Source organism: Lipotes vexillifer, unplaced genomic scaffold, assembly GCF_000442215.2.
Source record: "Lipotes vexillifer unplaced genomic scaffold, Lipotes_vexillifer_v1.1 scaffold2000, whole genome shotgun sequence".
Lineage (NCBI taxonomy): Eukaryota > Metazoa > Chordata > Mammalia > Artiodactyla > Lipotidae > Lipotes > Lipotes vexillifer.
This window is the reverse complement of record NW_006770731.1, coordinates 762,449-823,463: the sequence shown is the minus strand read 5'-3', so window position 1 is coordinate 823,463 and position 61,015 is coordinate 762,449. Positions and strand designations below refer to the sequence as shown.

Genomic DNA, 61,015 nt, shown 5'->3' with positions numbered 1-61,015 from the left:
GGGACGCGGGTTCGTGCCCCGATCTGGGAGGGTCCCACATGCCGCGGAGCGGCTGGGCCCATGAGCCATGGCCGCTGAACACAACAGTGAGAGGCCCCCGGAACACAAAAAGAAAAAAAAAAAAAAAAAAAAAAAAAAAAAAAAAGCTAGAGCCGTATCACATAAAACTTAAGAATTGCTGGGAGCCATGTTTTGCGTTACTTATGGAAAATCTGTCTGCAATGAGAGAGAAGAATGAGACCCAGGTGGGGAGAAACAGAGGTAAACAAGGGAAAGCCCCCACCTAAGCCCCACCCGCTCCTTGAACACAGCTGTGGCCACTGTGTCCTGACTTCCACGCAGCTTGGGTATTCAACTCATGGATTCTATGAGCCAGGGCATCCCGTTTTGTGCCTGAGCTACCTTGAGCATGGTTTCTGTAACTTGCAACCAAGAGTCCAGGCTCACACAGCTAAGAAGCTAAGAAGCAAGACCTTTCTTTTAGAAATGAGCCCATGATGACCCCCCACCCTGCTGTGACCTGAGCCCCAAAGTACATTTTTATTTACATAATACACAGAATTTTTCAAACATATGTAATCACATAATTATGCCTTTTCAAATCATTTTGTCATGTACATTTTTATACTTATCTAATATCTAAATACACTCATCTTCTGATTAATACTACCCATCTTTCTATGTAAGTCTTTCAGTACTTTTTTTCTTAAAATAAATCTATATCTGCTTTTCCATAGCTCTTTTCTTAGAATTATCCCCCCCACTTCTATAGGCCTTTTTTAAAAATTATAAGAGCATTCTAAAGCCAATTAAATTACTTTATATCATTCCAATGGTTTTATTCAATCAGTGAATATCTGAGTACCTTTAAAGTGGTATAGCACCCACACTCATGGGTAACAGCCAGTTTCTGCTCTCCAGAAACTTCTGGCCTGGTGGTGCATTCATTCCACCTCTCTATGCAAGGAAATGCACATATTGTATATGTGCATTTCCTTAACGGATTCTTTTCCTCTATCAGGATTCTATGCTTGGCCTTTTCTTATTCTACATAGGTCATGCCATCCATCCCCACTTTCTCACAGCTATCCCATACATCGTCTTTTCTCTTGAGTTCTAACTCTCTTTTCAATTAGAACACTTGATTTCAGTTGACCTCCAGGCACCTTCAACTCAGAATTTCCGAAAACAAACTCATTATCCCCCAGAGTGTGCTCTTCCTCTGGTCCTTATCCTGGTCATCCAAGCTGAAACCATCAAACTCTTTTGTTCTCCCTCTCTTCTATGTCCACTGAGTCTCATTTTCACCTCTCTTTTTTTTTTTTTTTTTTTTCGGGTACGCGGGCCTCTCACTGTTGTGGCCTCTCCCGTTGCGGAGCACAGGCTCCGGACGCGCAGGCTCAGCGGCCATGGCTCACGGGCCCAGCCGCTCCGCGGCACGTGGGATCTTCCCGGACCGGGGCACGAACCCGTGTGCCCTGCATCGGCAGGCGGACTCTCAACCACTGCGCCACCAGGGAAGCCCTCACCTCTCTTTTTGTTCCAAGTGTACCTTCCTGGCTTTGTGCATCATTTTTCGCTAGACTAGAGTTTGACAGACTTTTTCTGTAAAGGGCCAAATAATAAGTATTTTAGGCTTTGCAGGCCATACAGTCTTTGTCGAAACTTTTCAAGTGTGCCACTGTAGCTTGAGAGCTCCCATGACAATGTACAAACAAATGAGTATGTCTGTGTTCCCATAAGTTTCATTTATAAAGGTAGGCAGAGAGTCATATTTGGCCCATAGGTGATAGTTTGCCAACCGCTGCTCTGGGCTGTTGTAATAGCCTCTTAACTGGTCTCTCCAACTCCCATTCTCTCTCGGGTTTACCCTCCACAGAATTTCTTTTCTAAGATAGATCTATCTAATCATATGATCGTTATTCAGAGCCTGGTTTGCTTTCCATTGCCTACTGGTTAAAATATTTAGCACATGGCAATAACTTTTAAAATTTGATCCCACATACAAGAAGCAGGTAAAGGAAAAGAATCTATCGAGGAAATGCACATAAGCAATATGTAGACAGATAACTACAGAGTGGTGGAATGACTTACCACCAGGAGAGGCTACATCTACTGCCATTCTCTAACATACGGCAGGAGTACTCTTCCCATCTACTGACTTGATCTTGACTTGGTTAAATAAATGCCACCTTCATTGTGAAGCCTGACTCAGTCTTGCCCCATTGCAGGTAGAATTGATCACTTCTCACTCTGTGCTCCCATGGTCTATGTTAATTCTAGTGTTGTAGCTCTTATTACATGTTAGCTTCTTTTGGTTTCAAGGAGTAGGAGCTGTATTAGTCAAGGTCTCTTGGTTTCAGATGACAAAACTCCAGCTTGTTTTGGCAAAAAGAGAAATCAGTTGGCCCATGGTAAAGGCAGAGGTTGATCTGGAAACAGGAACTCAAATACCATCAGGAATGTGTCTGTGTCTGTCTGTCTCTGCCCCCACACACACACTCCACCCCTCCTCCATCCCTGTCCTTCTCTCTACCTCATCTCTTCATCTCTCATCTCTGATTCTCTTGTATATTCTGCTTCACTCAGGCCACTTTCTTCCTGAAACCTAGAACCATGGCAATTGAAAGCTGTACTCTCATATTCTCTTACCTTTGTGACAGTTCCACTTGGAAAAGCCTCAGAAAAAGGTGTGGTGAACTTAGCTTGGATCACAGGCTCAATCCTTGGTTCAGTCACTGTGTTAGCTTATAAATTACCATGATGGGTCTGTGCCAGGACAGCACTGCTCTTGTGTTCAAGGGGGCTGGATCTGTCAACCACATAAGGGGGGGATGAGCTATAGGCAGACAATACCTTATTCTAGGGATATTTGTAGAAATTACAATACGTGGCGGAATATAGCAAACCCAGAGAATAGGCCTCAGAACTGGATTCTGGAACTTGAAGGTTGTTCAGGGATAGTTCTGTTGACTGGACTCTCTCCCTCTATCTTTCCAGTTGCGCCTCCAGTGCCTTCTGACTCTCCTTGGGTATCTTCAGTCCATGAGCTCAAAAAAGAAGGGATTTGAGGGGCTTCCCTGGTGGTGCAGTGGTTGAGAGTCCGCCTGCCGATGCAGGGGACACGGGTTCGTGCCCCGGTCCTGGAAGATCCCACATGCCGTGGAGCGGCTGGGCCCGTGAGCCATGGCCACTGAGCCTGCGCATCCGGAGCCTGTGCTCTGCAATGGGAGAGGCCACAACAGTGAGAGGCCCGCGTACCGAAATAAAAAAAAAAAAAGAAGGGATTTGACTGATCCTGTTTGGGCAGTATGGAAAATTACATTGGAGCCCCTAGAGGGAAGCATTTAGTATATTACTTTGAAGTTTGGTCTGTCCCATATATATAGGAAGTTAGTACTTTGTTTCCCCTGTAAAATTCTGAGCTTCTCTTGTATCCCCAGAGCTTATCACAGACATATCTGATACATACTAGGTGCTCATCAAACGTTTGTTTTAAATAGACATTGAATACTACATGAAAGTTAGGAGTTAACTAACTGTGTTGTTCCTATTACCACCCGGATTGTTGAAAGACATCAGGAGAGTCTGCCCATGTTCCAAAAGGCAGAGGGTGTATTTGGTAGAGAGTCGAAGTGCTGATTAAATGAATGTTGTGATGTTAACATTAACCGTAATCAGTAGTTATGAATCTACAAGGTGTGCAGTTACATACTGTTCTTTCTGGAAACCATGACTCCAATTTGAACAGGTACCACTGGGTGGAGAAGAGAACTGAAGTAGCACAAGGCCAACATAACAGCTCACATGCCCGTAAGAGGTGGATAAACAAAGAGGTGGATGCAAATGGTATTGCAAATTTTACATTGTATTTTTTAAATAGATAATACATTTATTTTATTTGAAGTTCAAGAGGTATAATGGACGTAAAGTAAAAAACTCCCTCCCACCCCAGTCGTGCAGCTATCTCTATTTCCTCCCCAGTCAACCAATATTATCAGTTTCTTTTATGAAAACATTTCCTTTCAGAGAGATTTTTTTGCTATTAATACTCATTTGAAAAATACATAGTTGTGCAATGGCCATACCTATTTCTGACCAGTTATCAGTCTCTGCTTTAACTTTACCCCTGTTCTCAATTACTCTCCTTTTTCCCTGGAGTCAGTGATCTTTCTAAGCAAGTATCATTACTTTAGGGCTTATGTGATTAATTAATTAATTAAAGGTCCTTAGAGCTAGTTTGCTTGTCTCAATTGCAGTAAAGCCTCCTTTTTGTTTCCCTAAGCAATCTTAATCAGCCCCACAGAGCAACATCCCAGTTTTTCATTTGGATAAAACATCAAGTTGTTTCTACCATGTCCCTCCTATGTGCCAGGCACTGTGCTAAACTCTTTACCCAGATCATCCTATTTAATCCTTATAATGATCCAATGAAGTTGGCACCATTGTGATCCCTGATTTACAGACAGAGGAACTGAGGCCTACAGAAATTAACTTACCCAAGCTTACATGGGAAGTGGCAGAACTGGGATGTGAACCCAGTGTCTTTACTCAAGAGCACAGCTCTTTTCTTTTTTTTTAAATTGAAATATAGTTGATTTACAATGTTGTGTTAGTTTCTGGTGTACAGCAAAGTGATTCAAATATATATATGTGTATATATATGTATATGCACATACATACATATATGTATTCTTTTTCATATTCTTTTCCATTATGGCTTATTACAACTTATTGAATGTAGTTCCCTATGCTATAGAGTAGGATCTTATTGTTTTTCTATTTTATATATAGTAGTTTGTATCCGCTAATCCCAAGCTCCTAATTTATTCCTTTTCCTACTTTCCCCTTTGGTAACCATAAATTTGTTTTCTGTATCTGTGAGTCTGTTTCTGTTTTGTAAATGAGTTCATTTATATCATGTTTTTAGATTCCACATATAAGTGATATCATATGATGTTTGTCTTTCTCTGACTTCACTTAGTATGATTATCTCTAGGTCCATCCATGTTGCTTCAAATGGCATTATTTCATTCTTTTTTATGGCTGAGTAATAGTATCCCATCACATATATATGATGGAATATTATATATTTATGTTATATATATATATTATATGTAAATATACATATATATATAATATATATATACCACATCTTTTTTATCCATTCATCTGTTGATAGACATTTAGGCTGTTTCCATGTCTTGGCTATTATAAATAGTGCTGCTATGAACATTGAGGTGCATGTATCTTTTTTGAATTGGAGTTTTCTCAGGGTATATGCCCAGGAGTGGGATTAGCTGGATCATATGGTAGTTCTATTTATAGTTTTTTTAAGGAACCTCCATACTGTTCTCCATAGTGCCTGCACCAACTTACATTCCCACCAACAGTGTAGGAGAGTTCCCTTTTCTCCACACCCTCTCCAGCATTTATTATTTGTAGACTTTTTCATGATAGCCATTCTGACCAGTGTGAGGTGATACCTCATTGTGGTTTTGATTTGCATTTCTCTAATAATTAGCGATGCTGAGCATCTTTTCATGTGCCCGTTGGCCATCTGTATGTCTTCTTTGGAGAAATGTCTATTTAGGTCTTCTGCCCATTTTTGGATTGGGTTGTTTATTTGTTTTTGTTTTTGTTTTTGGGCCATGCCTCACAGATTGTGGGATCTTAGTTCCCCAACCAGGGATTGAACCAGGCCCTCGGCAGTGAGAGTGCAGAGTCCTAACCACTGGACCAGCAGGGAATTCCCAGGTTGTTTGGGTTTTTTTAATATTGAGTTGTACAAGCTGTTTCATACTTTGGAAATTAATCCCTTGTTGGTTGCATTGTTTGCAAATATTTTCTCCCATTCCGTAGGTTGTCTTTTTGTTTTGTTTATGATTTCCTTCGCTGTGCAAAAGCTTTTAAGTGTGATTAGGTCCCATTTGTTTATTTTTGCTTTTATTTCTTTTGCCTTGGGAGACTGACCTTAGAAAACACTGCTATGATTTATGTCCGAGAATATTTTGCCTGTGTTCTCTTTCAGGAGTTTTTGGTGTCATGTCTTAAATTTAGGTCTTTAAACCAGTTTGAGTTTATTTTTGTATATGGTGTGAGGAAGTGTTCTCGTGTCATTGATTTACATGCAGCTCTCCAGCTTTCCCAACACCACTTGCTGAAGAGACTGTCTTTTCTCCATAATATATTCTTGCCTCCTTTGTCGTAGATTAATTTACCTTAGGTGTGTGGGTTTATTTCTGAAGAGCCCCAGCTCTTGAGTATTACTCCTTACTGCCTCCCAAAGAATTCAGTTTTATGAAAGGAGATTAAATGAACATTTCCTAGGTAATGATAAAGCTAGACCTAGCAGAGACCGGGTTTCCATCAAGGGCTGGGATCTGCTCATCCTAGGTTTTTCTTTACCAGGTAAAAATGGGAGGAGAATTTTGTGCACTGAGGTTTCATCCAGGTAAAGGGTAGAATGTAGCAATCCATGAAGACCCTAGAGCTAGAACGGAAAGGAAATCTCTAAATATAAAGGGGAGACCCAGACATACGGGTACCCACAAAATGTGGGCATCTGTGGTATGTAAGTACCTCTCAGGAGAGGCCATCTTAGATTTCTTCTGTTAAGATCTTATGTGGTTCATTATTGCATTGTTTTGGCTTCTGAGCTCCACTGCTGTAGAGAATCAGGAGTAAAATCTTTTATTTATCCTAGAGTTTGGTCTTCTACAACTGTTTTTCCCAAAAAGATGCCTTGTTTTCCTGATGGACTTTAGCTCTCTGAGAGCTTCTCAGAGGGATAGTCAAATTAATACATATATAATGTCTGGCTTGATCAGGGTTCCCCAGAAAACAAAGCCTAAGGCAAAAGTTTGTGCACTACTGCTTTATTCCAGAGTGCAAATCCGTGTGAGGGAGACACAATTAAAAAGAGAAAAACTTAATGCAAATAAATGAAGCTTCTCTTTTATTGTCTACAGTTTTGGTCCTGAATTTTATATTCCAGAACCCCCTAGGTATTACTACTTATAATTTTTAAAGCCTGGCTTGTGATATGGGGACGAGTGTTAGGGGAGGAAAGGCAAGTGAATTATTACTTATGAAAAATTTAAGTGTGGCATCTCTCATACATTAAAAAAAAAACCCTTAAAAGTTGATTTTTCTCTTTACAATTAGAATGAAATTTATCCAGGTATATAAAGGGCTAAGTTATAGGAAAATCAGTCTATATAGACTAACTTTAAAAAGGGACACATTCAAAGAGAAAACATTGTAAGTATTAATAAACTCATAAGGGAACTTATAAGGTAAGAATTATATTTTTAAATGCATCTTTGGAGAAAAAGGTTAATTTCTAAATGCATTTGTTGAAATAATATTTTATTAAAAACACTATCTTGAAATATCATGGAAAAACTTCTAGTTCTGGCTAATATATACTCTGTAAAGGTGTTTTTAATAACACGGATGAACTGGAATGTGGCAGGTAGTTTGGTTTATGTGTTGTTTTACTTTGTTAAAGTGGGGGGGGAAAGCAGTGTTGTAAACATGCGCCACACTGAACTTATGGTTTCTGGGGGTCAGCTCAGTAGGAAAGGGGCACCTCAACCTGCTGTATTGTATTTGGATCCAGGTCTAGGGTCCAAGTTACATAAACCCAAAAAGGTAACAGAGAATTAGAGGCTAATTTAATACATCACTTTTCTAACATGCAAAATTTTTCCAATAGCTCTTTTTACGTGAACTGCAAGGTGAACGGGGAAAAGGGGAAGCATTAATTTCTCTAGGCTTTTTTAAAATCTCATTTCATAAACCAGAAGAATGATGTTTTTCGCTTAGGATGAAAGTAATGATACTAAAAACAAAACCAAAATACGTGCTTACTACTCTGCTGACAGACCGAGTTCTGCATTCTATTTTATTTATATTCTAAATTTATACAAGTGTTTAAAGCAGTAAATATTTTGGTTTCTTGCAGGAATCATCTAGACAAGACAGAAGCTGTAAAGGTAATAGTATATAAACTAGTTTTTAGAATGCTTTAGTTCTATTTTACCATCAGTTTATATAGTTTTGGAACAATTGGCTTTAGTATAAAATTACATTTTATCCTAGATAACAGAAATGTTCATATAAAGGTTATGAATAAATTATTTCAAATACCTCAAACTAAAATAATACTGATAATGCTAGTTTTTATTTCTGCTTCTCTTTTAGGCACCAAAATAAGGACAGAATGGCCAATTGCTAGTGTTTGATCCAAAGGGTAAATGATTTATTACTTAAAAAGAATATGTTTGACCACCCTTTTGTCCTAAATATTAAGAAGATAGTCTACAGGAATGGTTGAGTGTGGTTGAAAGACTTAGCAATTAAATCCTTTATTATACTGTCACTCAAACAATGCCTAAATATTTGCCAGTCGGGAATGTCTATTAAGCACATCACTACTGATAAAATACTGGGTTGATTTTTTTTCTTTTCTTTCAGAAAAAGTGATGATTGAACCAAATGAAGCAATGTCAGAGTAAGAAGATGTCTCTGGTTGTGCATCTGATCTATCACATGCCTTTTAAGCAGTTAGAACTAGATAATGCAATCATTTGTCACCCAATTAAATTTGAAAGTCCAGAAATGCATGGATTAGCACTTAGCTTTTGCTTCAGTCAAAGCAATTGTTACTTAGATAAGAGGACATTTAAAATGAAAACTGAATTTTGATAAAAATGTAGGGGTATAGAAAATATTCAAACCTACTTTTTAAATGCTTAAACAGCAAGTATTCTGTATTTTACTTATATAACTTTCATCGCTCATTCCTGTTTCACTTTGATACTTGCTCTCTTCTTTGAGAATATCATTTTAAAGGAATACTTACCTTAAAATCAAACAGATTCTTTGTTTACTATGAGAAGAACCATTACTACTAAATTAGGAAAATAATCACCCTAACTAGTTGAAGAGATTGATATTAAAAAAAGAATCATAGTCCAGTTTCAATTTGGTAGCTAAATATTAAGTACCTGCTTTGTTCAGGGCACTGATTCTGATAATTCATCAGAGCCCTTCCTGATATGATCATCTCCTCTCCCCTGAAAAAAAATTCAGTTATTTATTCCATGAAAAATTACACTTTGAAAGTTGATTGTAAAACACATTCATGGGGATCAATTATTGATAAATTGGTAGGTGCCATTCTAGTGGGATTCTATTCAAATTGATACTATTTTGAATTATTCTGAATATTATTGGCTGGGAAAAATTATACCTTATGCAACATATATTTGAATTTTCATACTGTCAAAGCTAAAAATTAAAATTAGGGCCCACCTTGACTTTTGTTATAAATTATATATTAAAGATGTATTTTTATACTAAAGAGAAGGTAATATATTACAGATCAATGACAGAGACTCTGTGCTTATTTCAGATTAAATGTTATAGACAACCAGAAAAAACTAAATGCCCCATTAAGTATATTAATCTGGATGTAATTATATATTATATATCCTATTACATGGTTGAATATCTTTAAATTAAAAATCTAAGAAAATTTTAGTAGTCTTTGAGGGAAATAGGATATAACTTTCAGTAATACTAATGGGAGTTAGTAGTCATTAGTGAAAATACATTCTGTCATGTCTATGAACACCAATGTTCATAGGCTGTGATAAGCAGTGTTGGAACTGGAGCAAGGGGTAACCCACATTCTGAGGTAGTTAAAACCCAGGGGTAAATCAAATGCAGTCTGGGCCAAAATAGAAAAGCAGAGTGACGGCTTGTTCTCGTGATCTCATTAATAATTGCATCTGTTTATCAAACTGCTTTTTGCAAGGGCAGTATGATCATGTTCCCCTCACTTGCAGAGAAGAGTTTAGGTTTGGGTTTGGTTTGGTTGTTGTTTGGAGTGAGGGACAGAGGGATAGGTAGGTAGCCAGTAAGCTTCACAGGTGCATGGCTTTGTTACCTCAGGTACTCCACCCAGAGGTGAAAGTAAACAGAGCCAGTCCTGGAAAAAAAAAGATCAAGTAGGAAAACAGAAAATCATGGGGGACCTTTATTTGAGGAACAGTGTGACTGACCTACAGAGTTGATGGATTTTCTCAGTATAGCTTTACATTCCACTCTCCACCCCGCTTCTGGCTCCATAGTCTGACAGGCAAGGGGAATTTCTCAAAAGGTCCTATCCAGGTTAGATTAGGGAAAACTAGAAATTTTCTTTCCCCACCAGTTCTTTGCTTTAATCTTCTGATTGATTCTTCATTCTAATCTGAGCCACAAGGAGTGTGTGAACTCTATAAACCAGGAGTTTCAAACTTCTCTGTACACAAAGCCCAAATAATTCATTTCCTTTTTTCCTCATGGATCCTCTCTGTCAAAGATTTTGTCTACCCAAAAAATGGCACTTAATTAACAAACTATTTTCAGCAGTAAAAGTAAAGTATGTCTTTAATGCTGGACAAAGTGTTATAGATCTTGGACCTTTGATCTGTTGGTTTTTCGTCAGGCTTTCAAGTACACATAAAGATGTGAGGGGAAAATGGGTAAAGCAAACCCACAGCACTCAACTCTTGGAGTTTGAAAAAATTGCATCTATCGGTTATTCCATAATCGTATATTTTATCTTTTCTAAAATGTACGACACATTATTTTTTACTCCCATTTTTACACTTTAAGTAAATGCCTCTTTAGATGCAGACCAACACTGGCAAGCAAACTTTATACCTCACCAACACAAGTCTCTCTAAATGTAGCGAAGACAGTCTCAGAAAAGTAAGTTTTAATTAATTTTGTTTTTAGGCTCATGGTTTTTTGGGGGTTTTGTTTTTGTTTTTGTTTTGACCGCGCCTCGCGGCATGAGGGATCTTAGTTCCCTGGCCAGGGATCGAACCCGTGTCCCCTGCAGTGGAAGTGCGGAGTCTTAACCACTGGACTGCCAGGGAAGTCCCTCATGTTTGATAAATGTAAATCACTTTAAAACAAAGTTTAAAATATAAACTTTAAAAAATTATTAATTCCAATAGAAATTTGGGGACATCTCATAAATATGCCTAGTGTGCTTAACATACTAATTAATTCTAAAACCTAGGTTATCCACCCTCTGGTGTAAATATGTTCCAATGGGATATCTAACTTGACTAACTCTCTAACCTTAGTAGATACTAAAGTAAATACTTCCCATCTTCCAAAGTAAAAATTTGAATTTTTCCTCAATTGTAATTGTATTTAAAGAAAATATATTTTAGAGTATGCTGGTTATCTACTTTTGTTAAATGGCTAGAAGCATTGTTATCATAAGTAATGTCACTTTCTCAAATGAAGTCAACAGATGATAGTTGAAGAGCAAATTGGAGTTTGGTCCTCTGCTTCTTTGAGACTGTATACAAGATAGACTTTATATCAGAAAGTGAGCAGAAAAGGAATTCACAATTTACTGTTAAAATGATGATTTGGTCACTTCTCATATGTATTTTTAAGGCACGTTCACAGCTTCTCAAATAGTAATATCCTATTTATCTTCAGGTCATTGAGTATGTTGGCTTCCTCCATGTTAGGACATTAAGATTATTAAAGGCATTTCAAATTATTCAAATACCCAGAACTAGACTAGCTAAATTCCCTTCTTTAGGGATATAACTTAGTGAATATATAAGTACCATATTTCATAGATTCTGAAGCATGCATATTTTAACATCTCTACTTGACAATGCTTTTTCTTTCTTAATAACAGTATGTCTTATAATAAATAGGTGATATCTTTGGATGGACCTAGAGATTATCATGCTAAGTGAAGTAAGTCAGACAGAGAAAGACAAATATTATATGACATCACTTATATGTGGAATCTAAAAAATAATACAAATAAACGTATTTACAAAACAGAGACAGACTCACAAACCTAGAAAACAAATTTATGATCACCAAAGGGGAAAAGTGGGAACGGATAAATTAGGAATATGGAATTAACAGATACACACTACTATATATAAAATAGATAAACAACAAGGTCCTACTGTATAGCACAGGGAACTATATTCAATATCTTATAATAACCTATAAAGGAAAAGAATCTAAAAAAGATACATATATATATGTGTGTGTGTATATATATGTATGTGAATCACTTTGCTGTACACCTGAAACTAACACAACATTGTAAATCAACTATAGTTCAATATTAAAAAAAAAAGAGGAAGAAAAAATGGTATCTTAGATTCAATGCAATACTGTAACTCGTGGCTGGGAAAAGGCAGTGAAGTCCTCCTTTTATCTAGATTAAATATTAGAGCGTATGAATTCTAGTAATTACTTGTGGTGACCTTTGGCATAATAGGACTCTCACCATGCTAGAAACTGAATACTTAAGTGACTTCTCAACTTTTCATGTTTAGGGTTTCTTCTTGGATGCTCTCTTTCACAATTAGAAAATCAAGAAGGGCAGAGGTGGAAATGTAAATCATCTCTGCTTTGTATTTTTCATCAACAGAGTGGGGTTTTGCTTTAGCAGCATATACTGGGGAAGTGAACATTCCATTCCCTCCCATAGTATTAAGAATATAACAAGCTGTTCAGCATATTTGCTAAAGCACTGTGCAAATCACTAACTTTACTACTAATGTTCTAGGTTCACATTTCAATAGGGATAAAACAGAGCTACCATAACTTAGGGGAAAAAATAATAACACTTTACATCTTTTTATATCTCCATGAAAACTAGAAGTTGAATTTTTTAAACTCAGTAAAGGAGACATATTAAAAGAATCACATTAAAGGAGATACAAAATATGAAATTGCGGTTATTTTTCCACCAGCATGGGTGCCTGTCTTTGTAAACAGAGTGCACCACACAAGAATCCTCTGTCTCAGTGTGTTATCTGTTGACAAGAGGTATCAGGCTTGAAGGCTAAAAGAGAAAATTAACCCATTTTTATCTCAGCCATTTAATGAAAAAGCAGGCTACTTTGTATTATGACCAGGGGTTAATATTAGTGTTGGACTCCATAAGCATAGCATTTTTTAAAATTTAAATTTATTTATTTATGGCTGCGTTGGGTCTTTGTTGCTGCACGTGGGCTTTCTCTAATTGTGACAAGGGGGTCTACTCTTCGTTGCAGTGCACAGGCTTCTCATTGCCCTGGCTTCTCGTTGCGAAGCACAGGCTCTAGACACCCGGGCTTCAATAGTTGTGGCACGCGGGCTCAGTAGTTGTGGCTCGTGTGCTCTAGAGCACAGGCTCAGTAGTTGTGGTGCATGGGCTTAGTTGCTCCACAGCATGTAGGATCTTTTCAGATGAGGGATCGAACCCTTGTCCCCTGCATTGGCAGGTGGATTCTTAACCACTGCGCCACCAGGGAAGTCCCAAGCATAGCATTTAGCAGTGGTAAGAACTGACTTACAAACTTAAAAAAAAAAAAAAAGAAAAAGATAACCTGAAGGCTAGTATTCCTTAGATAGTTTTATTCCATCATATCACAATGATATGCCAGGAACATTCAGGTAATGGATTGCTTATATACTCTATGTTAACTCTGAAAAGATTCTAAGAATCATTACACAATGACAAATGCCCAGTAGAAATAGAATTTTCATCATTAGTAAAACTTATTTTTAATGCTTTTCCACAAAGAAGATATTGCATTTTAGCTATTTATTGTTGGTGTATTATATTGTGTGTTTATATTAAATGTGTGTATGAACCCATATAGAACCTTAAACAGAATTGTGACCTAGAAAAGTGTTTTTTCACTATCTACTTTAACATTTAGTAAGGAAGTCTCTTAAAAATATATTGAAAGTAAAGTCTCTTTAAAGAAATTTACCGAAAATAGTGTATCTCCAAAGAGTATTGAAAATCAAGATATAGAAACAAATCTGCAGTCTAAGATATGGTCATCTTCCTTCTTAAAAGAAAGCACAGGTAATAATATTTGTTTTATTTGAGTAACTGTAGCTTCTAATTCAGCCCTCCTTCTCTAGGACCTTTGGGATGTCGACAACTCATAGGTCTGGAGCGGGTTGTGGGAATCAGTAAATTTTCAAACTCAGGTACCGGATGATTCTGATATGCAGTCAGGTGGAATCAATGGGTATACATTACATAAAATGATAATGATAGGGTATTCAATTTTAGAATGAATTGAAATACCTGTGAAAGCATTAACAAGTTCCACCCATTCAACAGTGGTTTACTGAGTGCCAGGCACTTGTTTAGAAGCTGTGGATATAATAGTTAGCAAATGGCCAAGATCCTTGCCCTTATGGAGTTCACAATAGCCAACTATTAAACACTAATAATAAACACAAATAAGACAGCGACAGGTTGGGATGGGTGCTATAATATAAATAAATGGCACCTGGAAGAGGGAGAACTATCTTAGATCTAGGGATCAGGAAACCTCTCTCATGATACTCAGTGTTTGTGAATTGAATGAGTTCCTGTGACATCACATAAAGTTCTTAATTCCCTATTATGACCATCCCTGATGATACCAGTTTGATGAGTCGGTGAACAGGCTGGGTACACACTGGAAGATTAAAGTGGTTATGAGCCGACGGAGACTGTAAAGGAAACAGGTAGATAGACTGAATAGCCCAGGCATCCCAGTCTTGGAAGGACTTGTTATCCCTTTTGAGGATAGATAGTACCTTTTGCTTAGAGTGAGGAGTTTTCCCAACTTTTTCTTTTTTTGGCCTGCTTTTTCTTAACATTGTCTTCTCTCAACCTTACCTAGATTTCCTCATTTTCTTCTTTCTAACACCAGTGTTTCTACACTATTTAGAGTATCTCATGGCCACACTCCCGTCAAAGAAGACATCTCAAGACTTCCCAGACACTCAAAGTCTTATAAGAAGGGGATGATGTAGTACAAGTTAAGGCTGAAACTGTGAAATTCATCTGTAGAGCCAAAAAACTTGGCAAGCTCAGCAGTGTTTCCCAAAGAGATAATTTTAGGAAACAGAGGGTAAATTTTTTTTAATTAATAGTAGTATATTTTAATGTGTATTAGAAAATAATAATATAAGACCTGGTTAGCCAAACTGACTCCCAGATCTACCTTAATTAGTGGTGTGAAGTTGGGCAAGTTATTTAACCTGTCTCTCAGTTTCATCTATGAATGGGATAAAAATAGTACACACCTCACTGAGATGGTGAGAGAATTAAATGAGTTAATATATGTAGTATTCAGAAGAGTAATGGCATATAATATTTGCTATGATTATTATATCTTTTATTAGTACCTCCATCAGTTTTGTGGTTGATAATATTTATGATCTGGCAAAATTTCTAAGTTAAAAAAGTAAATTAAAAAAAATTAAGTAAATAGTATAGGTGATACGCTCATATGGCAAAATGGATGAAGATAGTATATTACTGAAATTTGGAAAATGTTTCAGCAGCTTGTGCCATGGAGGTTTTACCTCTTAAATATTTCTCTAATGTATCTCCTCCTCTCAATCCCTATTTTAACAATGCCCTGTCATCCATCTCTTTCACCTGGACTTTTTAAAGACACCTCTAACTACCTCTCTCCCTGCTCTTTTTTTTTTTTTTTCTGTCTGCCTTCAAATACACTCTCCACCCTGGTATCCAGGTATTACTTCAGAAATTCAGAATTGATCATACTTGTTTCCCTACTTAAATCTTTCATGACTACTTTGTTTCCCTACTTTTAAATCCTTCATTCTTAGGATAAAGTTCTAACTCCAAGGCCCACAAGACTCCATTATCCAGCTTGTACCCCTCTGGCTACATCTGTCACCATTTCAGCCTCAATTTTGACCCATACACAACAACAAAGTGCTTGTAGCTCCACACACATTCTTTTTTCGCTGGTTCATGCTGTCCCCTCTCCTTGGAAAAACTGATCCACTCAGACCAGGATGGGGCTCTCCTTTGGTCTCACATGTACCTAGTACACATCTTTATCACTTATTGCTATACTGTTTTATAATTATCCATTATGTTTCTGGCTCCCCAGTTAGAGTGTGAGCACCCTGAGGTCAATGACTGTTCATTTTTGTGTTCCTGGGGCTCAACATAGTGCTGGGCACCGAATGGGTAGTCAGAGTAGTGCTTATTTTTTATTTTTCAGTCATCTATGTTTGGTCATAGGTACTGTGACTTGACATTAAGAAAAATCATTAATAATGTTATGTAACTTCTGGTTATATCTGGAACACTTCACATGTATCTCTTCCTAATTTGTGTGTGTGTGTGTGTACAGAGAGACAACTTTATTCTCAAGTATCCAAGCAGTGACTACTTGCCTAAAAAGAATTACTTTTCAACCTCTATAGTCTTACTTTTGCTTTCCAAGCTCTTTATTTTGCATTTACATTCCTATAAGAAAAATTTAAGAAAAGTATTTCTGTGGATAGAATAGCATTAATTTCTTTTTTCTGGAAGTTATTATATTCTTTATAAACAAAACCATTTTCCATTTATTACAATTTCAAGCACCAAACAACACTAACATCAGCTCAGGATTATCGGTTTGGGTTTTTTCCTGTTTCATTTAGCAGTTTTATTACCTTTTCTGGAAATGGAAATCAGTTAAATTTATTGCAGTGCTGTTTAGTCATGAAAAAAAATCCAGAACAGGAGGACATATAGTAAACATGTACACTTGCTACATTATAATTTAGGAGTGACCATTTTAAATTTTTGAATACGTTTCAATATTTATTGATTAAATTATATGCATTCTTTTCTAGGTGAAATGAGCAAAAATGTAGTCATTACAGAGCAGGAGAAAAATAATGAATGTTCCCCTGAGGATACTGATGATAAGTTGTCTGAATCAACAGATGATGACGGTGAGGATGATACCAATGATGAAGATAATGAGGAAGACAGTAACCCTAATAAGGATACTCATGCCCCATTAGAGTTAATGACAGAAGTAAGTTTTACTCATATGTTATAACTCAAGAAACTTAAAAATATTAAAATAGCTGAATAGTATATAGTCTTTCAGACTAAAAAAAAAAATGGTCAAAATATCCTTGCCCACACACAGATGCTTACCTCATTACTCATCTTTCTTACTACTTTCACCAGGGTAGAGGTGAGAGAAGATTCTAGAAGTGACTCAAAGTATTCTGGTAAAGGCCGAAGCAGGAATAAGAGAAGTTTGGGCATAAGACTCTTCAAGGACTACTTTAAGGAAAACTTTCTACTTACTGGGTACCATGCTAGTTACTTGGGATATTTAGAGATAAATAAGAAAGACATGACCTTACCCTTGAGAACTAACAGGCATATGTTATGTATATAATGCAATTTATAATAAAATGAAATATGTGCTAGTAGAGGTGTTTGTAAAGTTCTCTGGGAACTGGGAGGATTAAATGACTAATTGAGAAAAGAAGCAGGAGAAATGGGGGGTAAAGGAAGGATTTTTGGAGGAAGAGACATGAATGGAATCTTAGAAACTTGAAGAGGGACATGCAGGAATTCGTCTGGTAAACATCAAGGAGGTGTTCCTGGCATAGGAAACAGCATTGGCAAAGGCAATGAAGCCTGAAACGTCACATGTGAAAATTGTACATAAACGTTTTACTGATAATTCTATGGAGAACAAAAGTTTTACCTCACTTGTTGTGGTGTCACAGTCTACCTTTAATTAATATTACACAACTTCATGTATATCATAAGAACTTCATTAACAGTACATTTTCATTTCCCCCTTCTCATCCTTTGTATTTTTGTTGTCATATGTTTTACTTGTACATGTGTTATAAGCCCCACAATACATTGTTCTTTTTGTTTTAGATGGTTAGCTATCTTTTAAAGAGATTTTTTTAATGGAAAATATCTTCTTTTGGAAGGCATTTCTGGACTTCTTCATAGCTCTGTGTAGATCCAAATTTCTACCTGATATTATTTTCCTTTTACCTGAAAAGCTTCCCTTACTATTTCTTATAATGCAGTTCTACTAGAAATGAATTCTCTCAGCTTCTGTTTGTCTGAAAAGTCTTAATTTCACCTTTATTTTTAAAGGATTTGATAGCTGGAGATTCTAGGGTGGGGGGCCAGGTTTCTTTCAGTACTTTGAAAGGATGCTCCATTCTCTCACATTTTGCATAGCTTTAGACAGGATGTCTGCTGTTATTCTTATTTTTGTTTACATGTATATGTCTTTTTTACCATCTTTCAAATTTTCTTCATATATTATTTTTGGCAATTTGATTATGATATGCCTTGATGTGACCTATTTCTTCTGTTCATTGAGATTCTTGGACCTATGAGTTTATAGTTTTCACCAGGTTTGGAAAATATTCAGTTATTAAGTCTTCAGATGTTTTTTCTGATCTCTGCCCTCCCTCTCTTCATCTGGGCTACAATTATACGTATGTCAGACCACCCAATATCGTCCCAAAAGTCACTGATGTTCCCTTTTTTTCATGTTTTTTTTCCATATATTTTTAAAAATATTTATTTATTTTTGGCTACACTGGGTCTTAGTTGTGGCACATGGGCTCTCTAATTGTGGTGTGCAGGCTTAGTTGCCCCACAGCAACTATGTGGGATCATAGTTCCCTAACCAGGGATCGAACCCATGTCCCCTACATTGGAAGACAGATTCTTTACCACTGGACCACGAGGGAAGTCCCTCTATGTATTTTATTTTAGAAATTTCTAATGCTCTGTGTTCAAGTTCATGATCTTTTCTTTGCAGTTATAATCTGCTGTTAAGTCCATCGCCCTCCTTCTCTCCCTCTCCCTCCCTAGCCCCATGTATATGCATATGTATGTATATATATATATATATATATATATATATATATATATATATATTCATTTTAGGTATCCTGTTTATCATCTCTAGAAGCTTTCATTAAATATTTTTGTAACTATCATTTCTCACCTCATCGTATTCAGATTTTCTCTACTTTTGAGCATATGGCATATACTTATAATGGCTATTTTAACATGTTTCTCTTCTGTGCTATCACCTCTGTCAACTCTAGGTCAGTTTCTATTGATTAAGTTTTCTCCTGCTTATAGGTCATATTTTCCTGCATCTTTGCATGCCTGGTAATTTTTTACCAAATCCTAGATGTTGTAAATTTTATGCTCTTGGATACAAACTTTTGTTGTTGGACTTTGATCTGGGACAGTTGAGTTACTTGGAAATAGGTTTCTCCTTTTGAGTTTTGGTTTTTAACTTTGTTGGGAAGATCCAGGGCAACCTTTATAGTGTAGGGACACTACTAAGGCAATACCCTTATGAGGACTCTTCCCAGTGCTCTCTGTATTAAGAGGACCTTCCACTCTGGCTGGAGAGAACATGAGTTCTTCTCAGCCCTGTGTGAGGTCCAGTGAGTATTCCATCTGCTCATTCTAGTGATTCTTTCTCCAGCCTCAGTTTCTTGATACTCATATGCAGATCAATACCAGCCAAAGACTCTTTAATATTACTTCATGTCCCTATCTCTTGCAGAGTAAACCTAGTGTACCTGCAAATGGTTCAGAATATGTGACACACAAGCAAGAATAATTATCTGAGTGTAGGCTTCTTTTTTTAATGGAAGGTGTCTAAATAACTAATAATAGAAGATCAGTAAATTGTGGAGCCTAAGTAAGTAAAAAAAAGTAAACAAGAATATGTAATTCCATGGGGAGAAAATGACCATGATATGTGGTTATTTTTTAAAAGTTACTGAATAATCCTAGTTTTTGTAAATATATATGTGTTCATTTCTGGAAAAATACTAAAATGTTCATGGAGATGTTAAACATCTCTAAGTGGTAAAAATGCTATTTAATGCTATTAAATTGGGGACAGAATGTGCTTATTTAGCATTTAAATTTCCTACCTACAAAAATATACATATAAATATGCATACAAATATTACTTTGTAGTAAAAAACTACAATAAAAATAGTAAAAGCAAAACTAGATGGTATAAGGGCAATCAATACTGGAAAATATTGAATATACATAATTGTAAATCTGTATTTTTTACTAAGTATTGTCGTGTAATTATGGATTAAGTTCACAAATAAAAGCTGTATCTGAACCAAAGGGATATTAAAGTGATTAAAGTCTTCAGAGTGTATGCCAGTTGAATCAACCTACATATTCTCAAATTGTTCAGTAGTGTGTACACTGTGTGGCTGCAGCAAAGCAGAGGTATCCTATTTATTCTGTGTGGCCTTAAATAGTCCTTAAATAGTCCTCATTAACTGACTGATTACAGACTCAGTCCTGTAAAAACAAGTAAAAGTTAAAAGCAAAATAGTTAATCATTAATGGAATATTTTCTAGGGAGTTTATAATTGACATTTAAATTCTCTGTGAAACTACGTAGCTGAAGAATTTCTGAATGTTTTCCAGTTCCTGAGATCAGAAATGGGCCAAGACTACCATTTGGCAAAAAAATTATGTCAGATGAGTAAGTACAAAATACTTTTCCTTTTTCCAATCTTCTCTGTTTCCAAATACATTCCATAATATGTAAGATGGTTTGATTATCATACATCTAATGAATTCTCTGATAGTGTCTCAGTGAATCCTTGATAGTAAAAATTGGTATAAGGACTAATTTAGACTTCTAGAGTAACTTTGAGTGGGATAAAATGACAGAGACTAATTACACCATTAAAAAATAAGTCAAAATCCTTAGCCTCATGATAACGGGCTGGTAGCATTGTGCCTTTAGATTCAAAGAAGTGTTGTGTAGTGCAGGAAGCCTTACTTAACATGCAATTATTCCACAAAATTTGAGTGCCTACGTGTACCAGGCACTGTTCTAGGCACTGGACAGATAACGATCCCACATTTATATCTAGTTTCAGACAGATAACAAATTTATCTGTAACTAGTGTGTCACAGATGATAGGTGCTATGGAGAAAAATAAAGCAGGGAAGAAGGAGTAGAAAATACTGGGAGGGGAGGCAAAGCAGTTTTAAGTAGGATGGTCTAGGAAGGCCTCACTGCAAGACTAGAGCAAACACCTGAAGAAGTTGAGGAAGTGAGTCCTGTCATCTGGAGGAAGTGTGTTCCAGGCAGGACTAATAGCAAATGTGTTGAGAATAAGCCAGGGAAAGTAGGATAGGAGATGAGGTCGGAGAGCTTACAGCTTACAGGGGTTGTGCAGATTGCATAACACCTTTCGCCGCTTAAGGACCTTGGCTTTTTCTCTGAGTGAGGTGGGAAACCACTGGACACTTTTGAGTAGAGGAATGATGTGAACTACCTTATTTTTCTGCCTTTGGGTTTTAGTGGTTTGACTTGACGTTCAAAATGGTGGTGGTTTTCTTTGTATTTAAGCAAAGAAAGGTTTGGGAGGTTTGCTGAGTTTCTTAACTCTGTGGGTTGATGTTTTCATCAACTTTGAGGATTTCTTGGCCATTAACCTTCAAAGATTGCCTCTGCCAAATTCTCTCTCTTCTCTTCCTGGGTCTCCAATTACACATAAATTAGACTTTTTTTCATGGTGTCCCACATGTATCTTATACTCAGCTCTGTTTTTTCCATTTCTTTGGATATCTTCTATTGACCTGTTTTTGAGTTAATTTATCCTATCTTTTGCTGTGTCCAATCTGCTGTTAAAACTATCTAGTGAATTCTTAATTTCAAGGATTGTATTTTCCAATTTTAGAAAGTCTATCTAATGATTTTGAAAGATTCCAGCTCTTTGTCAAAATCCATAATCTTTTCAACTATTTTGCCCATCTTTTTCTCTCACTTCATTAGTCTTAGTTATTTTAAAGGAGAAAATGGCAACTCTACAATTAAACTTTATTAATAATGGACTTGAAATATTAACTATTGTAGACCTGTCTTATGGTCTTATGGTTAAAATCTTTTAGTGAAAATGTAGTGTAGGGACATGGGATCTACTCTCCCTTGCCTCACGGAGTCCCCACTGTGGATACAGAACTTCTTAAATCATTGGCTAATTTTTAAAATGGGTTTTTTGAATGCTTTAACACTACCTATTTTATATCCAAAATAACTTGCCTTGTTTAATCCTTTTAAGCATTTTTGACCTTTAGAGCCATCGAGTAAAATATTTCAATCAAAACTGTTTCTGGTGGCCCACAAACAGAATTTCCAATCAGAAAGAATCCTTAAAGAGAGAATCATGTCCAATCCTCTGTTTTTATAAATAGTGAAACTGAAGCAGAGAGATGTTAAGCAGCTTGTGCAGCCCTGCTCAGGGAGCAAGTGACACAGCCAGAACTGGAACCCCAGCCTCCTTTTCTCTCAACTACTTTTCTTCTCTGTGTGCCTGGTATAGAAGGGAGTGATTTTGAAGCTCTAGCTCCCAGTTCTCTTGAGTTTTTCTTGTGGAGCCTAATTGTAGGAAAATTTACATATTATATTATGTTTATATATTCATCAATCATTTTAGACAGGCCTCTGGCTAAAGCTTACAAATATAGACACTGATATCACCACATCTGTCAGTAAGTTTTGGCTGTTAGCCCAAACTGTAAACAGCAGGTGCTCAGTATAATGCTTATGGACCTGACATACCAGTGCACATGCATTAAGGGCCAGGTCAATGGGGATGAAAAAGTTCAAACTGATATATCTTAATGGGGTTATATTCCTTTAAAAACTCACTCCCTTCCTTCCAACCAGTAAATATTGAGCACTAACTCTGTACCAGACATTATGCTGGGAGCTGGAGAGAAAGCAGAACTCAGAGCACACATGCTCTAAACCCTTTTGGGGTTGATATCAGACGTGGTTTGCACTCTTACTGGCTCATCCAGTAATGCTGTTTACTCTCTTCTGTCCATGGCAAATAGTGGTGCCTCTAAAACTAAGGACTAAACTCTAGGAAAAGAAGCTATGGAGTGCCCTAAGACAGGCACCATGATCCAGGGAGCCAGATGGGAAAGAGCTGCTCCCAAGAGGAAGAAGAGGCTGATGGGAAATGTGAGCAAAAAGGCCCAGAGAATGGGCATAGAGAGCAGGGGTGTGCAAAGTAAGATTGGCTACCCCTGAGGCAGATTGCCAGCCAAGGATGTGAAAATTAGGGAGGCCCCGGTTTTGCAAAGCCAGGCAAGTTCAAGGAAGAACAGAGAGTTGTAGACAGCCTGTTCCAGGGAGAAGGAAGTGCTAGTTCTTTGATGCCAATAGGAACACTTGGCTGAGGGCTTACCCGAAGTCCCTATCTGTGTTCAGAGCAACAGACAAAACAAATTTTTTTCATCTAGCATGGACCCCAAAATATTATATGTAAATTCTTACAGCATAGATATTCTTTTTCTAAAAAAATTTTTGAAGGATAGTTGATTTACAATGTTGTGTTAATTTCTACTATACAGCAAAGTGATTCAGTTATACATATATATATATACATTCTTTTTCATATTCTTTTCCATTATAGTTTATCACAGGATATTTAATATAATTCCCTATGCTATACACTAGGATATTGTTGTTTATCCACTCTATATATAATAGTTTGCATCTACTAACCCCAAACTCCCAACCCATCCCTCCCTCATCCCCACCCCTTGGCAACCACAAGTCTGTTCTCTCCAGCATAGATATTCTTTTGTCTCTTTTTTTCCCCCCGTCTTCTAGCTCTTCCATGAAACACTCCACCTTTCTCTCTATATATATTTATAAAGTTATGCATGTAAGCATAGATTGTGTATTTACGTTTTTATGTATTTATATATGTATATATTGAACACCTACTATGGGAACATTAAACATACATTGTTTAATTCTTACAGCAATTCCATGAGACAGATATGATTAAACCCATTTTACAGATGAGAAAAGTGAGGCTAGCAAGGAGAACTAATTCACCCAAAGTCACACAGCTACCCAGTGGTAGAGCTAGGATTAGATCCCAGGTCTGGGTTGAGAGCCTATGATTTCTTGCTATATTTCCATTTCCTCATTTGACTAATAAGCTTATATTTCTGGTTAAGTAGGCAGAGACTTGGAAAAGAGATGCTTTTATGAATCAATCAGATTGAAATGGCTCCTATAAGTTGACTAATATCTTTTTTATTTGTATCTAAGGCAACTAGTTTATATGAAATACTGCATCTTTGTCCCTGCAGAAATGTTTTACAAATCCATTCTCTTGAATAAAGTCTCCAGTTCCTGGTGTGTTTTCTTGCCGTCCAATCACGGTATAATCATTTGTATCTTCACTTGGCTGCCGGGCTTCCCATCCTGCATCCCAGGTGCAAGTGGGTTCTTTTCTTTTTATCCTGCCTTCTAAAAAAGTTGTTGGTGAAGCCTTGGAAAAGTGGTTTTTAAATGAGACTGCAAGTCAAGAGTCCCAAGTACTTTTCTTCATTTATCTCATGATTAACTGTGAGATTTTCTGTCAATCTTCCCATTTCTTGGTCTCTTTACCTGCAGCCCAGTCATCTCAGGGTGCCAACACTTCTGCTCACAGGCAGCCCGAGATTCTACAAAAATAACTTTTAAGCCTTGAAGGCCTCCTCTGTCAATTATAATTGTAAATGTTTACAAAATGGTTCTGAAAATGGTTCTCATCATTATGGGTCTAACACAAATAAGTTATGGCTTATTACAAAAAAGAAAGTTCCTATAAAGTTTTCTATTTATTTATTTATTTATTTTTTTGCGGTATTTGGGCCTCTCACTGTTGTGGCCTCTCCCATTGCGGGGCACAGGCTCCAGACACGCAGGCTCAGCAGCCATGGCTCACGGGCCTAGCCGCTCCGTGGGACCTTCCCGGACCGGGGCATGAACCCGTGTCCCCTGCATTGGCAGGCGGACTCTCAACCACTGCGCCACCAGGGAAGCCCTCTATTTATTTTTGAGTAAAATAAATCACCCTTTCTTATTAGCCTAGAGTACAATTTTATCAAGGCATAAAGGGACTGCTTCCTATTCAGTTGTCTATATTCATTTATTCCTTTTTTTTTTTTTTTTTTTTTTAATGTTTTGAAGGCTCCACCTCTGTGTCTGGTACTCTCTTAGGGCTGCAACAGTCTGTCTGGCCTAGCATAGCCTCCTGTCTGAGGGCCTTAGAGCTCCGTGGGCAGCAGAATCCCCAGCTCCCTGCCCCAGCCCTTCAGCCAGAAGGAGGCATCCACTGCACACTTAGGAGGGAACCAAGCCTTTCTCCAGGCCCAGAACCACTCCAGGAAAACTAATAATCAACATTTATTCAGTACCTACCATGCACCAAGGACTAAACTAAGTATTTATCTTTATCCATATTATCTGTTTGATTCATCAGAACAGCCTGATGTGGTCAATAGTATTATTACAGATAAGGGAACTGAGGTACAGAGGCATTAAATGCTTTCCCCAAGGTGACCCAGCTAGACAGTGGCAGAGCCAGTGTTCACATCTGACAGTCTTTCTTCAGGGTCCATACCGGCCTCTGCTTATGGGCCCCGGTTGGGAAGCAACTCCCAGGACATCAACTGCATGTGCTAAGGGCTTCTCTTGCTTTTTTGCAAACCCTAATAGCCTGTCAAAGAGTTTTTCATTTATCACCTAGGATGGATATTGCAGGGCTAAGTTTCAAAGCAGATACCTTTCCGTCACTCTGACAATTGCCAGCATTTTTTGTTAAACGCTGAGAATAGCTGATGCCGTGCTCCACTCCCATGGAATAATCCTAACTCCAACATGAAACTTTCTAAGCTGTGTTCCAAGGAATATTAGTTCAAGATTTCTTAGTAAGTGTTCCACCAAACAAGGATTCCATGGGGATAATAAATTGGGGAAACCACATTCTCCTCTCTGTAAGATCCATAGTAGTTATGAGCATATTAATGGCTATGTGAAATCCTGCAGTTACTCCTTACTATAAGCTTTACCTGATTAACTTCATTAGCCTAGTTTCCCAAATGCATATTAACATCTTAAGAAACTAGTATCTCAAGGAGCAAGTTGGAGAAACTCTGCTCTAGAAAGAGGCTTAGCCTCAGAGAAAGATTTAGACTGCTAAATTATTTTAGTCTAAGTTAAAATGTACAAACAGTCACTTTTATCAGAAGCCTTAAAAGATGTATAAATACCCCCTAGAAGCCTTAAAAGCATGTTCTGAGCAGGTGCACATTCATGCTAACCCAGTTTGATGGTACATTGTTATATTAGGAATTAGGAAATAAAGACCTTGGTTTGGTGTGTCAGGATGAAAGCCATATGGGGTGAGGCCCTCTGAGCCGTTGGGGCCTAAGTGAACCATCCACAATTCTCTGTCTCACTGTTAGCCAGGCAAATAGCACACTTGATGTTTCAGTGCCCCCTGGGGGCCATCAAGATATTACGCAGGAGTCACAACATTTAAATGGATGATGCAGAATTATGAATACACCTCAAGGCAGGTAGGAAGAAGGCAGAGAGAGAGATCTGTAGAGCAAGATCTGAAAAAATAAATAAACTAGTCTAGAAAACTCTGAAACAAAAGGTGTAAATCTTTCTGGGCTCTAGGACATTGGTAATGTACTAACAGGCCTAAAAAGAAATCGATTGATATCGTCCAAAGGAAAGATGACACATTCACATAAAGGGTCAGCAAAAAGGAATAAATAGCACTTAAAAACAATGGGTCTGATGAAGAGGTGAGAGTGCTGTTAAGTAGGCGATGACTAGGGTGTCATTAGTAAAGTCTCCATGTTTTGCGGGATTTGCACCTTGTTTGGGGAATGCTTATAGTCAAGAAACACTGGCTACAGGCCCATGAGGGATGCCTCATAGTGATAGAGATTTCCTTCTTTGGACAGGAGGTAGAAACTAGAATGAGGATTATTTCCCTTACAAAGCACCTAAGATAAGTAGAACATTTTCTCTATTTACGCTTAGATATACCCATGGTATAATTGTTGGTGGTTTTACTTTGTGCATTTTCACTTACTCTCATTGACAGTTTCAGTCTCATTCTGAAGAGACTGTTTGCTGAAACACTTCGAACACTAATAACATGCATTCTGTTGTCCATTTTCAGTCCTAATCTATGAACCAGAAAATCCTGAGGCCAAGGAGTTTTCCTCACTTATTGAAGAAATGCTGCTGATGGGTAAATTTAAAAATGGAAATTACTTCTTTCTCCTAGAACTATGAGCAGTCACTATTTAAAAATCCATTGCCCCAGGAGATTGGCAAAGTACATCCTCATGAAGTGGTTAAGAAAAGGCTAAATGATCATCTTGGATGGTTTCATGAAACCGGCTTGTCCTCTGTGGATGGTCAAGATGACTCCCTTTCCTCTGTGGGGTGGAACTGCCCAAGCAAAGCAGGCTCCCTGGGCACAAGGTATTGGGCACTGAAAGAGTCCTCAGAGGGAACAGAACCTGCTAATTGCGCCAGGCACTAAAGGGATTATCCCACAGTTCCAAGCAAAGCCAGTACCCTCTAAATCACCCTGAATCTCACTTTACTCTTATTCTATTTAAGTAAGAATTAAGTGGACAGTAGTAAAAAATATTTTTATAGACCAATGTTTTAAATTTATTTTAAATCCACAAACATCTTTATGCCAGTAAGAATATGTTCTTCTTTGTACTAGTGCTTTGACCCTACATGCAGTTAGCAAACTTCAGCTCAGTTCTCACATTCCAAAAATATGTATTTCTTAGTGGTGGGGAAAACAAGGAGAATTGTGATTTTTCAGGGTAGAAATACTAAGAAACATTTTAAGCAAGTCTTTCCCTTTCTGTGGCAGAGAAAGCTCAAAATCTGGAGGAAGATGATGAAGAGAGTGAAGAGGACAGTAGTGGTGAGAGTGAAGGGGAGACCAGTGAGGATCCAAGTGAAGAAAACTCTGATGAATGTGAAGATGGGTGATGACACTTGCTGCTACAGTTTAATCTTCATGTATGTTCATTACTGTATACTATGGAAATATAAAGAAGAGAGCTGCATTTCAGTCTAACTGTTCTTTATTTGGTACAGAGTTCTTTTAATTTATCCATATTAGCTTGAGCTCCTTCTTAATATTTAGATTTTCGCTCAAGGTGAGCTACTCAGAGAGGGAAGTAATCATTGAAAGCACATAGCACTAACTATGTGCCAGGTGCTGTTCTATATACATTAATTTGTTGAATCCAACAAACCTATGAGGTTAGCACTATTATCATCCCCATTCAACAGATGAGAAAACTGAGGCCCAGAGAGGGTGAATCATTTGCCCAGCATCATAGACCTGTTGATAGGTAGAGCCTAGATTTGCATACGGACATTATGGCTCCAGAATCCGTACTCCAAGCCCCTCCCATGTCCACTACTTTAGGCATTTTATATCATTTGTTTCATGTTCTTTATAGCACGTATCAGTACCTGAAGTTCTTATTTAATTATTTGTTCTTTTTTTTTTAAGGTTTTATTTTATTTTATTTTGGAGTATAGTTGATTTACAATGTTATGTTAGTTTCAGGTGTACAGCAAAGGGATTCAGTTATACATATACCTATTCTTTTTCAAATTCTTTTCCCATTTATATTATTACAGGATGTTGAGTAGAGTTCCCTGTGCTGTACAGTAGATCCTTGTTGGTTATCTATTTTAAATATAGCAGTGTGTATATATGTCAATCCCAAACTCCCAATTTATCCCTCCCCTAATTTATTTGTTCTTTTTATCTTCTCCCTTCTTGTCAGAAAATGTAACCTCCATAAGCAGGACTTTGTCTTTTCACTGTTATATCCCTAGCAACTGAACAAGTGCCTGGAAAATAACGGGATGTGTATACCAAGTGAATGAATGAGGCGAAAGTTAATGATAATGTTTATATTCTTTCATAAAATATTTATAAGACTTTATTATACTATTTATGTATCAATCTACATTATTTTGCTGATTCTGTATTCCTTGATGAATTTCCACCACCTTCAAATTAGGTTGTAAAGTAACTGATGTAAAAATGAGAAAAATATTCCTAAATAATTTGTTTTGAGTGTGCCAATCTGATTTGGGGTTAGGCAGTTTGAATTTTTATTCTTATATCAGCACAGTATCATGTCATATCCAAAATGCTTAAAGCATAATTCATTCTTTGGGCATTTTGTAGTGTGCTAACATTCAGAGGGAGGAATTAGGCCACACCATTTTATAGGAGTATGAAGTGAAGACAGGTATGTATAATCATCTAGTTACATAAATAGTCAGATAGCACTGAAGGGCTGGCTGATGGAGACCGCAAGAACCACTTGTTCTTTTCATTTGTGGGGTGTTTGTTATTCCTTCCTACCATAGGAAAACCATCGTATGTCAATCTGATGTCACCTGATTTTGGAGCCCTCCCCATAAGAAGGTCACTAAATACCCTAAAACTGATATTGCAGGCTAAATTAGTTACACTTTAGTTTTCTTTTAAAGGAACAGGCAAGTTCTGAAGAAAAAGCTCTGAATAAAAGACCATGATATCACAGACCATATTATAGCTACATCTAAGCATTTGTGAGGTTTGATCATGCAGGATAATCCATATTTATGGATATGTACCCTTTATCCGTATTCTTCATCCTGCTTGTACTCCTTTTGTTTTTGTTTTTTTTAAGTTTTTTTTTATTTGATGTAGACCATTTTTAAAGTCTTTATTGAATTTGTTACAATATTGCTTCTGTTTTATGTTTTGTTTTTTTGGCCGTGAGGCATGTGGGATCTTAGCTCCTTGACCAGGGATCAAACCCGCACCCCCTGCATTGGAAGTCGAGGTCTTAACCACTGGACTGCCAGGGAAGTACCCTACTTGCACTCCTTAATCAGTGTAATTTAGGGTGTTGGCATAACCTGACATTGGCATGCGTGTCTATATGTGGTAGCTAAATATAAAATCTAATAGCTAAGCATAATCTGCAAAGTATTTTAATATTGTTTTATGTAAGTATTTTATATTGTTTAACTCACTGGCTTCTCAGTCCTATGAGCAAGCTATTATATTGTCCCCATCAGTTACACAAATTGAATTTGGGATGCTGGGCATATCGAAGGGTAAACATTGACTGGGGTAGTGGAATTCAGATGAGGAAATTAAGACTACGAGATGCTCGGTTATGTTTCAGTATGAGAGATCTAGTGAATCTTGAACCCGTGTTCTGTGCTGCTTCACACGTAGCTAAACTGTAGAAACTGTTTAATGAATCAGCAAACAAGTATCTATATAGACAGTTCAGTTCCAGACCTTTGCCTTCTTCAGAACGTTACAGTGGTGGGAAAGAATCCAAATATTCAACTATTTGCAAATGTCCACTCAATGGACTTAAGATGGGAACCCACCAAAATAGTTTCATTTATTCAATCAATATTTACTGAAGGCCTACTATGTATACCTGCTCTTAAAGAACACTGGCACAGTTGAAATGCAGGGTGATAGGAAGTCCAGGGTGCTAAGGGAACATGCAGGAGGGGTACCCAACCTGGGCCAGGTGTCCAGGGAAAGCATTCAGAGCGAAGTGGAGTCTAAGCTGAGAAGGTAGAATGAGGGGGAATTAGCTACAAGAAGAAGATGTGGGGAAGAGCATTCTATCAGTAGATACATTCTGAGTCCAGAAAGTAAATAGGTTTGGTTGGATCACAAAATGAAAATGAACCAGTTAGAGCCGAGACAGATGAAGCTATGTTCATAAAGACGCTGGGAAATGGTGGATCTTAAAAGCTGTGTTAAAGTTTGAACTTTATCCTTAAAGTAGTGGGAGGCCGTTGAGAGATTTTAAGGAAAATAATGATTGTATTTTAGAAAGAGCATTCTAGTAGCCAGGTAGAAAAATATGTTCTCAAACTACAGGTCATGATCCATTGGTCAGATATGAAATCACTATAGTGAGTCGCCAATAGCTGTTTTTTTTTTTTTTAATTTAAATACATAGAATAGAAAATAGCACACATTGCAAAAGAGTATATGGGAATTATGGTTTCGTGAAACTTTTCATTCAGAGTGTGTGTGTGTGTGTGTGTGTATGTGTGTGTGTGTGTGTCCTAGATCTTGATGTGAAATGTATTTCTTCCTATGGATCTCCATTTTTAAACGTATGATAGTATAGAGAACAGACTGGAGTGGAATACAAAACTCCACTGTTACATAATTCTAGCAGTTCAGTACTGTAGCCTGAAAGAGGTAGTAGCAGAGATGCAGTGGAATAAAGATGTTATTTTAGAGGTAGAAAGAACAGACAGAAATTGGTGATGAATTAAATGTGGGGAGAGGTAGAGGTCAAGGATGACTCCCAACTGGATAACTGGATGCATGATAGTGGTGATATCACCTGAAAAAGGAGCACAGAAAGAAAAGCAGATTTGCTGGAGAATATGGTGGTTCACTTACACAGGTTGAATATAGGAAGTATATTGTTTTCTATGCGGTAACAAATTAAAGCAACTTAGTGGCTTAAAACAGTACAAATTGATTATCTTACAGTTCTGGAGGTCAGATATCCAAAATGGATCTCAGTTGGCGAAAACCAAGGTATCAGCAAGGCTCCATTCTTTCTGGAGGCGCTAGGAGGGAATGTTTCCTTGCCTTTTCCAGCTTCTAGAGCCCTCCTGCATTCCTTGGCTCAGGGCCCCATTCTTCCGTGTTCAAAACCAGCACTGTCTGACTGATGCCTTTTCACATTGCCATCTCTCTAGCCCTTTCTCCCCTGAGGTGATTTTTGTGAAATTAGCATTTGTTAAGTAGACCACAAGGGAAAGTGAAATAGAGAAATTTATTACTCACGGGTCCTAGAGAAGGTACATGGCACACCTCAGAGGGGCCACGGGGTGGGGGGTGTCAGGGTGCAGGAGAGAGTGGGCAGCAGGACCCTGGGTGCATGTCTTACTTAGGGTCTACAATTGAGTGCTTTTGGGGTTCCTAGGCTAAGTCCAGATTGGTGGATTCAAACTAAAAAGAGCAGAGTTTTGGTAACCTCTTTGGAGGTCTTATCTAAGGGGGGTGCACAGGGGAAGGAGCTGGGAAGCAGGAGAGACTATTTATCACCAGGGGCACCGGGAAAGTCATATCTGGGATTTACACTTGTGAATCTGCAGGTTGTTGTCTAGTACATGGGCTGTTATCTGGGCGTGCACTTGAGGGAGAGGCTAGTGTCAGTTCAAGGCCCCTGTAGGCTACTTTGCCACACAAAATGAATGCCAAGGCAGCAATATTATCAAATAGTTTAGCTAAATTCTCAACACCCTTCCTCCCTCCTCTACCTTAAAGGCTTGTAATTACTTTGGGTCCATCTGGAGAGTCCAGGGTAATCTTCCCTATCTTAATGTCAGCTGATTAGCAACCAATCTGTAGCCCTAATTGTCCCTTGCCTCGTAACCTAACATATTTATGGGTGCTGGGGACTTGGACATAGACATCTTTGGGAGGTGGGGGGATTATTCTGCTGGCCATAGGAAATATTGTATGTTAGTCTTTTTGGAATTTATGGTATGGAGCTTGGAAGAGACACTTTGGCTGATGATATACACCTTATTTAGGAGTCATTAGGAGCTTAGACTCAGTGAGATAACACATAACAGAGATATCTCTTTAATTAAAGGTAGTAATCAAAGGTAAGGCATTGGTAGCCCACAGAGAAAGTGTAGTCTGAATAGAAGAGGACTGAAAGTAGAATTATCTTAAATGATAAACAACATTTAAGTGGTAGTCCAGAAAAGAAAAATGCACAAAAGAGAAACCGAGAAGAATAGCCAAGAGGAAAATCAGGAAAGTGAATATAGTAGATACCATTGGTTGCCTGCTCGGCATCATCCCTCCCTGCTTCTTTGCTAAGAGACCCTGATTCTGTTCAGATATTCACTCCCCACACACATAGCCATGGGACTCAGAAAAGATACCCTCAGCCAATCAGTGTATGGCATTTCTCTGGTGACTATTACTGTTCCAAAAGTGGACATGTGACCTCCATTGGCCCAGTCAGATCAAGGGCTTGATTTCATGATTGGGAGGAGAGGTTCCTCCATTCCTCTGGTTGGGAACCAGGAAGCATGCTGTGCTACTTACTGTTGGGCAGCCATTTTGTGATCATGAGAGGAACTAATCTTTGGATGTTGTGGACAGTAAAGCAAAAAGAACCTAGATTCCTGGTGATGTTCAATCATGGTATCCATTGCTCTGGAGCCAGCCCTTTATTTGAGCTTACTGTTAAGTGAGATAAACTTTCTTATTGTTTAAACCAGTTTGGATTGAGGTTTCTTTTACCTGCTGCCAAAAGCATCCTAACTGACATCTGAGTACAGAAATCCAGAAAAGAGTTTCTAGATCTGGGAAGATCTACTTGGCCAGAGGTTATAGAGAGGACAAGTAAGGTAAGAACTGAAAAGTGTGATTGGACGGCAACAAAGAGGTGGTTGGTGACATTAGGGAGAGCAGTGTCAGTTGACTGGGGGAGGGAGAGCCATATTTCAGTGAGTTTGAGTGAATTGGAGTGAGGAAGACAAAAATAAGGAGTTTGACATTGAAGGTAAGAAAAAAGATTAAGTGTTGTGGAGGACATAAGGCAAAGGAGTATTATTTTTTAAATATTTAAGATGAGCATGTTTAGTAGGAAAGATGATAGTCATATGTACTGATAGCCTATTATGTGTTAGGCACTGTACCATATGTTAATTCCGTATGGTAATGTTATATGTTAATTCCACATGTTAATATTTTTAGTCTTCATAACAACCTGCATGGGTGTAGATGTTATTATCCCCATTTACGTGTGAAGAAATTGAGACCTAGGAAAGATTGAGAGTAACTTTCTAAAGCTCATAAACCTGGGAATTGGCAGATTCAAATCCAGGTCATTTGTTTCTGATGGTTTTATAACTTTGTCTATCAGTGGTCAGTTCTCATCCACACTGACTGAATGTAGATTTTTGGAAGTGGTGACAGATACATAGGTGACCAATGTATAGAGCTTGTTTAGTGAATCTTCATCCTCATTACATTTTCTGGACAGTCACACATGGATACAGTATGGGACATTCCTTCAGCCCAGACAGCTTTGCTGAGCCTGGTGTCAATGAGCGTATCTGGAATTCCCATCTCCTTCGTGGCAAATATCCGAATCTCTATGAGTGCCCAAGGGGTGTGCTTCTCGAAACCCACTCCATGGATGTGCTTGTGAATGGAGATGGTGTATTCTCCGGTTGCTACCTTATTGTTGGCAGAATGGCCCTTGTCCTTCTCACCACGCTTCTTTCAGAGCCATTCGCAGGGCCCGGGTTAGAAAGGAAGAGCATAAGGTATTCCAAATCCAGATCATTTTACTCTAATGCCCTACCCTTCACTGTACTTTCCTCCCTAAGATTCCAGTAGAGAGGAGCAGACTGAAGAAAGGGGAGTGATTTATTAAGTAAAGACCATCTAATACCTTAGAGAATGCATATAACATAACCTTAGTGAGTGGCAGTTGGTTCCATCTGGACCACGCTCCAGCAGTCCAAACGTGGAATCAGAATTGCCTCTCTTTTGTGCTCCTCATATAGCCTTCAGTTACCCTTCATTTCTTTACATAGTTGACCCTTGAACAACGCGGATTTGAACTGTGCGGGCCCACTATACGTGAACTTTTCTCAGTAGTAAATACTACAGTAATATACGGTCCGCAGTTGGTTGAATTCACGGATGCCAAACCACAGACGCCGAACGGCGGTTACTGAGGGCCACCTAAGCTATACTCAGATTTTCGATGGCACGGAGGATTAGCACCACTAACCCCCATGATGTTCAAGGGTCAACTGTATATTAAGCAAGGTGATAACCTACATTCCCTTTAATCAAAGTGTGTTTTTTCCCTTTAACTATACCCTTGGTTAATTACATGTAAGGTATATGTAATTTTGGTATTTTGCCTGGAATATTGATGTTGGACAAGTAGGAGAGGGGGGTGGGAAGCACTTGGCCAGAGCTCATGGTGCCAGATGTGAAGGAAAGCCTGGACCCACTGCAAATGTTTTGGAGTTCTGGGCAAGTGTCCTATATTGTGAGGTATTGAGAATTCACAAGAGGCAAGTAAGATGTAGCCTCCAAGGCCACACTCAGGAGGACAAAGGTCTCTCTGATTGGCTTTCCTAATAAACTACCCAGCTGACTTGGGATATGTTATAATGCAGGGTGGGGCTGTGTGTGTGCAGAAGTTGGAGAGGCTTGTTAAGTAAAGCACTGGGAGATGAGATGGGCTTGCATAGCCTTGTTCATAATGCACCCTTTTGAACCAGGAGACAGCCTATAGCAGACACTGGTTGATTCCCCCTCCAGCCTTTTCAACCTAGGTGATAAGTCTAAGCTAATCACGGCACTCCCATCCCACTTGCTACTAGTTTGTTTGTTTGTAACAGCTTTGAAATGTCATTGACATAAAAATTACATTTTTATGTATATTTAGGGTGAACAACTTGATACACATATACATTGTGAAATGACCACCACAATCAAGCGAATTAACATATCCATCACCTTTACATAGTGACCTGTGTGTGTGTGTGTGTGTGTGTGTGTGTGTGTGTGTTGAGAAGATTTAAGATCTATCCTCTTAGCAAATTTCAAGTACAGGCATACCTCAGAGATATTTCGGGTTCAGTTCCAGACCACCACAATAAAGCTAGTATCACATTAAAGTGAGGCACATGAAGTTTTTGGTTTCCCAGTGCATATGAAAGTTATGTTTACACTATATTGGACTCTATTAAATGTGCAGTAACATTATGTCTAAAAAAATAATATGTATACCTTAATTTAAAATACTTTATTGCTAAAAAATGCTAACCATCATCTGAGCCTTCAGCAAGTCATAATCTTTTTGCTGGTGGAGTTCGAACTGTTGCAAAAATTATCAAAATGTGACACAGAGACACAAAGTGAGCAAATGCTATTGGAAAAATGGCCCCAATAGACTTGCTTGACACAGGGTTGCCACAAACCTCCAATTTGTAAAAAAAAAAAATGCAGTATCTGTGAAATGCAATAAAAATGAGGTAGGCCTGTGTATAATAAGTATGTTAACTATCGTTACCATGCTATAACTTAGCTCTCCAGAGCTTATTCACCTTACATAATTGAAACTTTGTACCCTTAGACCAATATCCCTTTACTACTAGTTATTACCAGACATGGACAGAACTCAGCCAGTCTCAGCTAATAAAACATGAGACAAGAAAGCATAGAGCCCTCATGCGTACTTGCAGCATCTTAGAACCATGGGAAGCTTTATGCTGAAACCAATGCTAAGGACAGCGGAGGAGAGAAAAGAAGAACCTGGTCCTTGATGACATTTTTATTGACAGTCATCTCTGGTTTAGTGCCTGCCCTACCTCTGAATATCCTATGTAAGACAATAAATTTTCTTACTGTTTAAGCCAGTTTGTTTCTGATTTTCTATTACTTTACAGCTGAGAGCATCCTACTGTATGTATCTGCCACAGCATAGCAAGCATAATGACACCAATAACATCCTCTAAGACTGTAAGCCTAACTGGACTCTTTAGGGTACCGTCAGGTCCCCAAGGGTCATGGCCACTCAAAGCCAAGGAAGAGGAATTGGCGGATCCTTGTGCCAGTTACAGGTGCAGGTATGTCAAAAGTAGAAATACGAAACTGGCTAGAATGGTTATCTCTGGGTTGTGCAAGTGAGGAGGGGAGGTAGGTAAGAAAAGCTTTACTTTTCAATGTATGCATTTTAATTTTTTTATCATAGGCATGTGTCACTTTTATAACTAAAAGCTTTTTATTGTGCTAAAATATACAATTTACCATTTAACCATTTTTAAGCACACAGTTCAGTAACACTTAGCACATTCATATTGTGAAATCATCACCACCATCCACCTCAAGAACTTTTTCCATTTTCTCAAACCAAAACTTCGTACCCATTAAACAATAACTCCCCATTTCCCTCTACCCTCAGTCCTTGGCAACCACTGTTCTACTTTCTGCCTATGAATTTGACTACTCTAGGTACCACAAGTAAGTGGAATCCTCCAGTATTTATCCTTTTGTGACTGGATTATTTTACTCAGCATAATGTCTTCAAGGTTCATCTATGCCCTAGCATGTTTCAATACCTCATCCCTTCTTATGGCTAAATAATATTCCATTGTGTATATATATCTCACTTTGTGTATCCATTCATCCATTGATGGACAGTTAGATTGCTTCCACCTTTTGGCTATTGAGAATAATGTTGCTGTGAACATGTGGGTACAAATAACTGTTCAATACTAAAAACTTTTAAATTAAGCCTCTAATGGGGCGGGATGAAATCTGGGGGAAAAATTAATGAAAATGTTAACTATGGTTGTGTATGGGTGATGAGGTTATTTCATTTTTGTTTATTATAAAGTCACAGACTTTCTCTAACAATCATATATTAATTTAAAGGAAGAAATGTACTTTTTTTAAAAAAAGAAAGAAACTTTAAAAGAAAGGAGAAACAACAAGGTGCTACTGTATAGCACAGTGAACTATATCTAATCTCCTGGGATAAACCATAATGGAAAACCATAATGGAAAAGAATATTAAAAAAAGAATGTGTACATGTGTATAACAGAGTCACTTTGCTGTACAGCAGAGACTGGCACAACGTTATAAATCAACTATACTTCAATTTGAAAAAAAGACTAGGGCTTCCCTGGTGGCGCAGTGGTTGAGAGTCCGCCTGTCGATGCAGGGGACACGGGTTCGTGCCCCGGTCCGGGAGGATCCCACATGCCGCGGAGCGGCTGGGTCCGTGAGCCATGGCCGCTGAGCCTGCGCGTCCGGGGCCTGTGCTCTGCAGCAGAAGAGGCCACAACAATGAGAGGCCCTCGTACCGAAAAAAAATTAAATAAAAAAATTAAATAAAAAAATTAAAAAAGACTAAAAAAAAACGTTAAAGTAAAACTGACCTTAGGAACAGAAAAGTTTACACAAGGAAGGGAGGAAATAGAGCAATATTCACGAATTGCCTATTGTACGTGAGGCATTTTAGGAGGCCTTAGTACACTTTTTGGTGTGCTCGAAGCTTCTGATGAGGATCAATACTAATAAGTAAATAAATAGGTCATTAAGTTCAGAAAAGAAATGTTGTCTGAGACAGAAATGCTGATCTTTATAGAACCTTAACCAGTTAGTACACTCACAAACTTGCTTACTCTTATGCCCAGTTGGATAAATTAAGTAGAAACAATTGCAAATCATCACCTGTAGCCTCCAAAAGACCTTGTTTTTTAGAATTGATTATGTGTTGGGTTGGCCAAAAAGTTCGTTCAGGTTTTGCCATAACATCTTCCAAACGAACTTTTTGGCCACCCCAATAGTTCCTATTGTTGCATAACTGTATCAAAAAAAAGTTTAATAGTTGGTTAACTTTCCTGAGCTCCTTCCCCCGCCTTTTGAACACTTTAGCTTGCCCCCTCTTCTACTCTGTAACAAGACTTTTGGCTTTCATGACCCCAGGTCTCTAAATGTATCTTCGCCTCAAAGAAAAATGATTCTGAATGTCTTTCCATGAAAAGGATTACTTGAAAACAATCATCCTGTTAAGATGATATATTTCACAGTTCCTTGTCTACCACTGGATAGTGTGTTAGGAAGAAAATCTCTTTCCCATCATAATAGGCACCAAATTCAGTTTCATCCTGTTGGCATCTGAAGAACTGAGCCAAAGGTGGGGCAGAGTACTCAAATCAGCAGACAACATCGTCATCCTACAGCCACCTTCCCTTAGCTCACATCCCACCAATGAAAGAAAATAAGAGGAAAAATATTAAAAATCCTATGTACTAAATGGAATTAAAAGAATACTTTTGAGAAACTTGTCTCAAAACAAACTTGCAAAACTGAGATCTTTTGCCACCTGTTAAGGCAGGGGTTTGAATACTAAGGTAACTGGCTGCTCCTTCATAGGCTAGTTGAGGTCTCCTAGGTGGTTCTGACTTTGGGGGACTTATTTCTTCCTTGTCTACTTTTTCTTCTCACCTCCTTATCTGAATCCAGATGAAGAAAAGAAAGTGATGCAAAACAACTGCCCATAGTCATTCTGCAGGCACTAGGTGCCTTCCAGATGGCCACCTGAAGATCCTAGGAATATATTGTCTATTCAGATGCACAAAATAAAAACCAGCCAAATATGCAGTGGGTGGTTATAGTATTCCAGGAACCACTCTGTGCTGGGGATACATTGATTTAAAAAGAAATCCCCGCCCTCATGGAGCTTACATTTTAGTGAGAAGAAAGAAGCAATAAATAAGTAAAATATACAATATGTCAAGTGGTAAAGAAAAAAGAAAGTGTTAGAGGAAAAAAACAGGGTGGAATAGGGATTTCTATGACCGGGGGCGGGGGGGAGATTTGTAATTTTAAATAGAGGGATAAAGGAAGGTCATTGAGAAAATAACATTTGAGCAAAAACCAGAATGAGAAGGAACAAATCCTATGGATACGTGAGGGAAGAGCTTTCCAAGCAGAGGAATATTTATCGCCAAGTTCCTGAGATGGGAACATGCCAAAAATGTTTAAGAAACAACAAGAAGGTCAGTGTCATTGGGGCAGAGTGAAGACATTGGCACAAAACTGGCTCCCTTTCACCCCTTCTCAGCTGAGTCTGAATGTTCCATCAGAAAATTTTCTCCTCTAGGAATCAAAACTCTCTGTGGATTAAAAAGCCTCTAAATAGCTGAAGAGAAAGCCTTCAAGTCCATGTCAAGGGATGATGAAGCTCTACTGAAATGGGCAACAAAATAAAACACATATTAGGCTTAGCTTATACATCCAAGGAGAAAACATTTACATGGATCAAAATCACTGTTGAACTAAGGGGAAAGAACAGGAGCCGGAGTTGACATACATTGAAATCCATAAACCAGGCATCACTGAACTTGTGAACATGGGTTTTATGGACATCAAATAAGACAGCCCACAAAGCTAATGTTAGCTCCCATTTTATTGATGAGAAAATCTAGACTGAGAGCATTTAAATAATAGCTGATAAGTAGAATTGAGATTTGAACTCATGTCTGACTAAAGTTATTGATTTTCCTCCAGTAACAAGCTGCCTTGAAGACCTCAAGAGGTCCTTGAGTCCATAGCATTCACAACAGGAGAACATTGCCCTGTGAGAAGAGTCATGAAACACTACTAATTAATTATTTCAGATGAATGAAGCCTTATCCGGTCTCATCTGATACCCTAACCCTGCCATTATGGGAGTCCAGAGAGATTAAGTGATTTTCCAAGGCCAAATGATTATTATGTGGCGGAGCTGGGAGGCCTCACTGAGCAGTGCACAGGGCGCTGAGATGGAAGGGAGAGGAGTTTCCAGCCTGATTCTCACTAAGTGTGTGCTCTGGGAAATCCTGAAACTTCTCTGGACTTCAGTTTCTTTGTCTGCAAAGCAGACGAACTCAGGTGATGCTTAAATGAGAATTCAGACAATAAACACACCGCATAATTTCCAGGAGATTTATTTTTCACCTCTATAATATAACTATTTCTGTAGTCATGATTCTAAAGCGAGAGACAGACACAGAGAGGGAGAGAGAGAGACAGAGAGGTCAGAGGTCGCTAACGTGCCCCACCCCCTCCACCACCACTATTAGGCCAGACTGGGCCCACCCACAGTAAGCAATCCTGGGCAGCCAATGCCAAGACCTTTCTCCGAGTTCCACCTTGGTTCTCCCTGGCAGCCTTGGTGTGAGAGGCTGTATTCGTCAGCTACTGCCACAGAAATGATGCATCAAACATTACCTCAAAACTCATGGATTTGCAGTTCAGCTCTATTCCTGGGTCCAAAGCAAATCACATGGCCAAGTCCGATATCAAGGTTGGTGTGTATGTGTGGCGGTGGGGGCGTGGGGGGTGCGGGGGCGGGGGTGATGGCGGGGAGAGTATACGGTTCTGATTCAGGGAAGAAAACAAAAGTTTTACCAGTTCAAGTCTTCCCATGCTTCAATGCATGTCTGTGGTTTATCCCTAGCTATGTAGTTGAGACAATGTGACTATAGCCTCAATGAAAAGATATTGACTATCATTTAATCTGCATATTTAGGGACTTCCTGAGATTTCAAGTTGTTGCAGTTCTAAAGGATCCAAAGGCAGAGAAAACAAGACCTCAGCCTTGCACCTGAAAGTAAGAAAGAACGAGCTCCAGGTAACTAATTGCTCTGGGAAAACCCAAGGCACTGATTTGCAGCTGACACAGGTGAGAACCTTGGGTGTGAATAAATTCCGGTGAGCTCTTACTTGTTAGTTCTTGACAAGAAAGAAACTGAGCTAGAACAGCAATGATGAATCCCACCTGTTAAGCTTCTGTTTTTCTCCCCTGAGTAACTGGCCAAGGATTAGGCCAGATAGGGAAGGAATCTGATCAGGAATAGAAATTTATCAGATTCTCCACAACTAAGTCAGAACCTTCCAGAACCTCTCATACACAGCAGTCCTAGGCACCTACATCTGAAAGCAAGGGCTAAATACCTGTTATTCTAAATAGTTCAAGAGCTTTGATAAAATATAGTTGACCCTTGTACTACACAGATTTGAACTGTGAGGGTCCACTTAGATGCGGATTTTTTTCCATAGTAAATACTACAGTACTACATGATTTCAGGTTGGTTGAAAGTGTAGATGCAGAATCTAAGATACAAAGGAACCATGGATGTTGAGGAACTCTGTACATGGAGGGCCGACTCTAAGTTATACGTGGATTTCCCACTGTGGTGAGGGCTGGCTCCCCTAACCCCCGGAGGTTGTTCAAGGCTCAACTGTATCGCTCTTCCATACTCTGTTTCACTAAAAGCATCTCATTTGGGAAATCATCTTTCTTCATCCCACTCTTTTGGGAAAGGACTGATTTTGCCTTAGTTTTTGTTGAGAGAACTGAAAACATAGATACATCTTAGAAGCTGTCAGAATTGCAATCCAGACCTGTTATTTCCCTGGTGTCCAGTTTCGCAGTGAAACACCTTGCCTAATACCAGAGCTCCTGTCCTGAGGCTACCTTTAAAGAGCAGCTCTGTAGGAAAGAGTTAGATACTCTGCATCCCCTCCTCTTTCACCAAAGGGACAGAGATTCTGAGTGTTTCCAGCCACTTCCGGCAGCATCTCTCGGCATTTAAAAAAAAAAAAAAAAGGCCCTGCTTTGTGAAATATGGCAGAGTATGAGTGTGAACTGGAAAGGGCCTGCCAGCAGTTTTCCTTCAAGAACTGCTCCCTTGTGGAACCCGTTGTTCCCTCAGAAATTGTAATCTATCGCCACCTGGCGGTCCCTCCGTCGTCGTGTTTGAAATAGCGAGAACTGGGCGTCTTAAGATGTGCCCCAATACAAATTACTCTGTCCTCTTTGATTAATTTCTTTAATATTAGAATATTTTCATCTTCTGAATAGCAAGGGGGAAGGGACCATATGACGATTATCTGAGGAACTCAGCTCTGTTCTTTAGAAGAAAAGGTTGTAATTTCCGGAGTCCTCTCTGGCGGCGTTCTGGCTGGAATTCTCCCTCTCTCGCCACACTTTTAACCCTTTCCCATCTTCCAGGAGTGAGTGTGACGTCGTCTGTTGCGGGTAGGGGTGTTGATTTAGCTATGGTTCCCAAAGAAAGTCCAGAATGATTTGGGGAACTATCTTTAAAGTACACAAACACACCGAATAGACCTTCGCTCCCACTTACGAAAAACCGAGTGTACGGTTAACGCTGCCCACAGCCCTCGTCTCGGAAGACAGACGTTTAAAAGGTGAGCACTGCCATTTCCCCCCCTCTTTTTTGGTTGTAAATTAGATGCTTAAAATAGACCTTAACGAGCAGGCTGAAATGAACCAACACTGTGGCTCTAAATTACCCTTCCTGGAGGCTAAAAGTGCTAAATGCGTAAGAAAAAAAAAAAAAATTGACGTTTCATATTTACTCACCTTGACACGGACCATATTTTACGCATAAAAAATCTCCCCCGCAGCCCATTTGGGTGCCCCTTCCACTCCTTACTCCACCCACTCGCTTTTTTTCCTTTGACGAAAGGCTCGTCTCCAAATCCAAATCCACTTGGAATATCTTTAAACCTCCCGGGGAAAGGGCATTGTGGGCGGAGGGTCGTATTCCCAAGTCCCAGCCATCCTTGACCTAAAGGAAGGTTGTCCTCGGAAGACATAATCGAGTAGCCTGGGCTGCAGGCTGGCAAAACCTCCACGCCCGGCAGAGAGAGACCAGAGGGGTCGCCCTCGCCCCCTCCTTCTTCTGCCTCTGGGCGTCTTGTTCCCATTTCTTCAAAGTGCTAAACCTTCGATCAAATGCAAACGAAACAGCTGGGCGGATACTACTCCCTTCCGGGCCACCCCTCACCACCGGCAAGAGTCCCTAGAGAGGATATCTTTTTTCCACCCCCATTATCCAAAGCATCTTCCCCCGGGAGTCATAAAAGATAAAAAGAAGAGTGGAAAAATACAGACAAAAATATAGATCCCCAAATATTCTGAAGAGCCAAAAGACAACCACAACGACGCTCCTTGCAAATTCTTACCGGAGAGGCAAGAATGGGGCGACATACTCCACCACCACCGCGCCCCAACAAGGGAAACAAAACCCAGCAGTTACTGCGGGGAGGCGGATGGGGAGAGCTGGGCGGGTTTCCTAAATGCTGGAGACCTAAGCGGACTAACCGGAGGCTTAAGCGACCAAACCGTGGGCTCTGTCCTTGGTGCTGAAAGAGCCGTGCCCTAAGTCCGACCTCGCTGTGCTGAAACTGGAATTCCAGGCCCCCGGTTCCTTACCATCTCCGCTGAGCCCAAGAGTCTGGGTTGGAATGAGAGATAATTGGAAACTAAATCAAAGCCATGAAGTCCCCAACTCTGTTACTCTTCCCGCCTAACTGGAATGTCCATGAGTGCAGGGATAATATAAATTGCTGGACAGTGTTAAGCTCTATGAGAACAGCGCCTGGCACAAAGTAGGTGATTAATAAACATCCGTTTAATTAATTACAAATATTAAACATTTTAAAATTAAGGACGAGCAAGAGCCTTTATTCCTCCCTTTCCCCCTACATAAAGGAGAAAGGGAGGGATGTCCTTGCAGCTGGACGGACTCAGCTTTAATTTGAGACACACAGTCTTGTAGGAGATTTCTTTCTCCGGCGAGATTATTTTATTGGCTAAAACGTTAGGGGTGAGCGTTTTGGACACCGGGGTCAGAAGAGGGAGTGGGTGGACATTTCTCAGTCTGATGCCACAGGTTAAGGTAAACGAATCTTCCTTTCTGGGGAATCTCGGATCTTAGGAGAAGGCGGAGGAGACAAGGTGAGCGGGCGTCTTCCTGGTACGGCACACCCTGAGAGGAGCGGGGATTTGTTGCCTCCTCCCGCCGACCTCCTTGCCCCAGGGCGTCTTGAATGATCGAGCACTTGCACCGGGCTCCCTGATTGGTGCAACCATTTCTTTTAGGAAGGCTCGAGGAAGGGGCGTGGGTGGAATTCCAAGCCTAGTCTCGTAGTAAACCGCGCATTCCAAGCGTGACAGAGAAGCTGCGCGGTGCGCGGTTTGAAGGGTTGTTTCCTGCGCGGAGTGGGCACGCCCACCCTGCCCAGTCCTGAGCTCTGGCGCCCGGTGCTGCGGTTACCCACGCCCGCCGTTCGGGATGCTTTCCCGTCCTTAAAAAGTGCCCGAGTTCTTACGGTAAGATGGAAGAGAGGGCAACAGTATTTCCTTTAGTATCAAGGGCAACGCGGTTATTTCAAACCTCACAACAAGATCCCTCGTACTTATCGAACTCCGTCTTCTCAGGGCTGAATCTTCGATCTCCCTTATGGAATATTCAGTGCTTTGTAAGATTTTCGGCATCCCCACCGTGTCATGGTGAAAGGCATTAAGATATTCAGAGAGAAGGGTCGGGACTCCGGTGGGCCAGCAAGGCCGCAGACATGTCCATATATAACCCCTGCCTGCTGCGCCGCAACAGGGAAAGGAATAAAAAAAAAATCACTGCAAAAACGGTTAAAGGAATCACTGGTTACACGGTGTCACCCAGACCCAAATATCCACTTTGTTTTGCCCTCAAGAAAAAGAAACTGAGGTAGAGGAAAGAGGAGAACAAAAATTAGAGACGAGGGTGCCTGAGGGATGGCTTGAAAAGGCCAGAGAATAAACAGCCCAGCCAGCCGGTCTAGTTGTTGGCTCTGGCGCACGAGGAAAGACCCGGCCAGCATAGGGCCTCTCGGTCTCTGGCCGCCTAGCGCCATCTGGTGGAAATTTTTCCGTGAACGTCTTTTTACCGTGAGGGGCTTTCCGAACCAGGCAGTTCGTTAAATACGTTTAAATATCGCAAAAGGAAAATCCTTAAAAAGCATGAAATCGAAGGAGGAGTGGAGGGGAGTGGGCCTAGGCATAGAGGGCCGGTCCGCTCCCCCCACCCCACCCCCAAGACACCTCTATGCTCGGGTTCCCCTTGTGTGTGGAGCGGCACTCGTGCGTGTTATTAACCTTCAGATATGATCAATCAGGAGGACTCCTTTCCCCATCACCAAGGGAACCAAAGCTAGGAGGGAGCGTACAGTGGGTTGGAAATCGGACCCTTTTCTCTGCGGGGGCAGTGGGTAGCTGAGCTCAGATGAAGTACCTGGGGAGGCTCTGAGCTGGATGAGGAAACTGAAATGAAAAGGAGATGGAGTCCTCTAGGGTCTGAGTGTCCCCCCCTCGTCTCTGCCTCCTTTGCTTTCACGACAATCCTGGCTCAGTAGAGAGCCAGCAAGGACACGACCCAGAACGCGGCTTCGCTCAAGGAGGCATCGTGGGGTCGTAGAGCTGGAGGAACCGCGGGGAGAGTGATTGAGGCAAAGCCACTGCTCTTGTCTTCTCGAAGATATGGTAGTGGAGAAGAAAGGGAGGGAGAAGCGCTCAGCGAGGCAGAATTCTTCATAGAAATTCCCTCTTGCCTCGCCTTACCCGACACTCTGCCTATTTCAAAAAATATAGCGTGTTGAGTACGGTCTGGATTACTCATAGGGCTTTCTTTCTTTTTCTTTCTTTCTTGCTTTCTTGCTTTCTTGTTTTCTCTTTCTTCCTTTTTTTTTTTTTTTTTTTTTTTTTTTTTTTTTTTTTTTTTTTTTTTTTTTTTTTTTTTTTTTTTTTTTTTTTTTTTTTTCCGGGCGCAAAACCGTGATCTGGATTTATAATCGCCCTACAAAGCTCCAGAGGCGGTCAGGCACCTGCAAGGAGCCCCACCGCTCTGCCGAGCTGCCCCCGCAAGCAGCGGCCTCGTGATTCCCCTGCTGAGCCGGTCCCCGCCTCCCCACTCCGCCTCCGCCTCCCCCGAAGCCAAGAAGCCGCCTCTTCGGATTGCTCTTTTCTCTTCCTGGAGCTCCCGAGCGGGACGGTGCTAGCGAAACAGAGGCGGCAGCTGGAGGTGACGCCGGGCAGATTTACGCCTGTGGCAGAGCCGGGCCGAACCGGGCGGATTGCTGGGCGCTACGCAGAAGAGCGACCGGAGCGCACGGCTTGCTGTCTCCCAACCTAGGTGGGTAAGCGCGCGGCCGCCCGTACCTTCCCAGTGCCCAGCCGCGACTGTTAGCTGGGTCCTCTTCACCCGCGGTTTCTTGACCAATCCCCACCCCAGTGTCTGCCATCTACCCTCCCGAGCTGAGTGCGTCCCACCCGCCCCAGTCCTGGCTCTCCGTTCCTGCGCGGCGCAGAGACCTCAGCCTTCGCAATCGTCCTATCCCCATCAGCGAGATTCATGCCCCGGGGACGGACAGAGGCTGAGGCTCGCGCAGAAGTGGAGCGAGAGCGATTTTCCCCTCCGCTTCCCGGCTGCGAGCTCCGGTCTCACCAAGGGGCTCCTGGCCAGCAGCAGACGAAGGCGCGACTCAGAGCGGTAACCTGTTACTTCCCCAGAAGCCCCGGCCTCCCCGCTGCCTGCTCTTATGTGAGAGTGCGCGCGCGGAGCTAGATGCGGAGTCCTATGCAGGGTCTGGAGGCCGTGGCCGGCGGGCGCTACTCTGCAGGCTCTTAGATGTACCCAGATTCGCCCGCACTCTCTGTCCCTTGGCCTTCGGAAGCCATCGCACCAGCGCCGAGCGCGGAGCAGGGGCGCCGCGCACCTATCCTTGTCTGCCACCTCCCGCGCGCTGGGCGCAAGTTCGTTTCCCCGGTGACGTTCCCCTTTCTTGCCTCTCTCACCCTCTCCGGGTCTGTACAGCGAGAAATCCGGGGACCTCAGAGAGTTGGGTGGAGAGGAAATACAGAAACAAGGATAGAGCCCCGTTCTTGGCTTCGAGATGACTCAAAGCGGGTGGGGCAAGAGGGAGACAAGCGAGGTTCCGACTCGCTGCTTTCTGGCTGTCTGGGCTACAAGGTGACTGTATTTCTACCCCAGCCAAGTCCGAGGGAGAACGTAAAGACATGGACCTTTTTGCCCCTCTCACCTTGTCTCACCAAAGTCCCCGGTCCCCGGAGCAGTTAGCCTCCTTCTTTCCAGGGAATCAGCCAGACACAACAAGGGGAACCAGACACCGAGCCAGACGTGCCCGCCCCGTGCGCCCTCCTCCCCCCCAACACCCGCCTGCCCGCCCGCCCGCCGGCTGCTGAGAGCCCAATAGTGCTTGTCGCGGCTAGGCTGGAAAACCGCGCACTGAGCCTCCCTAGCCCTCCTAGCCCAGTCCCCCGCACCCGCGCGACCTGCACCGGCCTTGGGCTCCTCTAGTCTCAGCGCTGCGCTCCAGGTCGCCCCGCCGCCAGACTGGAGAGCCGCCCCGGGCTACGTTGCGGGCGCCCGAGTCGCCAGCTCGCGTGCACGTCTCTTCCGCCCCCCGTCCCCAGCCCGGCGCACCCGGACCTGGCCCGCTGGCTGCCGTTCCTCTAGCCTCTCTCTCCTGAGCCCGGACTTAAGCGGGAGCGTCCGCGCCCCCGACCGCTCTATCGCCTCCCGCGCGCCGGGCCCCTGAATCCCTCCCCCGTACAGCTCTCGCTTCTCTTTGCAGCCTGTTCCTAAGCCCGGCCGGCCGAGGACCCCGGACAGCAGAGGACCGGGGACAACCGAGCAGATGGCGTCTTCGACCCCTTCTTCGTCCGCAACCTCCTCGAACGCGGGAGCGGACCCCAATACTACCAACCTGCGCCCCACAAGTAGGTCCTGCTCCAGTTTCCTATCAAATGGACTGCGGGGAAGATGGGGGCGCTGGGACGTGAGGAGGATGCGCTGGCGGAAAGGGAAGGGGGAGCGCGGAGATGATGGAGGCTAGAAAGAAATGGGGCCCTGACCCAGGTCCCGACCAAAGGTCGTTCGACTGCCAGGGATGCTAGGCGATTCCAGGGCGCTAAGGCAGTGGGAACCACGCAGGGTCGGAGCGGTGGCGATCCTTGGAGGCTTCGCTGCGGGGGAAGGACGCGCGGCGAGAGTGTTGTTTTTGTTGTGTTGTGTGTGGTTTCTTTGCTAGGTGGGACGACGGGGGTCAGCGCAAGGGGCGGTGTGAGGAGCTGGGAGTCTCAGCGGGAATAGAGTCTTCTGTCTTCGGCTTTCGTTGAGCCGAGATCTGACCCCTCCCCCCCTTTACCCCTGCGTTGTGCTCGAACTCTATAATCAGCGGAAATTTCGACGTTAATTGCAGCTTTTAGAAAACTCGGGGTCCCTAATTGCTCCAAATTTGCGTCGAGCTATTGACGAGTGAGGAAGAAGCCAGGGGAGAGAAAGGAGCATAAAATGGTTTGAGATTAAGCCTCGACATTTTAGACAATTAATTACATTTCAGAGACAAAAAAAAAAAAAAAAAAAAAAAGCGGGCAGCATCCTGAGTGGCAAGAAGTGAGGAAGCAGGAAGAGTCCAGAAGGTTTGCCAGGGCGGTAGGAGAGAGCAGCCCTCTCTTTTCTCCAGGGCAGGAGACCTGTCAGCAATGAACACCTCTCGAAGAGAGAGGAAGAAAAGGGGAACCAGATAAAAGCGGGTGGGGAGATGTATGCTTCCCCACCCTTAGCTCCGTGCGGCGAGTCAACCCATTTCCAGAATCTGTCTTTAATTCGGATTGATTTCCAGCATCTTTGTAGAAATGTGGAGATGAGGGAATTGTTTTCCTTTTTCCACTTTGGATGGAAATGCGCTCCCTCCAAATCCATGAGCTCCAGATAGTAACAGCCCCAGAATTTCCATATAAAAGGGCTTAGGGATGGCATTGTGGTTAGAAGGAGGGCTCATTGCTTCGCTTTTATAGCACTTTCTATAAAGCTTGAGAAAACATCAATTGTTCCCATCAACGAAGGTTGGCGCAGGGGGGTATCGGGTAAGCCCTCTATCCAACCCCTAGGTGCTGCCCTTGGCTTCCCGGCTGGAGGCCTTCTCTTAAATTCTTAGGCGGCGTTCCAGTTCCCTTTGCAGCTCCCTCCCTCCGCCCCCCAGGCAAGCTACAATTACCCACACAACAAAGAGGGGCTCAGGAGAGCCGCCAGCCTTGGTGGCGCGAGAGCCGGGCACTGGCTACCAGAGCTGGTCGGACCAGGCCAAGAGAAACGGGAGGCCGGCGCGCCTTTGTCTGTTGCTCTGGCCCTGATGGATTTCTTTTCCAGTTCTCTCCACATTTCCTGCCCCTTTCTTTGCTGTCTGGCAGGGGTGGGCGGCCGTTGTGTTCACCCACCCTCGAGTCCTGAACCCCTACTGCGCCCCTACTTCCCAGAGGCAGCCAGCAGCGGAGCCCATGTGCCCAACCGCGGGTCCCAGACCCAGCAGAGGAGCTGACCCGAGTTCGTTCAAGGCCGGGCGCGCCCGGAATTCGCCAGGGCGGAGGGAAGATAGCCGAGAACTGGGCCCAGGAAGAGCCTACAGCACCTGTCCTGAGAACGCAGCCGCCGGCCCCGACAGCCTAGCCGCCGTGAGCGTTCTAGGCTGTGCGCGCACGCCTGGCTCTCCACCCATCCTTGCCCTCCCTTGCAGACACATCCTCGCCCGCCCAGCTGGCTCTGCTTCTCTGCCCCGCCAGGGTCTCCTGGGAGGTGGCGTTGCTCAATTCGCACGCACAACCTTACTCGACCTCTGGCTCCGGCGACGCCTCCTCCTTGTTCTCAGCCACTCGGTCTTCCCTACTCTGGCCTCGTCAAAGGATCTCTCTCACTTCCTCTTCCCATCTCTCTTTCCCTTTCTTTCACTGCAATCCCCAACTCTAAAAGGCAATGCCATGGGTCTGAACTCCAACGCCACAGCTGAGTGACCTTGGAAAACTCTCCTAGCCTCTCTGAGCTTCAGTGTTTCTATTTGTAAAGTGAGTCTTAGATTAACACTCCTCTTGCTTCATAGGGTTATGAGGATTAGGTGAGATGGCGTTTAAAATGAAAGCACTCTATCGGATGAAAATAGCTCTTTACCTGCCAGGCATTTTTATTAGGGTTTAGCTTTCGCACCGATTGACTACTGTCTGTTGCAGGAACTCCATCTGTGACACGCTCTCTCACTGACGTCGGGCTAGTTCTTCTTCCCGCTGGGGCTCTGTTGTGCCTCGGGTTTAATGGATGTCACCCTCCTTATCACAGCAAACACTCGCACCCGGCTGAAGGCACCGGCCCGGATGGGGTGGGGGATGGGAGTGATTGGAGGCGCCTTGCTATGAGGAATCTGAGGGGAATTTCAGGCTAGGCCCACTACACCGGCTCGCATGCAGGCTCTGCAGGCACCCCCGTGCTTCTGGCTGGAAGTTGAACCCCGAGGGCAGGATAGACACTGAGGAGTTTGAGAACACGGCAGCGCCTGAATCTGCGATTCAGACCTGGAGAAAAAGTGTCTGATTCCCTCCGCTCCAGATCCGAGACGTCCGAGGGAAGGGTTAATGAGGGGCATGTTGGGAAGAGGGGGCAGGGGATGAGACCCGAGGCGCACTATTGTCTTGCCGCCGACTCCCCGGTCCCACTGAAGAGCGGCCATGCCAGCCCGACCATCTAGTCAAATACTATTTTTCACCCAATTAATTCCTGATCTCTTCCGCGACCCCATTTCATGCCAGTTTATTTTAAGCTGCCACTCGGCTGGAGACCCGCCAAGAAATTATTAGATGTGTTGGTCCCAGATGTCTCTGTGTTCCCTTTCCCAGCCGCTGTGGTCGCCCTTCGAGTCTGCGGGGTGGAAACCAAGGGACAGGGCCTGCGGGTGGGTGTTGGGCAACTCGAGGAGCCGGGCCTGGCCCTTTGCACCTGTGGTCAGCCCTGTTCCACTCCGACCCCGCCTTGGCGGCTACCCCATCGTGGTCGCTGGGAACCGCGGGTGGGGCGCTGGGTGCGTGGCCTCTCAGAGACACTGTTCTGTACCTGAGGTCGGAGCAGGAAGGGACTGTGATGGGGTCTCGGGGGCCACGAGTCTCCCCGTCGGCCCAAAGATCTGGCTCTTAGCTCCTTTCGGGAAAGAGCTTTTTAATGAGGCGCACTGGCAAAGACCTGCCCCTACCCTCCCCAGAAAACCTTTGCCCTCGATCGGGTGCCAGACTGTCGAGCCTCACTGATCGCACGTCTCTTGGTTTCTAGCGTATGACACCTGGTGCGGCGTGGCCCATGGATGCACCAGAAAACTGGGGCTGAAGATCTGTGGTAAGTGAAAGGGCCGGCTGAGGCCCCAAAGGGGCTGCGAGGCGAGGGGGCTTTGCGCGTTTGGGAGAGTGGGACGTACGCGGAAGGGAATCCTGGATTTTGGGTCTGTTTTCTAGTGTCTACAGCCCCTACGCCCGGCAGAGACGCTCCTCTACTGGCCTTGACCTTCCTCTGCCCTCTCCTGACGTGCCCCCGAGGGACCTTTTCCGATGGGGGGCCCTGGGCTACTTGAGACCTCGGGGCTCCCCTAGCTGGGCGCGAGCACAGCGCCCCCGCGCGGCAGCCCCGCTCATCTTGCCCGGCGCTTTGGCTGTTCTGACCCATGCGCTCTGCCTACGCGACGCGAAGGCGGCATAAAAAGGGTCCGGGTTTACTGGAGAGCAGGCCCAAGGCGAGACATCCGCCTTAGACGGTAGCTGGCGCGTCGTATTCCTTCCCTTTCCACCATCGCGCGTTGAAAGTGGCTTCCTCGGCTGGATATTTTTGCCCGAGATGTCAAAACGGATTCAGATTTCGTTCTTTGAGGCCTTGGAGGCCAAGAGAATGGATTGCCTGCAGCCCTCGGTGGCCTACCTGGAGGAGGTGCGGGCGGTGCAAGCTAGAGGGTTTGAGGAGCTTGCCCTTGAAGGAGAGGAGGGAAGGGAAAGGGGGCAGAGGGGGCGTGGGGCCTCAAGATGGAAAGTGGGTATCGGGCACGATTTGCTAGAGAGGAAGGAAAATAGATCTGGGAGCTGGACGGGAGAAAGAACTGCTCTCCGGAGACGTAAGGATCTAAAATGAAAACGCCCAAGGGGTGTAATTTTTTTTTTTTTTTTTTTTTAAGGAAAAAGGGAGATTTGTTCGAAGGGACACAGCTGAGTGGCTCCAGCTGAACAATGAGAACTTGCTTTCCTTGCTACATTTCACCGTCTAAAATTTCTAGCCTTATCGGGCCAGAAAATACGGACGTCCCCGGTCAGGGGGTGGAGAGGCGGGGTAAGATTAGCGAGGGGCTTATTAAGAGGCCATCCGTCAGCTGCTGCGCGCTGGAGATAGTGGTGGCGCAGGCGTAGGCACGCCCGCCCAGCCCCGGGAGCGCCCGAGAGTGGGCCGGCGAGCCGGTGGTCTCCAGGCCTGATCTTCCCAGCTGCCCTGCATCCCGGGGCCCCAGGGAGGCGAGTTTGTGGCCGGAGCGAGAGGAGTTACTTGGCAGCTTTTGGGAGTCACCCTCCCTTCCCCGTCTTGCGGCGCGGCGCCCTCCCTGCGTTTCTGGGGCTCTGTCCCCTTGATCCCAGAAGCAGCTTTACGGTGAGGAAGGACTGCTCGACTCCAGGACCTAGCCGTTTTGCAGGGAAAGCCCAGCCCTGCGGCGGGGAGGCCCCGGGGTTTGGCCCTCTCCCCAGCACGCGAGGCCCGCGGGGCGAGGCCTGGGCCGCGTCCCCGCGCGGGGGCAGCTGGCGGCAGCCGAGCTTTGTTCTATAAATAGCCCCCTTCTCCCAGCCGCCATTCCCGGCTTAATGGCCCGTTTCGCGCCAGGTCCCTTCGGCGGCCGCGGCGCTCGGCTTCAGCAGCCGTCATTGTCATGCAGCCGGGCAAGCAGAACTGAGCGAGCCCTGGGCGCCCGCCACGGTCGAGGACAGGGTAGGGGGAGGCTTGGGGTGAGGGCTGCTTTCCTCGCGGTCCTAGGCCTGCCTAGCCAGCGGCCTTCATCCATTCCCATCCCCGCTTCCCGGCCTCGGCCCTGGGCGGTGCCCCCTGCTGCCCCGACTGCAGACCCTCAGGGTCTGGGGAGAAGAGATGGTCTAAACGCCGCTTCAGGGACACACCCGAAGTGACCCGAAAAGGTAAAGGGGCAGGAGCATCCCTGGGTCCGGGAATAGATGTTCAGGCACTGGGGTACGGGAATTGGGGCATAGAGGTTTGCATCAGCTTGCCCTGAGGGAGAGCTCTTGGGCATTTGGGGGCTGCCATCCTCAGGGAGTTTCTTCTCTGTTTTTACCCACCTCCCCAACATTAATGTCAGGAAAGCTGAAACACCTGTGACAGGAGAGGGCTGGTAGTGTGTTGAGGGGAAATTGCCTTCTGCTAATACGCATGCTTTGGGGGCCACAGGTTAGGAGGATTTACAATAGGTTTGATTCTGAAAAGAAACTAAAACAACAGGAGGATTTGTTTTCCGTACTTGGCGCCAACTCTGGCTTTCCATTTTAGTCTAGTTACCTGAGGCAAAGTGCAGTCTTTGGTTCTGACTTGAATCCGCAGACCCCTCCCCTCCTCCACACACAGATTCCCCCACTCCCTTCATCCCAGACCTTCACGGGCTTGAAAGGTGCCCTCTTGACCTGACACTCTCCAGGTTGGTTTGACCTTTCACCTTAAGAGAGTTGAGGGACTAATGGTCATCTTCTCACTTCCAGATCCATTGCCCTGGGGGACCCATCCATTGCCCTTGCCAAGATTCCATCCCACCCCCTCTCCTACCCCCTCTCCTGGATCCTACCCTGTCTCCTGGAAGACAGAGCTGCAAGGAAGGCCCCTGGTCTCACCGGTGTAACCCTTAGCTCCGGAGGCAGAATCCCGTGGGAAAGCAGTCAGCCAGAAGACACCCAGGGTCTTTGCCAAGAGGTAGAGAGCTGGGTGGCTACAGGCATGATAGCATGACCTAAATCGAAGGAGATGCAGGGAGCCCTAAGTTCTGGCTCTGGGCTCTGCTAACTTCCCAGTGTGTCCTTGGGCCTCAATCACTTCTGTATTCAGAGGTCCCAGAATGGCTGCCAGTTACAGCCCCTGAGCTGTTTTATTTAGCCCATGCAGTGTTTGTGTTTGTGTGTGTGTTTAATTTTGTGTCAGTCACCAACTTTTAGATATACATTTCAAATATTCTGTATTTATTATGGCTTCTCTTGAAATTAAAAAAAAAAAAGTTTGAGGTGGGGGAGAGATCTGGCAGGGTACTTATAGCCCAGAAAAATCAGGAAAAGAGCCCCTTCCTCTAGGGAGATGCAACTCCATGCTACAGCTTGGTGAGAGACAGCAAGGGGGTTGAGCTTCAAGCCTCACTTGCCCCCTTGGCCAGGTGCCCTTATGCCAGGCTCAGTTTGAAACCCCACTTGGAAACAGCCAGCTTGAACCAGGTGCTCTAGTTCCTCACACCTCCCCCCCATCACAGGGCTGATTAGGCCTTTGAGTTTGGGGGCAGCTGTGAGGACCAGCTGCAGGATTGCCCCTTGGCTCATAGGTGGAAGCTAGCCAGGGTGCTACGACCGGGCCAAAGCTCACCGCAGCTTCGGCTCCCCCCCCACCCCCGCTTGCCTTTTTGCCGCTTAAGAATGTTCAGCTAAGTTACCTTAAACTAGGTCCTTATAGCTGAGGTATAGAGCAAAAGGGAGTACAGTCTGCTTTAGTCTCAGGGACCTCTGCTTCCAGGACCCCTTGCTAGCCAGGGAGGTCATCAAAGCACTGTCCTCAGTGTCATCCACCACCTCATTATCCTTGGAGAAGCATACGAACTTCCAGAGCCTCTCAGAGCCCAGAGAGGCCCGGCTCCTTGACCTTATTTTTGAGGCTCCCAATATTTTAGAAAACAAATACCTTCCAAAAAAGTGATATTCCAAAAATAATATCCATTAAGTGTTTATATTAACAAATTAATGGGTTTTAACACAAATTATAATGCAATATAAGTGTGCTTTGCATAGGATAGTTATAAGATGTATAGAAAACACTAATTCCTTGTGCACTCCAGGAATTGTGGTCCAGGAATGGGATGCAGGTTTAAAGTGTCATAATTGGCATCTTTCATTCCTATCAGGACACCTCTGGGAATGCCTGTGAGAAGAACTCCTTTGGAGATAATATCCAAAGCCCAAATGCAGGTCCTATGTCCTTTCCCACCTAGGAAAGGAGTTGCTAAGGGGTTTCAAGGCAGAGACTTTCCCAGGGAGTGAGTCAAAACCAACCAGAGGTCAGAGACCTAAAGAGCAGGAGTTCAGCTAGGCAAGACCTCGCCTCCACTAGGGCACGTGGACTTGGTCTTTTCAGCCTGCCTGAAACAAATTCCACTGCTGCCTGTTTGGGTGGAGGGGGGCAGTCTCACTCAGGAGCCAGGTGATACTGCATCCCTCTGGCAAATGAGTGTTAGCTTCTCATTTTGGACTCTGGGGATTTGGAGGAGGAATTCAGAAAGTAGGAGCAGAGGTGAAGGGGAGGATGCACCCCCCATCTTTATATCCAAGTGTGGAGCTCTATTATAGTGTATTTCCCCCCTTCTGATGTCCTTTAGAGTTTTAGTGATAAGTTTTAAAGGTGCTGAGAACAATAAGGCCTGGTGCCTCTGCCTTCCTATTCTTCCCTCCAAAAATAGACCCTGCTTCTGTGTGTGGGAGGATTCTAATCACTGCAGCTTTCCCCCTGCACCCCTCCTTCCTCCACCCCTCAACACTGAATTGCAGTCCTGGGGAAGGAAAGCTGAATTCCCCACATTAACTTGCCTCTCGTGGAACCTCCCGGGACTTTCCTCCAAGCCTGCCTTGTGACGTATGTGACTCCCCAAGGATCTTGGTATCTACAAATACAGCTTTGGGGTCACCACGAAGCTTAGAACTTTCTTCCTCTTTTCAGGGTGTTGCATTTCAGACTAAGATTGAGGCTGAATTGGAGGAGATGCTGAAGGAAAGGGCGGGTCTGCAGGTCCCGAGCCCCAGAAGGGACAGGTGGAGGTACTGAGAGAGGAAGTGTGCTTCTGGTTGGCAGAGCCTCAGCCTTTTCAGCTCAGCCTGCTTCTGGGTTTGCCACTGGTAGTGTTTGCACTGCTCACCCTGAGGTGAGGGTGAGGAGAGATTTCCACTCCTTCTGAGGGGCAGGGAGGAGGTGCTTTGACTCCCACCCTGGGCTCAGAGTTCATCTCTGTGGAGTTCTTGGATGGCTGTCTAGCTTTATTACATTGTTGGTCACCATCTCCCAGTCTGCAAGCTCCTGGAGAAGAGGGGATCTGTCTGATTTATCTTTATCTGTCCCTGGTCCTAAATGCTTAGTAAAGTCCTTTTCCACAATAGGTGCTTAATAAGTATTTACGGAATTAAATGTCACCACACATAAGATTTTAGGCTTTCTTGTCTCTTTCTCCAATACCTTTATTTAAGGAGAAGGGGTGGTACAGGGAAAGCTGCTCTTCAGTTTTGGGTGAGAAAAATTAAACTTACATTCAACCCTGGTAGCATTTACCTGGAGTCCAAGGAAAGCATCTTCCCCAATCCTCAGTGCTGGTCTCACCCCCTCCTCCCTCTGGTTGCACAGCCCATAAACCCAGAGGTGGCAGCATCCTCTCCATTTGTGTCCCTTCCCTTAAAGCCCCATCCTGGGGCTGGTTACTGGAGTGGAAGCTGTCCAATTGACTTAACTCTGTGTTCACTGTCATGTTCAGAGAGGAGAATGGGCTTCACTTACTGTTTTTCTCTCTTGCATGACTGGGTCTGTGCCACTGATGACACTTGGTACTGCCCCCTCCCTGCTTGGAGGTGAGCAGTGCCAGAGCCCTTACATATAAAACAGACACTCAGCTTCTATTCAGGAAAAGTGAGAACCCTGCTTGGAGAGTCAACCTGGGCCAGCAGCAGACCCTCCGAGGCTGGGAGTTTGGTGCCCTTCCTCTGACCCCGCTTCTTGTACTACAGGCTTCTTGCAAAGGACCAACAGCCTGGAAGAGAAGAGCAGGCTTGTGAGCGCCTTCAAGGAGAGGCAGTCCTCCAAGAATCTGCTTTCCTGTGAAAGCAGCGACAGGGATGGCCGCTTCCAGCGCACAGAGACCGACTTCTCCAACCTGTTTGCTCGAGGTAGTCCCCACCCCCACCCCTAGTGCTATCCAGTAGGTTGCTTATTGGAGTTTCTTTACTTTTTCCTGAAACCTTGCTTCTTTTACAGAAAAAGTCATTATTCTCTCTGAACCATCATGAAACTGCTTTCCCAACATTTGAATATAATATACTCCCTCCTTCCCTATTGCCCAGGTCTCCATCATTTGAAAGCTGGATGAGGGCAATCAGTAAAACAGCCAACTCTAAAGATACTTGCAGGGACAAATACACAGTCATAGAATCTCAGAATCCAAAGAAATCTTTCATATAAGAAAATCCAGCTATTCCCTCCATAGCATTTATCCTCCAAGGGTGGTGCCCACAACAACAAAAGCACCCTGTAGGAAGCTGTGTAGCTGGGCCTCATGACCGAGTGCTGTCCTGAAGGTCATTTTCCTTTTGAAGATCTTTCACTCATTACTGCTGCCCCTACAACAACAGTCTAAGGAGTTGCTTTCCCAGTCTTTCCTGACCAGCTCAAAGGTAAACCCACCCCCCTCCCCCTTCCATGAACTCCCCTCAAGCCATGGAGGCCAAACCAGAACAGTAAACAAGATTCACTAAACCTTGGACAGATAATCCAAAGAATAGACACAGAGCATCATATACAGCCAGTCTGTTCTTGAGCTATGGCTGACAACTTCATTTGGGGCCCCCTATAGCTTTCCCCGCTGGCTACCCCCCAGCCTGACTCTACCTAACACAGGCCGGAACCCAGAGTCACCTTCTGGCATCCCAGAGGCCAAGCCCTAAAAGGTAAGGTCAAGAGAGGGGCAGGAGTTCCCTCTCCCACCTGCCTGAGCCCCACTTTCCAGTTCTAGTTTTCTGTCCAAGGACAACGTAAAGAACCATCCTCTTCGGTGTGACCTCAGCCTCTACCCACAGAAGCCTCACCCGCCACCAGCAACAGATCAAGCACATCATAACACCAAACCAAATGCCCAGTATCTGAGCCAGATGTACAGAGACACACCTGGTACTAGGGGAGCAAGACAGATGCCCCATCCATCACACGCCTGACAGGTGCCCAAATGGATAACTGCAGGGGCAGGCTGCTCGTGACTTCTCAAAGCGTTTCATTTATGAGCAGCCTAACTATCAGAAACTCTGTGAACCCCCAGAGAATATATGCAGCGCTTCTGTGTATACGCCAATGTACATTGTTCTGGGGAGATGGTACATCAGGTTCTTAATGCATGCATATCCTGGAAGAAAATCAGTCCTCTAAAGATAAGGTTATTAGGGATTTCTAAGCTGACTGAGGAAATCCGGATACGAGTCAGGTGATAACCACTCATGGGCTTCCCCCCACCAGATCTGCTTCCGGCTAAGAATGGGGAGGAGCAAACTGTGCAGTTCCTGCTGGAGGTGGTAGACATACTCCTCAACTACGTCCGTAAGACATTCGATCGCTCCACCAAGGTGCTGGACTTCCACCACCCCCACCAGCTGCTGGAAGGCATGGAGGGCTTCAACCTGGAACTCTCTGACCACCCTGAGTCCCTGGAGCAGATCCTGGTTGACTGCAGAGACACCCTGAAATATGGCGTCCGCACAGGTAAGGGTGAGAGCCAGGTGGACACGCAGTGGCAACCTTGGCCTGCGTCAGACCTTTGCCAATTGCCAGGATGTCAAAGTCACGTTGAAGGAGAAACACAAACCCGGGTGAAGGAAGGCAGCAAAGCGCTCCATGACCTCAGAACCACCAGACGCAGTGACAAAATCCCATCATTATTTATTGTTGTAAAAATAGATTTAAAAGATGCAGATACATGGTGCTGTGTCAAGTTCTGTATAAAGAGTTTTAATTCTTGGTTTGAGGCTATTCACAGCCTAAAGAGAGCAGAATGATCCATTCTCTACCTCTTCTCCCGCTTCCATTTTCACGCCTACATCATTCTCATAAATCCGACCCTTGCCTTCCCTGAAACTGGGGAGAATTGGGCCCATTTCCTTTTCTTTCTGTACTAGTTTCCTAGGGCTGCCACAACCGATTACCACAAACTGGGTGACTTAAGACAACAGAAATTTATTATCTCACAGTTCTGGAGGCTAAAAATTCAAAATCAAGGTGTCTGCAGGGCCATGCTCTCTCTGAAGACTCTTGGGAAGGAGCCATCCTTGTCTCTTCCAGCTTCTGATGGTTGTGGGAATTCCTTGGCATTCCTTGGCTTGTAGATGCATCCCTCCAATCTTTGCCTTCATCTTCACATGACATTTTCCAAGAGTCTGTGTCCGGGTTTCTCTCCTCTTTGGATTAGTGCCTACCCTAATCCATATGGCCTCATCTTAACTTGTTTATATCCACAAAGACCCTATTTCCAAATAAAGTCACAGGAATCAGGGGTTAACACTTGAACATATCTCTTACAGGACACAATTCAACCCCCCACACCCTCTATTTGCTAGGCCCAAAAGCCACACACTTACACACCCTTTGCATTCTACTCCATCCTCTGGAGTTCAGGTGTCCTGAGGCACCAAATCCTATCTCCAACAGGGAGCCCTGGAGGACACCCTCTTGCCTCCTTTCCATGTTATAGGAACTCTCTCTACTCAGCAATCCTGGCCAAGTGGTTACTCTCCAGTTGCCTCAAGTTCAAGGACTTTTGGGATCTCTGTCTGGCTCTTTCTAAGCCTAGGAATCAAGCAGTGGTTTCTTCTCCCTACCGTCTTTCCCCACTGCAGCCTGGCTCTCCTGAGCCCTTGGGCAGACTGATGTACAGGAATTGGCAGTCCATAGCATGGTTGTCCCCACAGAGGAGCCCCTGAGGCCATGACTGGTAGCCTCTTGTTCTTTTTTCTTTCTCTCTCTCTCCTTTATTATCCTGCTCACTCTTCCTAGTCATTTGAAGATATGACTGTGGAGGGTGTCGTAATAGGACTGAGTAAGGCTATTGGATGTCAAAAACAAGGGTTATAATGAAATAATGAGGCTGGCCAAAGAGGCATTTTTAAATAATGAATCCCAAACAGCTTTTGAAGTCTGCCAACACCACTGGTATAGGTGTAGCTTCCTTGAATAACTGCAAGATGGACAAGACTCAATTATATTACAAAGTCTGTGTTTGATTTTTAAAGAAAAGCATGCTCAGCAATTTAGTTACATCTCACCTTGATCTGATGGCTAATCTGTTCCTGGTGTAGATCAAGTTGTTATTTGGCTAGGAAAAAAAACAGAATTCTCCGCGTATGTTTTAGCTTGACTAGCTTCGGTCCACTATTTTTATTTTGTCAGTTCACGCCACAAACACTATCAGAGAGATGAGACCATGTATGTTTATCATAAAAGCTCAGAATAGTGTTGCCCCTCAAAGAAAAATACATGGATTTGTCATAATAGCAGCTCATATCACCTGCAAAACTGAAGTATCATGTGGTCAGAGAAGCATGGACTCTTACTAGAGTCGAGTATGTGAATCCAATCAGATACTTAGCCTGGAGCCGTTCGTCCCTGTTCCTTCAGAGCAGCTTCTAGAAGCAGATATTTGCATTTGTAGAGTTCATAGTCTTCAAGCAATGTGAAACCTGCATCACAGGGTGTTGACCCTGGCAAAGTGTACTGTTGCTTTCATGGGAAAACACATTTCCTAGTTGCTGGTCTATAGTTTAGATGTAGTTACTGGAGCAATAGAGTAAACCCACAGGTACTCTGCAATGGAAGTGGAAGATATTTTTTAAGAGTATTAATGCAGAGCCAGAATAATGAATAGGGCTTTAGAATGAAAACATACTGATCTGGGAAGTGTCTGTGGAGGGATGATGATGGCCTTTGGAAATTTCCCTAT

General features: G+C 42.9%; 2 protein-coding genes and 1 non-coding gene across 5 annotated transcripts in view; 2 read left to right on the top strand and 1 right to left on the bottom strand.

Moving 5' to 3' along the window:
• Window positions 1–5,677: 5,677 nt before the first annotated feature.
• On the bottom strand, window positions 5,678–5,749 carry TRNAE-CUC (transfer RNA glutamic acid (anticodon CUC)). Its single transcript has one exon. It is a non-coding gene; the product is annotated as a tRNA-Glu (tRNA).
• Window positions 5,750–8,502: 2,753 nt separating this feature from the next.
• ERICH2 (glutamate rich 2) lies at window positions 8,503–27,802 on the top strand. Of its 2 annotated transcripts, none has more exons than XM_007446348.1 (5): window positions 8,503–8,518; window positions 16,708–16,895; window positions 20,336–20,393; window positions 26,914–26,985; window positions 27,631–27,752. In XM_007446348.1, exons 1-5 carry the CDS (start codon window positions 8,503–8,505, stop codon window positions 27,750–27,752), a joined length of 456 nt encoding a protein of 151 aa, XP_007446410.1. The 2 variants fall into 2 exon arrangements, with proteins under 2 accessions (XP_007446410.1, XP_007446411.1); XM_007446349.1 differs by lacking the exon at window positions 8,503–8,518 and adding an exon at window positions 14,491–14,565 and having other exon boundaries at window positions 27,631–27,802.
• Window positions 27,803–45,990: 18,188 nt separating this feature from the next.
• GAD1 (glutamate decarboxylase 1) overlaps window positions 45,991–61,015 on the top strand; it is a 41,234-nt gene continuing 26,209 nt past the window's right edge. The window contains exons 1-5 of one of the 2 annotated variants that reach the window (XM_007446346.1): window positions 45,991–46,356; window positions 47,819–47,963; window positions 51,334–51,396; window positions 57,048–57,206; window positions 58,543–58,785. In XM_007446346.1, coding sequence (XP_007446408.1) covers window positions 47,882–47,963; window positions 51,334–51,396; window positions 57,048–57,206; window positions 58,543–58,785 — 547 coding nt within the window. In that variant the 5' untranslated portion in view covers window positions 45,991–46,356; window positions 47,819–47,881. Of the gene's footprint in view, window positions 46,361–47,818; window positions 47,964–51,333; window positions 51,397–57,047; window positions 57,207–58,542; window positions 58,786–61,015 lie in introns of both variants that reach the window. The other variant, XM_007446347.1, reaches the window with a different exon arrangement.

What these genes read in the sequence shown, in the direction of transcription:
- ERICH2 (XM_007446348.1), top strand. An exon ending in AAAAAAATTATGTCAGATGA is followed by an intron (nt 20,394 to 26,913) that starts GTAAGTACAAAA and finishes GTCCATTTTCAG; the next exon opens with TCCTAATCTATGAACCAGAA. An exon ending in TGAAGAAATGCTGCTGATGG is followed by an intron (nt 26,986 to 27,630) that starts GTAAATTTAAAA and finishes TTTCTGTGGCAG; the next exon opens with AGAAAGCTCAAAATCTGGAG.